Genomic DNA, 69,233 nt, shown 5'->3' on the forward strand with positions numbered 1-69,233 from the left:
CCTCGCGGCTCTGCTCTGTCTGCTCCAGATATGACCGGGCCTGACGGCAAGAGGGCCCGGACCGCCTACACCCGCTACCAGACCCTGGAGCTGGAGAAGGAGTTCCACTTCAACCGCTACCTGACCCGGCGGCGGCGCATCGAGATCGCCCACGCGCTCTGCCTGTCCGAGCGCCAGATCAAGATCTGGTTCCAGAACCGCCGCATGAAGTGGAAGAAAGATAACAAACTGAAGAGTATGAGCCTGGCCACGGCCGGCAGCGCCTTCCAGCCCTGAGTCTCTGGGAGGAGCCCTGGGCGGCCCAAGAGCCCGGCCGCCCCCAGCCCCGGCCCCTCCGAGCCTCCCCGCGCCGCCGCCGCCGCCGCCGCCCGCTGGGGACTGGATCCCATGCGCCTGCCTCGCCCCAGCCTTGTGTTACCATGTTTCCTTTGGTCTTAGATCTTCCTGTGGCTCCCTCTCTCCTGGACTGGTTGATCTTGTTATTATTGTTAATAATGATGATAATTATTATTTCCCCTCCCTGCTCCTGGCTCCCCTCCGCGCCCCCCACATCCACCAGTGTTTCTGAATGTTCGTGTCCGTGGTTGCACTCCTTCCCCCAGGAAGAAAAGAAACTCGCATGTGTAACGTGAACTTTCCCCTCCCCATCTTGTTCTTCTAACTTATTTATAAAAGGATGAGCGCTGTATTTTGAGTTTCAGCTGGAAACTTCTCTAAGGGGCAGCAGTGGAGGTGGGGTGGTTCCGCAGTGCCGGGCCCAGCTGAGCTGGCCTCGGAGATGGAGTCCATGACTGTGTTTCTTTCCGCCCTCCTCTCCCTCCGCCCTCTCCACTCCCCAGGCCCAAGTCTCTTGGTGGCTTGGTCCCGGGGTGCGAAGGGGCCAGGGAGGACCAAAGCGGTGATGTTGAGAAGAGGGAAGGTGTATAGTGAGATTTGAGTTCCTGCCGCCTGGGTAGGCCCCACAGGCCTGCTCTGGGAGTGTACGGAAACAAAAAGAATCCTCAGTGTAAAATGTCTTGTGTATTCCTCTGTGAATCCATGGGTCTGGTGTAGAGAGGCCTAAGGCTTGTAAATACGGGGATACTCTGGGTAGACCCATCTCCTTCCCCCCCTTATCCATTTTGCTTCCAAGACTATTTGTAGTGAGCGAGTGGATGCTGTGCTACATGTGAAATCTGTCTTTGCCGGGCCTGTCTCAGTGATTCGCTTTTGGTATTTGTTTGTAGCTTTCCTTAAAGTCAAATAAATGTTTCCCCTACTCCACTGCCCTTCCACTTGTCTTTTCTCTGAGGGGCCTGCCTCTCCCATCACTGGGCACACCCTAGACCATGCTTGATGGGTCTGGGGAGCAGGGAAGGGAAAACAGGATGCTCACCAGCAGCCCCTCTCAACTACCTAAGCCCCTGGCTGGCTCAGCAGTGCTTGGGCCAGAGGACAGGCCTGCACGCCTGGGGGACTGAGGCCCAGAAATCCCACATGGGGCCGGGGCAGGGAAAGGCTGAGCTGGACTTCACCCTGGCCTTCCACCAGCTGGTCAGAAAAGCCCCTGAAACCTCTTCAGGGAATGTAATTTGGGCCTAAGTTCTGAGCAGGAGGCTCCTGGCCAGTTGGGAGTGGTACTGGGGTATCCAGCTCCAAATCCCAATTCAGTTCTGCCACCCATTAAAGCAAAGCAAATAAATAAATAAATCCGCTGGATTTCAAAGGTTTCCCTCACCCTCAATCTTCTCTGCACTTATCAAGGGCTCTCTCTCTCTCTCCAGGGGCCTAACTGACCTTCCCTCTTGATTAGGAGTTGGGGGGTCCCTCCTGGAAGAACCCCTGGTTCCCCCTCCAGTCAGACTGGCCTAGGGCCAGGGCCCAGTCCTCCTCCATCCAAGTCAGCCTCCACCCTGAGCGCAAGAGTCAAGTCTGAACACTTACCCGCACATCCCTTCCAGCTTGGCCCAACTTCTTACAGGACTTGTGGGGGAGGGGAAGCTGGTGAGGAGGCAGCAGAGGGTCTTGGAGGCTCTACTGGGCCCTCTTTCCCCCTCACCCCTTGACTTTGTCCCCCTTTGTCCATAGCAAACTATCCCAAAAGTCGCTATGACATTTAGATGTCAAATGGATAGGGGTTTTATCTCGAACTTAGATCGTAAAAATCGCGGAGAAGTCAGACAGATACCCCTCACTGGCTCGAGAAAGTCACGTGAGGTCCATAAAGTTAGTTTTATGGTTTTGGGGAGTTGACACCGCACGGTATATTTCACATTCTCCAGAATGTTAAGTGACACTTTAACTGCTCGCTGTGGTGGGGAAGGGGGCAGAGGTAGGTGAGGGCTCTCCCAGCCCAGAAGGCAGTGGCGGCAGCGGCGGAGGCCCAGCACTCCCGCAGTAAGTGGCTTCCAGCTTTTGCTTTCTCCCCTTGCAATGTTGGGGCTTGGAACTGGGGAAGGAAATCTTGCCTCCGGCAGGGCTATAGGATAAGTGGGCGAAATTTGGTCTGCTTTTTGCTTTTTGCACCAAGATCTGACCAACTGGGTGTCTGAATGGGGAGGGGGGCGCATTTAGTTCAATAAGGCCTCAGTGGTGGGGGCGCCTGGTTTTTTATTTGCAATAGTGTCTGACTCTTTGTGGGGGAAAGGGTCTGTGTGGGTTCCTTCAGTGTCCTTGGAAATGTAGGTGGTAAGAAGAAGGGGTGTGTGGTACTGAAAGAAGGGCCCCTTGTGGGGGCCAATTCACTGCTGGGTCTTCAGACAGAGGTCTCCCACCCCCAGGAAAGAAACTTTATGGCATTCATTTGTTAGGGGTGTGTTGGGGGTGCGCTGCTGGGCACTTTTATCTGGCTACATCTGAACTGAGAAAAAGCACCCAGAAGTCTAAGGCAGCTGGCTTGCACTGGAATATTCTTTGGTTTTCAGATCTTTGAACCCCATGAAGGGGGTACCTCTGATTCTCTATAGCCTCATCAGGATTATCCAAGATGGGAAGCATGGCGCTTTTGCACCCCACTTCAGCCTGTTGGTCCCAAGCCTACCCTTCTTCTGGGCTCTAAGTAGGGTCCTGAGATCAGAGTGGGGAACCGACAGGGCTGCAGTGGGCTGAAGCGGGGAGCTTCTCCCCCTGCCTAGAGGGGTTAGATGCTGAAGTAGGTCCCAGAAAATCCTCCCACGAATAAAACTTGCTCAAGAAAGTAGACCCAACTGTCCGGAGGGATAAAAGGGACTCAGGAGCTGGGAGAGAAAATAGGAAAGGTGCTTTCTTTCCCGTCCTCTCCTCTCTCGCTACCAGATCCTTAAATGCCCTTTTGTTTTGTGGCACCACAAACTAAAGGGATTTCATTATTTGACCCTCAGGAGCCTGTTATTTTCCAAGGATAAGTCACCCTTCCAAAAACCAGAGGCTCTTCTCCAACAAATTGACCCCCAATTTTGAGACTTATTGGGTCAACCACCTTGTCACTCCAGCTTTTGCCAGCCTGCCAGCTCTTGCTTCCGCTGACCAATTCCTGTGGATAGTGCCTGGAATTGGACATGTGGCACCTTAAGAAGCTTCTGGTCTTTGGGACAAGGGAAGGGTCACAAGATTCCCTCCATTCCCCCTCAAAGGACCTTCTCCCTCTCTCCCTCTGTCCCCGCAGCTACCCTCTGCTTCCTGAGCTCGTCAATCCCTGCACAGGCCTGACTTCCAGGAGAGCCTTCACAGGCTCTGAGAGCACAAAGGACAGAGAGCTCGGGGTCCTCACCCTGATTTGAAGACCCATCTCCTCAAGAATGATGGGGCATTTGTACACTTTGGAGGAAAGGAGGCTCTTCTCCCAAAAGATTCCCAGCAGCATATCAAATACTAATAATACATGTCGGCCAGAGCTTCCACCGGCTTCCACTGTGGATAAGGCAGATGAGTTGAGTGAGGTGCAGAGGAAACTGCCTCAGGGGCAGAATCCGACCTGGGGCCTCCTGGGAAGCCCCATCCTGTTGCGAGCCTGCCTCCCCTCTCTCAGAAACGCCAGACCACCAGGCCTGCGTCCCTGCAGATTTTTTGGCCCTCTCCCATGTCAGTTCTGCAAATTCTGATAAAGAGTGTGGGACCTACGGCCCAGGACATGTGCTGGGCATATCTAGACAGATTTTCCGGAGTGGTAAAGAGCAGCCCAGAGCAGGCGGATTGCCCATTTCCGCTGCGGAGGCCAAAGCGCTTGGAAGGTCTTCTGCTCTAAGCGGGTCCCGGAGAAGACCCTCTTGTTGGGCTTTCCTCTTCTCCCCTTGAGTAACTGTCTCTGGATAACAGTCTTCCTTGAACCCCAACAGGGACCTGTTTGAGGAGGAGATGAGAGGTGAGCAGGGGTCTTTGGTGCAAAGGAGCTCAGTCCTCTGCCCCAGACCCCCACCCTGCCCTCCCACCTTCCTCAAGACATTCTCCAGGTCTCGCTGGGACTTTTCACTCCCTCCTCTCCTACCAGCGACCGCGGTTTCCTCTGGATTCAGGCCTCAACCTTCTGAGCTGCCGGCTGGTGCCATCTGGCCAGATCCTTGCGCCCAGCCTCCCAGCCAACAGCGCACCCTCACCTCCGGGCAGGGCCCAGGAGGCGGCAGCAGGACTTTGAGGCTGAAGTTTCCTTTTCCCCCTTGGAGGCCAGCCTGACCATCACTCAGTAGACAATTTGATTGTTTTGTTTTATTTGGTTGTGTTTTTTGTTTGTTTGTTTTGTGTTGTTTCTCCTTGGCCACAGGGGTGGGAGGAAGTATAAAGAAGTGTAAACAGGAAAGCCAGCCGGCCTGGAGTTCCGAGGCCCCATATTTCATTGGCTTCCTTTCCATAACTGCAGCCGGGACACTTAACCCTTCCCTGGCTGTGAGAAGGTATTCACTCGGGGCTGGTGAGGCAGGGTGTGGGGAGGAGAGACAAGTTGGAAGCTCCTTTCTGGCCCCGATCCCTTTATCCCTGGGGTCTGGGTGCCGGGGTGGAAGGCCGAGGATTCAGAGCAAGGGAGAAGACAGGCAGACGGCACTGTGCATTCGCCCACACTCAGTCCCTGCGGGGACGGAGAGGAGAAGGCTCATGCACTTCACAGCCTGGGGCCAACCTGGGCCAACCAGGGAGGACAGGGCTGGCAAGAACCCCTCCCTTTGGATAGGGGAGAGCCCACTGGCCATTCTCTTCATTTTGGGAGATTCTAGGAGTAATCAGATTTCAGGCTGGGCTCTGCCCACAGCGGGATTTATCGATTACTGCAGCACTGTTACACATCCATATTAATTAACCCAGACACCGCCTAGAAACCAAGCAGGGGGAGGGGAGAAATAGGGGCTCCTTAAGGAGTAGGGACAAATCTCTCTGAGCGTCCCTGGGGCCCAGATTGGAGAGTCATTCCCCACAAGAATCCTATGGCCTTCCCCAGCTCAGTTCCTGTACTTCTCAGCAGGGATAAGTGAGAGGTACTCTCTACAGTCCACCTCACACCAAATCTCCTGGGGGAGGAGGGGGGAGGGGAGGAGAGGGAAGGAATTAAATACCTACCCCCAGGACCGAAGGACTTTTCCTAGTCAGAATTAGGGTGCCCCAGCCCTCGAATGGACGGATTTTTTGATACTTGTTCCCTGCTTGACCTTTATAGAAGGGTTAGTGCTCCTCCCCACCTTTTTTTCAACTTCCCCAAGGTAGAAGCTTTTTCTGGTCTGGAAGCTTGTTTTGTTTTAGTGTTTGGTGGTGGTGGTGGTGGTGGTGATGGCCGATCCCTTCCTCCTGCCCCTCCCTCCAAAAAGTGATTAAAATCTGTTAAAGGATTTAATTAAGAGAGTTAAATGAAAATGAAGGAGGCGCAAATGAGTTGGGGAAGAAAACCCACACCAAAGCTATTCTCAACGATTAAATCGCCATTTTAACAATATAATGGAGTTTGCATCCTGAAAGGGGAAATCAACGCTCATATCTCATCAATAATTCATAGAGTTCGGGATCACGCAGAGGTCAGCAGACAGGGCCAGAGCGCCGGCCTATGTGGGGCTGCCAGCCGCTGCCGCATACATTATTCGCCGGGTGCCAACCGCTACCTCCACCGCTCTGCCCGGGCCGGGCATGCCGGGCAGGTTTAGGCGGATTTTGCGTTCTTTCATTTTGGAGAATTTACTGCGACCAGATTTCGGGCTCCAGGAGGAGAGGGGATTTAGGAGACTGAAAGGATTGAACATCAGGCAGTTGGGGATCTGTCCAACTCCCAATATGACCACCTTCCCAAATTGTAATCTCTCTTCCCCTTATCTCTCCTCCCTTTCTCTGTTTTAGGCGTCCCCTTCCCGTTCTCTTCTCTCCTTAACTTTCCTCTTCGAAAGGAAAATGCACTCTCTGCAGCATCTTCTAGCTTTTCCTGCCCGGAAACGCTCGCTTCCAGGCTGCCAGCCGGCTGCGCTCTGGCCTTGCTCTCTGAGTGGATTGGGGCTGACACCCCCCCCCCCACAAGGCTGTGGCCTTGGCTGCCGCCTGGAGCTCGAGCTCGGAGACCCCCACCTTGGTGACAGGGATCCCCGAACCTCAGAACCCTGTGGGCTAGAGATGGCTGCATCGGGGCAGAAACGGTGCCCAGCCAAGGGGTGATCCAGGTCAGGCGGAAAGGAGGGAATTCCGCCCGGAAAGCAGCATCTAGGGGAGAAGTGGAGGGAGAGTCCCAGCAAGTGGGAACCTGTCATCTAGGGGAGTTGGAGGCAGCAGGGAGGGTAAGCCCTATCTGGCAGCTTTCCTGCAGGCTTGTTCCATTTTTATCTTTCTCTTTGGATGTTTCTCTAACTCGCTCCCTTTCTTTCTGTTTTCCGACTCTCCAAGGCCCCTAGGGAAAGAGGAATGAAACCCTTCCTTGGGAGAGATGAGGAGCCTGGGGCGAAATATTTGCGCGCAGGGGGGACCCAAAGAGCCCAGGTTGCCCGCGCGGCCGCTGCGCGGGCCGAGAGGCACAGGCTGTAACGTCCCCGAGCTGCCAGTAGAGTCCGCCTTAGACCAAGTTCACAGCCAGGCTGGGGCCGCGGAGGCGCCAGCGAGCGGCGGCCGCGCAAGGTGACCCGGAGCCCGCTGGGCCTCGCCCGGCCCGGACACTGAGCTCTCCCTTTCTCTCCAGCCCTGTGGGGACTGTCGCCTCCTCCGCTCGCAAGGAACTCTTGCTCCAGAAATACCCTTCCTTCGGCCAGACCATTCGCCCGCTCCCCAAACGTCTCCTTGCCAGCAGTCGCCCCCCCCCCCCAGGGGACAGGAGTGGGGAGAAGGCGGTCACCAAAAGCTCTTCCAGGCACCCCAACAGGCGGCCGGTGAAAATGCGGGAAGGGGGGTCGATGCGGGAAGGGGGCTGGAGACTCCCCCCCCCCCGACGTTTATTTAATAATCAAACGACTCCTCTTCCCCAGGTCTAAGGCCCCTGGTGTGTGTGGTGGGGGGAGGGCGGACAGGGGGAGGGGCCGGGGAGGGGGTGTGCGCGGGGGTTCCTGCAGCCAGCGCAGCAGAATGAGACCCTGGGCGGCGAGGCCAGCGTTATTGCCGGAGGGGTCGGAAAGTTGGAGGGTCAAAAGTTTACGGCTTGCGTGAGCAGGCGGCGGTGGCGTCTAGCGGCGGGGGCGGGGTGGGAGAGGGGCGGAGGCCGTGTGTGGAGAGAGAAGAAAGCGAGCCAGGGATGCTGGAGGTAAGGAAGGCTTGCGGCTGTGCGGCGGGGGGAGTGGCAGCGCAGCGCTGGGGAGGGAGGACAGGCAGATGTTTGGGGGAGGAGAAACGGAGGGAGGATGAAACAGTCCTCAAAACAAACAAACAACAACAAGACCCCCGCACCAGGCGCTGCTGGAGTGGGGAGCTGTGCAAAAGAGAGCGCTCGGGGAGATGGCGAATCCTCGGCGCAATTTTCTCTCCCAAAGATAACCTTTGAGTCACCATATAAAATTTAATTATAACCTACTTAGAAGCACACATTTTAAAAATCCAATTACCCATGCGTCCTTGCAGGAGGTTTGGTGGGGCCAAGAAGGGCTTCCAAGGTGAAGGCCTGAGTCCCCACAGGATCAGTCCTACCCAGCTTACCCTAAAGGGGCCAAACAGCTGGCTCCCCAAAACCCCCCTCTCTCTCTCTCCTGGCAGGCCTGTTCTTCAGGCAGGGTTCGACCCCCAGGCTGGGTGCAAACAGCTGAAATCCATGACCATGGGCCAAGACCGGAAGATTTCTAACCTCCCATTCCTCTTCCAAATTGCTTGATTTTCAGAACCTGGATACTGAAAGCAGTTTAGCTTGTTAATGCTCTCACTCTCCCAAACCTCCACTTGTATGTTCAGCCAGCTCCTCTATTCCTATTTGGAGGAGGGAGGGGAAATGAGAAGGAAAAATACTGAATGGTCTCACAGAGAGCTTTATAAGTGGAGTTGAAACAGGCGACCTGAAATGAACCTTGAATTGATGCATTAAGCTTATCTCCTAAGTAAAAAGCTTAGAGACCTTGTAATTATAACACCAGGGCATATGTCTATTTTGGGTCTTTAAATGACTGTTTGTTGCTTTATGAGATGTCATCATATTTTCTTCTAAGCATCCAATATAGGGGGTGCACTGTGGGTGTTTGTCCTGCCAGAATAGAGATAACCTAAGAGTTTTCATAAAGATGCCTTTTGAAATATGGCCAGAGAGAGAATGGTTGAATGTCAAATTTCAAATAGATTTGACCCCCAGTGTTTTTTTTTTTTTTTTTTTTTTTTTTTTACTAAGCCAGCTGGGTATGGGTCCCTGTTTCTACTCAGCCTTCAGGCAAGTTTCTCTACGGAGTCAAGCCAGGAAGGAATTCCTGGGGTCTAGAGGAGGTATAGGTAAAAGCCTGAACTGGAGGATCTGTCTCCTGTTCCCCCTTAGTCTCCTTCTCCTGCACCCCAGGACATAATGTTAGCAAATTTATGGTCCTGTGGGATAGACTGAAGCAGCCCAAAGTCCTGGGCCAGAGGGGGCCTCAGGATGGGGAAGGAGAATCCCCTGCCACCCCAGGCCAAAGGAGGTACCTTGGGACTCTCTCCCCCACCTCCCTGTACTAGGGGGACACCAGTTCACTCCTCCTAGGCTTGAACTGGATGGAAGGGGAGTCACCTGATCTGCCTTTATGGGTCCCCCGGAGGCTGCAGAGAGGGGAGAGGTGTTGTTGGCAGTCCACCAGGTTCTGATCCTACAGGGACAAACCAAAGACAATCTCTGAATATTTTTGACGCCTCTTTGATTTGCCCCTGAACCTTCTTGTGGTGGGGATAGGAGTAGGCAAAGGAGTTACTGTGTAGATAAGTGGTTTTAAACAAAAATTGCAGGCTGGGAGGATATTGTTTTGTTTTTAAGGAAGAATCAGAGTCTCTGAAAGCCAAGTCCTCAGCTTGGACCGGTGCATTTCTCTCTGTCTTCCCCAAATTTACTGGCCTATGGACCAAATCTCACTGCACCCCCCCAGGTGGAGGGGGTCATTCCTGAGCCTCTGGGGCCTCCAAAGTTTGGGTAGAAATGGGGGCTATTTCTGACATTGGGGGATAGAATAAAGTAGATGGAGTATGCAGTAAGGTTGAGACACAGGACCGCCAAATTCAGCCATTTATCGGGGAGACTGTAAGGAAGGGGGCTCTCTGGCCTGCTCTCTGGGACACAGACCCCCAAGGCCACATTTCCACTTCTCTGGGTGCCATCCTCCTTCACAGGCCACACAGGCAACCCCCACAGGATCCTACCCTCTTCCTCTTTGCTGGGATCCAGAGCTGACAAAAACAGAGGAATGGCAGAATATTAAAGCGGAGGCTGGGCAGGCTTGAGTCCTCTCCAAATGGGACCTTTGTGAGATGGGGGTTACGCTGCAGTGAAGGGAAAGTTCTGGCAGAAAGTGAGCCGGAGAGGATGAACTGAACCAAAATTCTGCTCTGTCATTTTTCGCCCAAGTAATGACCTGCACAAAATTCAGGATGACCTAGCGAACTGCGCGGCTGTATTATGGTAACTGGCTGTTCATGGGGGAGGCCTGGAGAGGGGTGAACCGCAGGTCACGGCGTCTAAAAATTATTAAAATGTTCGAGAGCCTGGTGACGCGCCTAGCTGTTTAACAAAGACTGCCAAAGTATGAGATTAATACGAAAACTTGCGCTTCAAAAACACACCAAAAAAAAAAAAAAGTCTTGTTCCGGCCTCCAAGGGGGCCTAGAGCTCTTCTGCCGGCGGCCGCGGTTCGGTTTTCCGGACACACCAGAGTGGACAAGAGCGAACTCGGCCGTTGGCGCGCCGATCGCGGGCGGGTCGGTGGCCCGGAGGTTGGGGAGCCGCCCCGTGAGTACCCTGCCCGCTCCCGCGCTGGGCCTTCCACTCCCGCGGCTGCCAGGGCGATGAGCGGACCCGCTGGGGCTTGCCTCCTTGGCCCTTTGGTTTCCTGCCCTCGCTCTGCCTGTCCCTCCCACCCTGCCGACAAAAGGTAGATGATTTCTCGCTGGCTGGGCACGATCGGGACGGCGGAGGGGCGCCGAGCAGCGAAAGGTCACGCTAGCAACCTGTGGTTGCGGGAGAAGGCGGCCGCCGGCCGCTGGAGGTCAGGGGAGGTGGCTCCAACGCGCGCGGAGCTCTGTCCGTTTCCTATTTTTATTATTATGCGCATTGATGTTAGGCTTCTTCTGGGAATGGAGGACAGAGGCAGACTCCCGTTCTGGTGAAACCCATCATGGGAATGGCTGACAAACCTTATCTTCCACCCATCGCGGCTGGACTGGGCTGGGGTGGGGGCGGGACATTCGTGGGGTGGGTGGCATGGGCAGGTGGCGGCTCCCAGCGCGCAGAGGAGAACATTTCTGTGCTGTATACCGGGGATCAGCCATACACAGCCCCTCGGTGGTCCTGCCTCCCATCCCTCTCTCCTGGGGTGTTCTGGGCACCTGGGCCACATCCCTAGAGAAGTGTAGAGCAGCAGAGATGCCCGTGAGCAGCTCAGCGGCCCTCCCATAATTTTGAAAAGCCCTGAGTTGGACGTGTTTCAGAGAGCTAGAGAGTTGAGGAGGAGGTATGGGTGGGGGAAGGGCCCGAACAGTTGGAGTGGGTTGTGCAGCTCCCAAGTGGCCTTTGACAAGACTTGGAAAGGTCCTTGCCTGATGCCGGGGGCCTGGTGGAGGTCCTACCTAGACTTCAGTGTCCCTGGGTGCCCAGATGGGGGTCTGAGATTACGATGGCTACAGTAGAATTGTGTGTGTGGTTTTTCAAATATATGTGAGTCCCGCCTGGCTGGGAGGGTGCTGGCGGTAGAGAGCAGGCCTGGAGGCCCACAGGAGCACTCTAGATTTGGGATAGAAAAGAGGGTCTCTGGACCTAGTTGCAGGCAAATGGGAGCGCTCCTCTGAGCCACCTGCAAGGGTCCCAGGACTGGGATGGGCAGAGACTTCTGGAGTGTGGGGGCCTAGAGGGTCTTTTGTGTGTGTGTGTGTGTGTGTGTGTGTGTGTGTGTGTGTGTTACTGCAGTATTTGTGAACGAAATTGATATTATTCTGACTTATTCACTAGGGATACAAAAATTGTTCAGACCTAGGGAGATGGGTAGGGAGCCTGGGCGGGGAGGAAGTTGCTTCTGTGCACGCTTGGCCTTACAATGGGAAGGCTGTCAGCTTTCGCAGTCGAGGATTCAGTTCCCTCCAGCCCAGCCCCCTGTCTCCCAGTTTAGTACATGTACTGGATGCTGGAAACCCCAGATCCCCCAGGTCTCCCAGATCCCCTTTTGGGTCCCACTGTCAGCAACCCTAGCAGGTGGCAGAGTGAGCAAGTTGAGAGAGAGAGAGAGAGAGAGAGAGAGAGAAAGAGACTGCCTGCCTGGGGCTAGGGAGGTGGGAAACAGGGGTCCTCCTCACACTTCAGGGATTATCCTCCATTTCTGGCCCCAGGAGGTCTTGGGAGGTTGGGAGGGACCGGAATATCATCTGGCTGCATTTTTATGGTTCTTCATTGCCCTTCATTCGGAAATGAAACGCCTTTGATCTTTTTCTCAGGTTGTAAACGGAATTGCCCGTCATTAAATATCCAGGGCCCCATCTGCTTGGTCTCCCAGCATTTTCTTTACAGCTGTTTCTCCCTCATTTTACCATTGAAATTTTCCAAAAGGACTTTATGACACCCGCTTCACACCCAGCCGCCTTCCCCCCCTCCCTTTGCTAAGAGGCGCCTTGAAAAATATATAGATATTCGTTTGATCGCAAACTAAAGGCTGCAAGGGTCACTGGAGGAGCCCATTGGGGTTTTGTTTTTCTTTTTTAAAAAAAAGTCCTGGGGGGATGGGAGGGGCGGGAGGGCACCCAGAAGGGCCCGATTCTGACTTGCCGCAGCCTCAGGATGACCCTTCCTCCTTTTGTGTTCAGCTAATGTTTACATCTCATAATTCATGCCCCACCGCCGAGCGTTGCGCAGCGCTGCGAGGTTTGCGCGTCCCTTTGCCAGACTCGCCGCTCCTAGTTCTCCCTAAAAGAAGAGGAAGAGAACTGGAAACCTTGTAGTCCCAAGGATGGATCCGCAGTATCTTTTCCTGTTCCCAGAACTCAAAATCAGAACAGAACGAAATAAATTCAAAGCGTTCAAACCACACCCCAAACGAAGAACACCCGGAAAGTAGGAGAACTGGAAAATTTCTGGGCCAAGAAGATCTCTCTGTCTTCTGTATATACCCTGTAGATCCGAATTTGTGTAAGAAATTTTGTGGTCACAAATTCGTATCTAGGGGAATATGTAGTTGACATAAACACTCCGCTCAATTTTCTCCCCCCTGAAGAATTTTTTTTTTTTTTCCTAAATGAGGACCATGCGGTGACTGGCCATGCGAAGACTCCTTCCATCTCTCTTCTTCCTTCTTTTCCTCCGGAAACTGGTTAGAGAAATCATCTACCTGAAATCTGCCCATGTCCTTCCCTGGGAGCCTTGGTCCCTTTTCACTTCTCTCGATAGGTTCTTGCTGGTGGTGTTGTAAATGTTATCCTCTCCCTCCAGCCCACCTAGTCTGCCTTCTGGGTTCAGGGAGGTTTGACTGAAAATCTGGGGAAAATGACTGCTGTCCTCAGCGTGCGAAGGCAAAGCAAATGCGCTTTTCAAACGGATGTTGATGTCGCCTTTCTGTTTGGGTTCAGGACAAGATGCCCTGGAAATACCTGATTACCAAGGGGCGTTATTGTGTGTGTGTGTGTGTGTGTGTGTGTGTGTGTGTGTGACCTCCAGGGCACCTACCCCAGCATCACAGGGATGTGCGATCTGTGTGCACTGAGGAGGCTGTGGATTAGTGGCAATTACCACGCCGTCACCCCCGCGGTTAGTATTGCTCCGATGGTTCTGGAATTAGCAGATTGCTATTCAATGCGCTCTCAAAAGTTGCAGGGTTTTTTTTTATCCACTGCTCCCGTTCAGTGTGGGAAACCAAGTTGTTTCTCCCGTGTCGGGGAAGGAGCGGAGTGGGCAGGAGAGGGGAACAGACAGACGGACTGACAAAGCCAAACTAATAGCGCAGCTAAATGCGATTTGGAAGGCGAGGTCTCCCCGAATTAGTGCATGAATTTTCTATCGATCCGCCCGCGGTTCCATTCATCTCTGACAAGCCCCTCCGTGCACCCGCCCGCTGGCTCCCCACGCCTCCTCTCTCCTTCCCTCCCCCTCCCCGTGCGGCTGCCGGAGAAGAGCTCCACGCTCAGTGCCTCTCGCCCCCGAGTGGGCTCCCCTCTCCGGGCAAAGACCCCCGTCCTCCTCTCACGTCACTCCCCACGCCGACGCAGGGCGCACGGGCTCCCTTCCCGCGGGAGGAAGGGAAGGGGCCCACGGAGGCAGAGAATGCGGGCGGAGGTGAGGCAGGACAGGAGGGGCTACACGGGGAGCCCCAACTTCCGAGGGTGTCTAGGGATTGCGCTCTGCCCAGGGCCCCACCAGGCCCTCGGGTGGCAGCCCGCTCGCTCTCTCCCTGGGTCTCGGGGACGGGCAGGCCGCCCCGCAGGAGCCCTATGCAAATCCCGGCGTTGGCTGGGTGTCTGTGGGTGGGTGGGGAGGGGGCAGAAGAAGGGGAAATAAACCCCTTTGGCTGGAGTAGGGTCCGGGTGAGCAGATTTCCTTATCCGGGGATCGCAGGCGGGGCGGCCATTGGCTCCCAGGATCACGTGGGGCCCTAACTTTGTTCACTTGACAGTAAGTAGGAGGGCTTTCGGAAACAGGAAAACGAGTCAGGGGTCGGAATAAATTTTAGTATATTTTGTGGGCAATTCCCAGAAATTAATGGCTATGAGTTCTTTTTTGATCAACTCAAACTATGTCGACCCCAAGTTCCCTCCGTGCGAGGAGTACTCCCAGGGCGATTACCTCCCCAGCGACCACGCGCCGGGGTACTACGCCGGCGGCCAGAGGCGAGAGAGCGGCTTCCAGCCGGAGGCGGGCTTCGGGCGGCGCGCGGCGTGCACCGTGCAGCGCTACGCGGCCTGCCGGGACCCCGGGCCCCCGCCGCCGCCCCCGCCGCCCCCGCCGCCGCCCGGGCTGTCCCCTCGGGCTCCGGCGCCGCCACCCTCCGGGGCCCTCCTCCCGGAGCCCGGCCAGCGCTGCGAGGCGGTCAGCAGCAGCCCCCCGCCGCCTCCCTGCGCGCAGAACCCCCTGCACCCCAGCCCGTCCCACTCCGCGTGCAAAGAGCCCGTCGTCTACCCCTGGATGCGCAAAGTTCACGTGAGCACGGGTGAGTGCGTGGGCGCCCCTTCCCCCTCCCACCCCCGGCGCTTTACACCAAAGGGACCTCGGAGGCATGGGGGGGGGGTGGCGGGGGGGAGCCGGGGGAAGCCAATTGTCCCCGCTATAAACTCGCCACGGCCGAGATTTACGGTCGCCTGTTTTCAGAGCCACATAATTACATCCCCCATAAATTTTTATGGCCTGGTGGGCCCCGCGCCTTTGAAGTCGGCTCCCCATTCTCTGTGGCCATTCTCACCAGCGACTTTCTCGCCGGGGACGCGTCGTCTCAGTGAAGTTGGAAGTCGGGGAGGGGGCGGGAGGTGGGAGAGGAGGAGGAGGAGGAAATCTGTATTTAAGCGGAGCGTTGAGTCAACTCCCACTACTGATTTTTTCCCCTTGCTTCCCCCTGGCCTGGCTCCTGGGCGCCAGAAGTGGGCAAAAGTTTTTGGTTGGGGGGAGGCACTGCTTGCAATCCGAGCAGAGAGGGTGGGAACTGACAGCAGAAAGGTTGAGGGAAGCCCCCTCCCCTTTCACCCCTCATTCTCCCACCCCGGGCCTCGGGCCAAGGCGGGAGAGGAACGAGGAAAACCTGGTGAAGATTTCCTCACTCTGAGCCCCCCCACCCACCACCAGACTCCCCCAAACAACACGGAGATAAGCCTCCAAAACTCCGAGGTCTCCTTTTCTTCCAGCGGCCCCCGCTTGCTTCCCGGCCCCCCCACCCCGCCCCCCGGAGTCAGAAGAGGCGGCGGGAGAGGGAGGGAGGGAGGGCGGGCGATACTGTGTTCTCTGGAAGAAAGTGCTCTCCCTCCTCCCTTTGGGGGCCATAAAACTTTCTCTTTCTCCTTCTCTCCGTGTGTGTCCAGTAAACCCCAATTACGCCGGCGGGGAGCCCAAGCGCTCTCGCACCGCCTACACCCGCCAGCAGGTGCTGGAGCTGGAGAAGGAGTTCCACTTCAACCGCTACCTGACGCGGCGCCGGCGCGTGGAGATCGCCCACGCGCTCTGCCTGTCCGAGCGCCAGATCAAGATCTGGTTCCAGAACCGGCGCATGAAGTGGAAAAAAGACCACAAGTTGCCCAACACCAAGATCCGCTCGGGCGGCGCCGCAGGCGCGGCCGGAGGGCCCCCAGGCCGGCCCAACGGAGGTCCCCCCGCGCTCTAGTGGCCTCTGCGCGCGGGGAGCCGCGGACTGGGGCGGGGGCGGGGGGCGAGCGCCGGGAAGGCGGGGGAGAGAGGCGGGAGGCGACCCTGGGGCCTGGGCCTGGAGAAGCCTTCCTGCCCCCCCCCAACCCCCCTCTATCTATTTTCACGAATAAACGCAGAGAAGGGGTCGGGGAAGCTTTATTTATAGAAACCACAATGGGGAGCCGGTGGAGGCCCCCCCCAGAAGCAAAGCTCAAGTCTCTTGCTTTCTTAAAAAAAATTAAGAGGAGAAGAAGAAAGAAGAAAGAAAAGACAGAAAGAGAAATAGGAGGAGGCTGCACGCCTCGTTTTCAGCTGTGGCGAAGATGGATCCACGTTTCATCTTTAATCACGCCAGGCCCGGGCCCATCTGTCTTGTTTACTCTGCCGCGGAGAGGACGGGCCTCGGCGGCCACCATTACCTCGACACTCGGCTAACAAATGAGGCCGCCCGCCTCCCGGCCTCTGCTGCTGCCGCTGCCGGAACACGGCCCCGGATTTTCTTTCTTTGTCCCCCAGGCCTGACACCCAGCGAAAGCGCCCTCTGATTGCCAGAGAGCGCGGTGTCTTGGCCACGGTAACACACACACACACATAACACCTCCTCCCGGTGGCCCATCCAGGCCCCTTCGCGGGGGACACTGACTGCACCCCGTTCCACAGCGGGGGGCTGGGAAGGGGAGGCAGCAGAAAGGGGGCAAGTGGAGGCTTGGGCGGCCTTGGCCACCGCAGGGAAATTGAGTCCAAGGAGAAAGAAAGAAAAGAAAGAGACACGCAGACCGCAGACCCGGGAGGGCCTGCCTTGGGCAGGTCAAGCTGTCCCTGCAGGGTGAGGGCGTGGGAGTTCTGGGCACACCCCCCTGGCCCATCTCCACTTGTGCAGAGGTGACCTGCCCTCCTAGGCTGAAACTGAATGTGAAACTAGGAAATAAAATGTTGCGCCCTTCCCGGGTCTGGGAGATGATGTGCCAGAGACCTCTCCCATAGTTGATCATTGTTGCATTGATTATTATTATTAATTAATTATTATTATTATTTTATGTCATGTGTGTCCTTTCTCCTCTTCTCTTCCTGACATTCCAAACTAGGCCCCCTTCCTAGTTCCGGGGCTGCCTGAGTCTAGAACCCTTCGTTGGCGTGAAAATGTGTGTCCTGTACCGAGTGACAATAGAAATAAATGTTTGGTTTCTTGTGACCAGCCCAGCGTGTTTTTGTTTAAGCCTTGATCTAAAGATACGGACAAATGCCCCCTAGCCTCCATCGGAAGCACCTCAGTCCATTTGGATTCACATTGTATGTGGCTGAGGGTTTTTTTCCCCCCAAAAAAGGGTCCGATGGGAATTTCTATCTTCAAGGACTCCAAACTGTGGTAGCTGGTTTGTTTTCTTTTGGGGGTGGGTGTGTTCTTTAAATTGTCCCCCCTCCAGTGCAAAAAATGGATGGAAAGGACTAGGAGGGCTGACTCCAGTCCCTAACGTGGAGGTGGGGGGAATGTTTCATTGTAGGACACAAGAGGCTTAAGTATGGCAAAGCCTCTCATATCATGATTTATTTGTCATAAGCAAATAAAATGCGGTTAAGCTGTCTCCTTCTAGACAGACGGCTCTTTGCTTATTAAAGTTCCGGGAGAGGATTCCGCGAGGCCGGCCCCTTTTCTCCTGCATAAGAAGGTATCGTTTTCCTCGGAGGTGTTTAAGGCTTTAATGAGTCTAATTTTTTGCACAGATGTTTCTGGGTGTTTGCAGGTTTTCAGAGTATTTTTATATTACAAAGGAGCTAGCCGGTGCCATAGCTCAAACTCTGACAAGCAAATAGATAATCAAGAAGACAAATGGCCTCTTTTGTGAAGCCCTGCTCCTGTATTAATTTTCATTTTCTTTCTCATAGAAAGTATCGAAAGTACGACTGGGGACCAAATCGCTTTCTGTCTCGGAGGTCCCAGTCACCCCTAGAATGGAGTGGGGGAAGGGAATGCAGGTGACCCTCAGAAGTTCTGTTAAGCGTGGGCCGCTTTTGTGCAGTACCCACGAGAAGTTTGAAGGTCTGGGGGCTCCAGCCTGAGCTCTCTGGTCCTGTGGTGGCCCCGGGTATAGACCCTGCCTCCAGAGAGCCCAGGGCTGGGGAGAGCATATGAATGAAAAGTGGTTGGTTGTTTTAGTCCCCTCTCCCTTTAGAAAATAAAAATAGCCAATTCCACCCACACATTTTATTGTTATTTCTTTATTGTATTCCCCTGATTTGCAGCACCCGGGAATTTGAAGCTGGGTAGGGCCAAGGGACCGTGGGGGCTGGTATCCCTAGCACTGAGAAAGGGTTGAACGGCCGGTTTAAATGCTGCGGAGAGATTCGTAAAAAATCGCCCAGACCTGGAGGATGAGAGCAGCCAGCTTTGTTTGATCCATTTTGGTGTGATGTTTAGCTGCCAGGAGATGCGACTGCCCTTAGCAGAGGGAGAAAATAGTTCTTAAAAAGCATATGCCCCCCCAGGAATGCCTCTATAGAACCAAATCAAAGCTACTCCTTGGAAGGTATGAATAGAATAAAAAAAAGATTTCTATGGAGCTTAAAGTTCACAGCCATTCTGTGTAGACAAGAGCTAAGAAAAATGTGAGAATTATACAGAAAACCATTAATCACTTCTTTTCTTTAAATACGTATCCTCTCTCCTTTGTTATTATTCAACAGCAAATCTCCGCAGACCGGCTGTTGGGGGGAAAAAGTGTTAGCCGCCTCTCCCAGATCTGCGAGGGGGAAAAATTTTGGAACCGTAAAGTTGAAAACTTTTTTCTCTCAGTTTGGAAGAAGCCCTTCGCCATGCATGGGATTCGAGGAGTTCGGGGCGAGAGGAGGCGAGAGGCGCAAAGGTAACAAAGCCCCCGCCTGGGCTGGCATTTTTTTTAAAAAATCGTTTTATGAGCTTTTTTTTCTTCTGCTTTTTTTTTTTTTAAACAAGGGAAAGAAGAAACCCCTATCGTGGTGGGGTTTTTATGGTGACTCTGGTCAGGTTTGGGGCCTTTTATGATGACTGATGCTTGGGTCAGATGGGAGAGAGGCCTGACACCTGGAGAATGTTTGAACTGCTGGGGCCTGAGTGTGAGGGTCCCCGAAGAGCCCCAGAGAAGGTTGTGTGTGAGGCAGCTCAGGGTGCTGTCCTGGTTTGGGAGGATGCAGGTGGGCCTGTGGCACCCAAGCATCTGTGCGTGTGTATGTGTGTAGCGATGCGCACATGTGGCCGGTCGTTCTGTGACTGTTTGTCTACACTGAGGGCTGTGTCCCACGTAGCTGTTTACAGTGAGATGTCACGCTGCCCCTGGAAAAACGGAATGCATTTCTTGGAGGGAATGCCCCAGGCTTGGAGCAGCGTATAGGTGGATGTCTTCCTTTTCCCCTTTTTGTGGCAAGCTTGGGATTCCAGGCAAATATTTCCAATTCCGTTCACAGGCAAGGTTCCTGCCGCGGGAATCTTCCTCTTTAGCTCTGTCCCCCTCCCTTTTTCCTGGAGGCTCCGTGTTCGGTTTGGTTTCCTTTTGCTCTCTTAGTTTGGGGGCTGTGTCCCTCGCCGCCCCCCCGCCCCCCAACCTGGGGCCCTGCTTCTGAGGGTGAGCGAGCCAGCGGGCTCTACCTCCGACCTGAATGTGCTGGCCCTTTTTCCCTGGGGCTCACTGCGAGTTTGGAGGCAGGAGGTTGGCAGGAGAGAGAGTTCATGGAAAGGCCACGTTTTCTAGGCGATTAGCTCAGTATTAGAACCACAAAATGACCTCGGAAGCCCCTTGACCTCTCTGAGACTGGACATTGTGCTGGCTCCTGCGTCCTGCCCAGGAGGGAAAGTCACACCTCCGCTGGGAGCCAGCGGCCCCTGGCTGCTGTGTGCCCATGTCCACCCCCTCTCGCCCCCAACCCCTTCTTTGCTATTTTGGAATTTCTGGATTGTTTTCCTGTTACTGCGTATTGGGGAGAAAAGGAATAAAGTGTTTGCTTGGGTACAGCCAGGGGAGGGAGGGGGCTGGTCTGTCTCCCTACAGGGCTCCCATCTCTGTCCCCATGTCCAGCTCACCCCTTCTGTCCTGTTTTGCTTGGAGGGAGCTGGGGGGGGGGACAGACAAAGGGAAGTGGCAGGAGAGGCCCACAGGCTTCAGGGGCTAGGGGGGCAGCCTCTGGGTCCCAAGGAGAGAGAGGGCTCGCCACTTGAACAGTTCCTTGGGGATTACTGTGTTTCAAAGTCTGATATCCAAATCCACAACCCCTCAACCCATTTTTTTTTCTGAAGTTCCTTTGTTTGGGAAGCTACTCCTAGAATCACTTTCACCCCCTTCCCCTGATCCCCAATTTCACCTCAGCTACTCCCAGAGCCGGTGGAATACCTCTCCACCAAAGGGGCAAGGGAGCTGGGAGAAGGGCCAGCGCAGACCCTTCCGACCATCTCCAGGGAGAGCTCTGCCATGTTAGCCAAAGTTTCCAGCAACTTTTAATTTTCAGAGATGGGTGGAGGGTTTCTAAGAGCCTTTCCAAATCTGTATGCCGCTTGCTGTATCTTAAAAGTCCACATGAGCAGCCATCCTCTCCGGAGGAGATGGGGTTGGGGGGGACACTCCAGCTGGGAAGAGGAAATGCTCCTTTGAGGTTAAGACTAGGAGAGACTGAACCTTGCTGGGATGTGCTTGGCGTTGGTTTGTGTGCTGTAAATGGTCTATTGGCATTTAGGGACTTGGTCTTAGGTGAGAAATAACTGGAGTTGGTTGGTATCCTCTTTGTCCCTCGATGGCAAATAATAACAAATGCAGGGGGTGGAGGCCTTCGGAAGGAAAGGGAGTGAGCAGAAAGGGGAGCTGGGCTGCTCCTGGGCTGGAAAAAGCTGGGGCTTCAGGGAGATGCACCTATGATAAGGGCAGACAACCAATTGTGGGAGCTCTATAGGCCCAGGGACTTTACAAGCTTCTCTCTGGCAATGTGAGGATTAGGGGTTCGCCAGTGGGAAGGAGGAGGAAAACAATGGGAAGGGAGGGTTAGGGTTCACTCAAGGATTTCATCCTACAGGTGGGAACGTGGAGATCTCACTTTCCCCCATTCCCAGGCCCCAACCCGAGTGCTGCTTAGGGCTCCCCAGCCCTTTGGGCTCACCGTCTACACTTCTGGCGGCTGCCTCTAGTCCTCCTCATCTTTGACCTCTCTTCCCTCCAGGTCCCTGGTCCTCCCCATCTTTCTCTCACTTCCACCGCCTGGACAAACTGGGGGCAGCCCCAGGCCCCGTGGTGGGTCTCCCTGGGAAGCGGCCAGGGAATGGGGTCTGGTTAGAAAGCGAAGTGGGGAAGTTTCCCAGCGCGAGTTGAGCGCTGACGGATTTGTGATCAGCCATAAAACCGGCGCGTTCAGATTCGTAAATCAATCTCGCCTTTCTCCCAGTATAAACGTTCGCTTTATCGGCAGCAAGAAAGCGCTCGGCGCTCGGCTCGCTCTCGGCGCTTGTTTATTTGAACACGGACATTCCCAGGATCCGAAGAGTGTGGGCATTTTAACAGAACCTGCCCCGCATGCCTTCCTGTCAGTTTGCTGTTCTTGTCCTGAAAAAGAATGCCCCCGTCTCAGAGACCGCCGCCCTCCTCTGCCCCAGCACATTATACCTTCTCTCTTGCTTGCTCATATTTTCCTTTTAGACTTTAGGGGAGAGCTTTCTTGGGGGGACCCCTTTAATGGATTTGTGGTCAGGACCTTGCAGAGAGTTGCATGGGCTCGGGACCCACGCCCCAAGCAGGCTGAATTCAATACCAGTCTGTGTTTTGTATCGAGACAATCAAAGCCGACCACCCCCCTACAGAGTCTGAGCCTGGCCCGGGCCTGCCGGCGCCCCACCAGTGCACCGGGAGCAAGATTCTGGGGAGGCCAGGCCGGCCCGGTGCCTTCTGCAGGGGCCTCGATGCTGCCACAGCTGGACCCCACCGACACCCACTCGGGGTGCATGTTGCTTTGGGGGGTTATTAAACCATCTGGGCTCTCGGCCTTCTCCCCATTGAGTTGCTTTTGGTTCAGAACCCTCCAAACAAATCACAAGGGGAAGCCCCCAGCCGCCCTCCCCGAAAGCGCATTTGTTCTTCCCCTGTCCGGCCTGCCCTCGGCGGCCGCCGGTGGCCTGGCTGCCCCCAGAGCTGCTGGAGATAAGGCTGGGAATGTGCAGCGAGGGGCTTCTTCAGGAATGTCTTTTCCACCCCCCTTTGCGCCCTCACCTCAGCCCATAGCCAAGGACTCTGACTGTGGTTGTCGCTGGTCTGCTCATTCTGGGGTTGAGCTGTGTGGGAAGGTTTGGGGATGTTTTATTTTATTTATCTCTGAGGTGAAGGTTTCTCTCTCTAGGCCCAGGGAATGGCTCTCTCCTATCATCCTGGGTGTTGAACCCTTTAATATGCAACCCCGCCCCCCCAGTCTTTTTCCTATTGACCAGACTCCATTGTCTGTGGATTGGAAGCTCAGGGTACTAACACCTGGGAAATAGGGACGGGGGCTGCCAGGCCGACTCTGACTTCAAAGCCTCTTTCTTCCTTTCCCCTCCCCACCCCCCTTCAGTTAGAATCTCCAGCTGTCCTCCGTGGCGTTGGGGGTAAGGGGGCTGAGACAGGGTGGGACAGAGGTAGAGAGAGGCGGACAGTCCACTTCTTTTGTTAGAAACTTTAGTCCGGCCTTTGTCTCTGGACGTGCTCTCAATCAGTCGGTAGGATTCGGTTCCCTATAATAGGAACACCACAAACGAAAAAAGTCCCCGCTTGCGGTTCTTCTCAACTTTGGAAGTCCCAGCGTCGCCCGTCCACCCAGTCCCTTTTCTGCCTCTTCCGAAGGTACCACCAGAGATCAAAAAGAGAATGAAAGCCACAAGCCCCCTTCTTTATACATATATAATGTGGACTTCAGAAGTGTATCTTTCGGAGATGGTCCCTTTAGAAATTTTGTTGATTATTTAGGAAGAGGGGGGGTGGGTCCCACTAAAATCAGTTTCCTAAGAGTGAGGGAGAGAAGGGAGTTGGGGGGAATCTTAACCTTAAAGAGTGCAGGGAGAAGAATTGGAAGCTGAGAAATCCAGGGGCTTGGAGAAGGGCTCTCGCCCACCCCACCCCCACCCCAGACGCCCCTGCAGACTATTTCTGCACCTCCACGAACTAAGCAGAAGCAGGAGGAGAAGAGAGAGAGGAGAGGTGGGCTGTAGGTAAGTGTGTTGGGGTGGAGATGGTTAGGGAGCTGTAGCTACAGCAGGCATAGATGTAAATCTGGAAGAGAGGAGAACTGGATACTATTCCATTGGTGGGTTGGGGGGGACCTATTTTGCAGGAAAATTTCTCCTCCTGAAGGGGAAGGTCATAGTGGTCCTTTGAGCCTGAAATCGAAAGACCCCCTTCCCCCCCCTGGTCACGTGATTCATTAAATAATTAATGCCGAGGTTGCAGAATAGATATGTATTCGTCAGGAAAATCGCAGGCTTGGTCTCCCTGTTTCTGACGTGCAATTCAACTGTCCTTTGAAAAACAAGCCTGTACCCTGAGAAAAAAGAGGGGGGGGGAGAGAGAGAGAGAAAGAGAGAGAGAGAGAGAGAAAGAGAGGGAGGCAGCAATAAAACAGCCCCGCAGCCGGAGCCACACCACGGGCTGGGGTATTGTAAGTAGAAGGGATTTCTCACTACCTACCGTGTCTTATATGTCCATGTAAATTTATTGTTTGTTATTAATGTTATTGTCGTAAACTGTGACAAATAGCCATCTTCATTTCCTGCCATTTCTCTTCACACGGTGCTCTGTGTGTTTATATCCATTGAGGCATTGCATAGAGATTTTAGGAATATTCCTCTCCCCTCTCTCTCTCCCTCTCCTTCAACCCTTTTCTTGATTTATAGCAATATGGGTGTCAGCTTCTCGGGGCCGGCATGCCAGCCATTGTGTGTGTGTGTGTGTGTGTGTGCTTGCGTCTGCGTGTGTTTGTGAGCGAGTTGTGTTGTTTATGGCCATGTCTTCGATAAATCATTTCTCACGGAAAATGATGTGGAAGCTGGGCTATTTCTGCGGCCGGGAGAGAGTCGCTCTCGGAGGCACTTCCTCCCTCTCTGCTCTGCTCCCAGGAGTTGGTTATTTCAGATGATTTACAGTAATATATCAGCAGTTAATATGAAAGCTCTATAGCTGGAGGTCTTAAATTACAGCATCCGTGATTATCAATTAAGGCGAGATTTGTATAAATTTGGTAAACCAGAAATGCCTCATTGGCATATAAACCCAGTCAAAGACCATGACCTAATATAAAAATTCTATTTGTGAGCCCGATAGAGCCAACATTCCTGCAGCAGCAGACAGAGCTTCATTTTCCAGCAGTTCCCCACCAGAGGTTGGCTGCTCCAATTCCAGCCACTGGGAAAGAACCCAACTCTGAAGGCAGAAGGAGCCTGGGGGGAAGAGAGGTGGAGGCAGAGGAAGGAATGACTGGCGTTGAAGGCAAAGATTCTTGTTGTCGATGGGGACCAAATCCAAGTCCCCGTGCAATTGGGGGGGGGGGGGGTGGCTGGAGCGATTCAGCTATAGCATTAAAGCTTAACCTATAGGTCTGATGTGTATGGCAGGGCATTTAGGGTGGAGAATGAGCTGCCCAAATTGGGCAAAACAATGGAGGCAGAGGGTGAAGGGCATGGAGGAAAGCTGAAAGCCCTGGCTCCCCACCCTCCTGGCTAACAAAACAAGGAAATGAATTCACACCCCAGTAGCCTTCCTTCGACCTCCTGAAACAAAGAAAGTTTCCTCAGCAGCCAGGGACTGTGTGTGTGTGTGTGTGGGGGGGGGGGGGGGCGGTGGCTAAAGCAGGGAGAAGTTCTCCAAGTTTTTCTAGAGAAGAAATGTACCAGGAATCAGGTGGTCCCAGAAGTTGAAGCGTGTTCCTCTCCCTAAGCCCCGTTTCAAAGAGGAAGCAAACAGGGTAGAGATTGGGAGGGGGAGAACTGGTAGCTTTGCCCTAGGGTTTCATATGGGGGGGTCTCAGTCCCCCCCCCACATCAGGGAAGAGTCTGCTGGCCAAGAGAAAACTAGTGGTGTCTTCTGGAGACATGCTATGCTGTACCCCAAAGTGGTGATAGAGGAGGGGCAGAGGGTACAGCCTTTGCCAAGTCTGGCCAAGGCTACTGGCTTTTTCTTCCCTGGCTGGAGCTGGGCCAACTGACTTTATAGCTACTATTATCTGTGATCTTTAACTCTGCCTGCTCGTGTAAACCTTTGAGTAGGGAAATTAGAGCGACTCTGCACCCAGGTGTTAATTATTTATGGCATAAGCCTCTCGAGTGGCCGCTTAGGCCCCAGTGGAGCATCTAGGAGCTCGCTCCCACGCTCTACTCCAAGTGGGCGCTGAGCCCCCCTGTCCTTGTTAACAGGCAGATTTGTGGGAGGGTGGTGGGTGAAGCCTCCCAATTTGGGAGTCTGGGTTGACAAGGGTTTAGGGAGAAAGAGAAGGAGAGGAACAGACCCTAGGCTAGCATGGGGGGGGGGGCATTACCTGGCCTGGATAAAAGGAAGGTGGAGTCTGGATTCAAGGGCTGGAGGGTGGAAGGGTTGGGGGGCAGCAGCAAAGAGATCTGAGGGGTAGGGGGCTCCAAGCCTTTCAGGCCCTCCATCCTTCAGTGTTGGAGAATTCCCAGTGTGGGAGGTGACAAGGTGGGTGTAAATGTGAGTTCACCCCGGAAACTGGTGCTCCAGAATGTAGGTCAAAGTCTTGGAAGCCCCGAGAGAGCGAGGCAGGATTACCTCTTCCTTGGAGAGGAAGAGGGACATAAAGGAGAAGGGAGAGAGTAGAGTTGTGTTTATTAGCTCCTGAATTTAGTCTGTTTTGGAGGCTGGGGAACAAAAGGGTGGAGGCTGAAGGATCTGCTCTTTGGGACAGGCCATAGCTACTGGGAAGAGGTGGGGGCCAGTGCCACAGGCTCCTACCCCTGTGTTGCCAACTCCACCCCCTATCTTGCCCCCTCTGCTGCCTTTGCTTGTGCTTATGACATGGAGGTCTGCCCCCCCTTTTCCTCTCCATTCTTTCAGCCCCCTTCAGGTCTTTGTCTCTTCTGGCCCCGGGGATACCCCCTCCCTTTCCCTTTCCCCAACTCTCACGCAGACGCTGCCCCAGGAGACAAAAGCAGGGAGACCATCCCTTTCCACCAGTATCTTTTAGTCCCTGGCCCCTGGTTAAATCTCCATCTGTGAGTCCTGATGCCCTCCATCCAGGCTCATAGGCCTACCCCCCAAATCACCAAGTTTGAAAAGAGTTTGTTGGTTTTTTTAAAAAAAGATACATTTGGTTCATTTAACCATGAAGCACTCTGCCTCTTGCCAGGTCTATGCACACACACTCTCCGTTTGCTTTTGTGCTTGCTGTTGGGGGGGGGGGTCTAATGCATTTGATGGAGGGGGGTTTTAGGAAAGCTGCTGATTCTGTTTTCTCCCCAGACTCTGCTGGTGTCCACTTTCTCTGTATAATTATCATGTTTTCCCCGTGCCTTTGAGAAGCTGGGCTGCCACTGCTTTCATGACCAGAGGAGTTGGATAAAAGATGAGGAGAGAGGATGAAGGAAACAGAGAGGGCCCCGGAGAGAGAAAGGGCAGGAGGATCCCTTCCTGAGGTGGGAAGTCAAGGCAGACGGCAAGGAGAGGATGGCAGGGAGAGGGGAGACAAAGGCCAGTCTGAGAGGCAGGAGGCTGTCCTGGAAGAAGAACCCCACAACTTGGATGGAGAGAGAGAGAGAGAGAGAGAGAGAGACTCCTCTGAGCTAAGTGAGAAGAAGGGAAGTGAAAAGGAAACCACTTCCCTTGCCCCCTTCTCTGTAGAAGAGAATGTCTCCATACAAAAGGGTAGGTTTTCCCTGTAGATGAGAGGGCCCGGAGGCCACGGGCCCCACACTGCCCCAGGGAGAGGCCGCCCAGCCCAGAAGTGGTTTCTGGAGATGCTTCCACGTCCTTCCCATGGCTCAGTTCAAATTTACTTAAGAGACACAGAGAGGCAGAGCATGAGAAGGCAAAGGGGCTGTGAGAGAGGGACAGAGGCGACAGAGCCGGTTAGAAAATGGGGGTGGCGGGCAGAGAGAGACAGGGAGGGCGCCCCAGTGAGCCCAAAGCCCTTACACCCCTGGCGGGGCAGGCACACAGGGGAGAGGGCTGTGGGACTGGAAGCTTTTCTAGACGCCCTGCTTTCTTCACAGACAGCTGCCCAAGCTGAGACCGTCCCAGGAGCAACTGCCTCTAGAGGAGGCCCTCTGGGTGCTACCTCAGGTGGGAGGCAGCTGGGCGGCCACTGAAGTTTCAGGAAATGGCCAAGATGTCCTGGGCACTTCCAGGTCCTCTTCTACCACCATCAGGAGTCACCTAATGGTTGGACTGGCCCCCCAAACAGAATCCCCCAGGAGGAACTCTCTCGCTCCTGGACCCTGGGATCTTCTTGGCCTTCTCTTTCCCCTCATGGGTACTGTCTGGGTCTGGGTCTCTTCCTTTCCTCTTTAGGGAAGGGGAGAGGTTGATCTTCCAGCCGCCTCTGAACTTTCCCTTTCACCTCCCATCTACATCCCTTCGCAGGCATCTCAGCCTGAACGAACGGATGCTACCTTCACTGACCTCTTCCCTAGCCGCCCCCCACCCCCATCTTTCAGGAAAGAAAAGGGAAAAGGGAAAGAAAGTTCCTACTCGCCTAAGCAGCCTTGAAAGGCTCCGGGGAAACTGGGAAATGCAAGCCTTTTGGCCTCTCCAGTCCCTCTTTCCCCCCCTCGCCGCTGCTCAGTTCCCTCCATGGAGCACCCCCAGCGCCGTCCAGTCCTGCCCAGAGCTCTCTCCCTTCCCCTCCCTTCTCCGCCGGCCGGACATATGGAACCCATTTCGCTGGTGACATTGAAGAGCCGCCCGTGCGCCCGCCTTCCCTTCCGCCATGGCGCCCCCGGCGCTCCCGCGCCTCGCCGTGCCCCCCGTCAGTCGCGGCTCCCCTTCCCGGCCACTGGGCCGCCTCTCAGAGCCCCGAGCCCAGCGCCGTGCCCGGCCGGCCCGGCGGAGGGGGACCCCCGGCTCCTCCGGAGAGGGGCGCCTCGAGGGCAGCCCCGCGCGCCCCGCCGCCGCCCGCGGCCTCGAAGGCCGAACAAAGCCGGGGGCGGGGGCGGGGTGCGGGCCGCGCTTCCGGGCCTCTCCCCGCGGCCGCCCGCCCGTCCCAGGGCCGCCCGGGGTGGAATGACCGGGATGCGGCCGGCCGAGCCCCGGCGGGGGCCGAGGGACCCGAGCCCGGCCGGTGGCTCCCGCGCGCGCCCCGCGCCCCGCGGCCTGGCGCGGCCTGCGCCCTAGCGGGAGCGCACAGGTAAGTGTGGGTGCGGAGCCCGGGCGGGCGGGGCGGGGAGCGGCGTGGCTGAGACCCGGCCCGGCCTCTCTCCTGGGTCCGCACAGAGGCCGGATCCAAACCGTGGGAGACAAAGATGAAGGCAACTTCAGAGGCGGTGGGGGCGGAGGGGGTCGAGGCACCCCGCGTGCCGGGCCGAGCGGAGGAGCGTGGGTGCGCCTGTGGTGTGTGGACAGGAACGGGGTTCGGGTGGGGGAGCGCCCCCTCGCAGGCAGGGTGTTAGAGGCGGTGGAGGGCTTTCCAGGGCGGCGAGGGGCATCCGCTGGGGAGGGGCCAGCGCGCCCGGCCGGCTCCGGCCGCACAGCCCAGCTGCCCCCGCGGCCCAGCCTGTTAGCACCTTGCGGGCTATTTGAAGCGGAGACTACAAGGGGCTGCGCTGAGGCCGGGTGTTACACTGAGAAGGTAGGAGAGGGGGTGATTTATGGCTGCAGCGAAGCCGTGTTTACTCCCTGCCTGCCTTGGAAACCAAAAACCAAACAGAGCGGAGGCCGGAGCAGCCCCTCTCCTCTCCTCGGGGCGGGAGGCAATGCCAGGTGGATGCTCCGGGATTTATTTTCTCAGATGTGGGGAGATGGTGGGAACTCCCTTTGAGGCACAGAGTGTGGTGGGTCTGTGTGAGGTGTAAGGAGTTCGTGGGTATGTCAGTTCTGGGGCTGGGGTTTGTTGGGCGCAGCATGGCTTTGTGAGGGGGCACCCAGGGAGCTGGGGGGAGGCCGGTGTTCTCTGGTCCTGATCCTCTGGGACGGGGCAGCTCTGGACACGCTGTGCTGCTCGGTTCCCTGGCCATGGGGCACTGCTTGGCTCCGCCTGGGCGTTCTTTCCTCCCACGGCCACATGCAGCAGGGTCCACTTGGCCTGGCCCCTGGCCCCTCTGTCATCTGCCCACGCGCCACCTGATATTCACTTTGAACCTTTGACTTTGCTGTGGGAGACGAAGGCTCTAGTGAGCATAGCTGTGTGAGAAGGGGAGGGAGCGGGGAGGGAGGGAGGGAGGAGGAAAAGGCCTGGGGTAGTAGGGGAGATCAGTGGTTGGAAGCTGGGCCTTGCAGGCTTGGGTTCCACCATTACTGCTCAAATTCCCCTGAAGTTGCTGCTTGGGGGAGGGGGGGCAAGGGAGCACAAAGGGGAACAGAGCAGGATGGTGGGGGTGGGGAGAAATATATTTTTGACCCCCAGATCGTTATTTCCGCAGGCCAACTGGTGGCTCTTGCATTTCTGTCCAGACGCCCCAGCTTTGCCTGGAAATTGTTTTGCATTAAATTTTCTCAGCCGCAGAATTATCTTTCCTCGCCTCCAGCTAAACTTGCATTTTTCCACCAGACACTTGGGTCCTGCACCAATGAAATCTGAGAGGAAGCGGCTGGGCCCTAAGTGGCCGTAATTTAATTGATTTTATCATAAATCATCAACTTGATGAAGAACCCGAGGTTTCAGTGAAGTAAATTGATATTAATGGGAGTTTCTTGAAATGCAAACTCGCTGTATTGCTGGATTGTTGGGGCATCTTGAGCTGGGGAGGTGGATTACTCCTATCCCAAGAGCGGGGAGCCTGGGACCTGGAGCCCAGCACAGCCTAGGGGGTAGGGAAAGCAAGCTGCAGAGGGCAGGCAGCTGCAGGCGGCCTGATTTCCAGGGGGAGGGGGAGCAGGTAGGGAACAGAACTTCGTGAGGAGGGAGCAGTGTCTGACTCCGTGAATCCTGCTGGCCATCTTGAGAATGCTGGTCTCCCATTGGGGGGAGGCAGTTGGGAAGCTGGGCTGGTAGGTGTGTGGGCAGAGTTGGGGGTCGGGTGAGAAGGCCAGGCTGGTACAATGGGTACATTGAGTTTGGGTTAAAAATTGCCAGGTCGAAGCCTTCCTCCTCTAATTATACAAATTAATTATTTACTGCTAAGGCTCCTGTGTTCAAAATCAGCACTTTTGAGTTGGTGGCGAAGGTGGAGAACACCCCCCCACATAAACACACACACACAAGCACAAGCGGGAAAGCAGTAAAAGCCAGTGCATGAGCCTCTGTGGGGCAAGAAGGACCAAGGTGGAGTTGGTGTTTAGTAGTAGAGGTGTAAGCTTTTAAATCCCCAAAGGAAATACTCTTCCTTATTGTCCGAACTTAGTGTCACTTTTACATTAGCACACAGGGAAGCACAAGCTCTCAGTCCAAAAAGGACCTCAGGCCCACCCCCTCCCCTCCCCTCCACACATATGCTCTGGCTTTACAGAAGGGGATACTGAGGCCCAAGGAGCTCTCTGCCTCAGCTCATACAGCCAATCTGGAACACCTAGAATTTAAGCCTCCTGACTTCCAAGCCTGTCCCCAGGATGACTTAAGACAAGTCATTTCCCTGGTCTCAGTTTCTGGATGTAACAATGACAGGAGTGGACAGGATGATCCCTGCGTTTTCCCAGTTCTGCCCCGGATGTAACTGTCTAGTGCTTGGGAACATCTCCCTTGCATACAGAAGTTACTGCATGCTTATTTGCAATATACAGGGGGTTCGTACCCACCCAGAGCAGTGGGTGGTGACTCAGACTGGCTCTAGGAAATCTACTGGCATCTGGACCATTCCTCCTCCTGAAGATTAGAGGAGAAGCTCAGGCCTCTGAGAGCAACGGAAATAGAAGGCAGTGGAGAGGGGCTTGCTAGCTGGATTGGGCTGGAATTGGCATTTGGGCGCTAAGGAAGCAGGACTCAACCTCACAGAGCAAGGCACTCTTCCCCTAGGTGCCCAGCTGAGGCTGAAGTTAGTTGTTCAGAATGCAGTTCTGAAAGTCCCTTCTACCCCAGCCAGGGACAGAACTATGGTTTTAGAACTTAGATTCTATGATGGCAGGCTACCCCCCCCCTCCAGCTTCACCCTGACCCCTAGGTCTCTGGACCCTCTTTTTCTAGGAGAGGGCACTGTACCACTATACCAGCTCTTCTGCCAGGGCAGCCAGGATAGGCCTGCAAGGCGGATGACCCCACCACCACCACCACCACCACCAATTCTTGCTCTCATTTTCCATCTCTTTCCCCAAACTGGGAGAAAATAAAATTCAAGAGGGGTGGGAGTTTCTCAGAAGTTTAATGGTTATGAAAAGAGAGATTTCTTGTAGGAGCAGAGATATGAGGAGGGAGAGGGGAGTGGGGAGCTCCCCAGATTGCCTTGGGAAGTGTGAGCAGGGATATGAGTTGTGCAGGAGGAAGTGGGAAGAGATGGGAAACAACCTCATCTTAGTTCTGGAAATCAGAGTCTCAGGCCAGATTATATATATGTATATGTATGTATATATATATATATATATATATATATATATATATATATAGAGAGAGAGAGAGAGAGAGAGAGAGAGAGAGAGAGAGAGAGAGAGAAAATGAGAATGAGCGCTGGCAGGTCCAGACTCTGGCCCTATCCCATTCGACTTTGGAGTTTTATATTTGGAGGCAATTCGGAAGGCCTTCAGCTGATTGGTCATTAATCCGGTGAGTTATTGTCTGTTAAACAGAGGTCACTGGGAGAGAGACATCCAATCTGTCAGGAGAGACCTGCGCAGTCACTCTCAGCGGCTGGGCCCCTGTTCCTCCCCGGCCTGCTTCTCCCTCCCTTCCCCAGCACCCCCACCCCTGCCCAGCTGTCCTAGACTCGACCCTCTCCCTGGTGCCTTCTCTACTTTGCCCACCTTTGTCTCGACATCCGCGGGTGTGGGTTAGCTGGGCCAGGACCATGTTTCTAGATGAGGCGGGACCCCTGATTCAGAATTGACTCATGTGCCAGCAAGGCGCCCGCCTGCCGGTAACTCCCAACTTGGCCCGAGGCAGCCCCATCCACTGCTCCTCAGCACGTTCAGGCGGCCTCCACGCTCACCGGAAGAGTCTTTGCAAATTCTCTTGGTTGCCCTGTCTTCTCCTGCCTCCCTTTTCACCCTGTCGCTTGGGGTTGGGGGGAGAGTACAGCTTGGATTTTTCTTCCACCCTACTGGCCTTTTTATTCTTTCGATCCCCGTTTCCGCTGAGCCAGGTCTACACCGGTCTCTGCTGAGGCGCCAAATCTGCATGCGGCTGCCGCTTTGTTCCCTCCTGCTCCCGGCATCTTGGGGTGGGGTGGGTAGGGGGGAAGGCAGGTTTGAGGATCCAGATACCAGGAGCGGTCTCCAGTAGCAATTACCATTTTACAACCCCAGCTTGAAAATTTTTATGAATGTTTAGATGGAGATTTGGGTGTGGGTGTGAACTTTACAAGACTCTGCCGCTGCTGCAACAAAGTTGGGCGATGAAGCTAGAAGAGTGTGGGTCTGGGAACCAGACAGGACCAGAAAGAAACAGATCCCTAGATGCTTTGTTGGGCTTGCAGCTCCCAGCGCGTCCACGATCAGCCTGCGGTCGGAATTTGGGGCAGAATTCTTGGTCACCCCAAGGCTGATCATCAGAAATCGATTTTAACGGGGCCAGCCAATTTGTGCTTTGTGAGAGGAGAATTTTCGTTTGCTCTTTGATTTTCTGTGTATGTGTGTATGGGGAGGGCGGTGGGGGGGACTGATGTGATCCCCCAAAGGCCTGGAGGGCTGGACCGCCAGGGATTTCTCAAGGGGGTTTAAAGTGCTCCGTGTCCCCTGGTACTGGGCACCGATTAGGAGTGGGGGAGGGGGGTGCCAGTGCCAGAGAGAGCACTCTAGCTTTTTGGAAACTGAAGCAGAGAGAAAAGAATGTCTCTGAAGGGGTCACTTTCTCTAATTTTTACCTTTATTGTTAATTTTTGCCTTTATTAGATTACACTAATGTCTCTGTGTCTTGATCTTTCCATTTTTTTCAATTTCTCTCTTTCTCAACACACACACACACACACACACACACACACACACACACACACAGTAAGTTAAGTTTCCCTGCCTTGAGTCCAGGAAGAAATTGTTTCCTCTCCTCTCTGCCTCTCTGTAGTCTAACCCTGAATCAGGACTCCCTTGGCATCGCTGCAGCCCTCTCCCCTCCTCTTCTCCAGACCCCAAAGTCTCCCCTCAGACCCCTCTGGTGTCTCCCACCCCAAGGTCCTTGCCCACACGCCTCACTATCCTGCCTTTGTCCCTTGAAGTTTGAAAGGTCCCCATCCTGCATCAACACCTCAAACGAAATGGGAGCCCTCAGGGCTGCTGGTTCTACCGTCCACACCCCACACCCTCCCTGTCCCAATCTGGGGCAACCGGCCAGCCAGAAATCTCCAAGAAAGGAAGAAAAAGGCAAGAAAGAAACCAAAATGGGATCTAATTGCCTCCCAAACATTTCAAATGGGCTCTGCTTTCCAGAACTAAGAAGTCCCACTCCATCTCCTACCGCATTTGGGGGTGCATGTCTTCTGAACTTTTTCTCCAGGTTCGTTTTCTTGCTCTCCAGTTCTTTTTGCTTCCACCCCACTACACCCCATTTCTTTGCGTACCCAGAAGGCACCGCAGTGAGTGGAGGCTCCAGGAGGGGAATAGTCCACTGCTGTCTCTGGAAAGCGCCTCCACCCCCAGCTCAGCTCCAGGCCCCATCAGCCTGCAGCCCGGGCTTGCAGGCCGGCAGCTGGCGGGGTGCCCTCCAGGCTCTCTTTTTATTCCCTGATGCAAAGCTTTGGAGCCACAAACAACCAGGTTTTCTCTTCTCTCAATTTTTATGACGATCTTCTCTAGCAACAGCTAGGACTGATGGAGGGTCTGAGATACATTCTTGGCTTCTTAAATTTTGGGGAGTGAGAGAAAAGACCCAAAAGTGCTGGTTCCCTTAAGCCTCTGGCAGCCTCCCTGGGCTGAGTCCCTGACCCACCAGACCCGAAGCTACATAGAGTCCCACTCTGTAGGTCTCTCACCGGGGACTAGAGATCTCAGGACAGATTTCTTGCAGCCACATCCTCATGCAGCCATAATCACTCTCTTCGAGGGTCATGGCTTGAGCCCCAGCATTGGGTCTGGCTTGGGCATTTTCTTTTCTTGATACTCTTGATGAACACAGAAAAAATGGCTCCCACCCTCTATCTTCATCTGTCCTTTCTCTCAGCCACCATCTCTCTAGGAGGCCATAGGATCCTTGGGAATATCACAGTGAAAGCTCTACATGCGGTTCTTGTTGCTAGAGGGTAGGGAGGCCATGGGTACCCCATCCCCTAATTCAGCAGGGCCCCAGGAAACCTACTGCTTCAACCCAGAAAGCCTGACTTACGGGGCCTGGAAGAAGTGGGGGGGGGGCAGAGGAGCCCAGGAACCACTTCCTATGGGAATAGAATAGTTTCTCAGCCCAAAGCAAGAGCCTGTGAGTGAGGAACAAGGATAGGATCTGAGGGAAGCTTTGCCAGACACAACCACCCTCTCCTCGAAGGAAGACAATAGAATAGCTGGAAACAATTTCTCACCTTTGTTCTCCCAGTCCCATCTCTCCTTGGTGCATCCAGATGGGAGAAGGCAAAAGCCAAATATTCTAACCAGGAGCTCACGGGGCAGTGGCTGGTGCTATCCACAAAAAGTTAAGAGAACAAGTTTTCCAAGCTGCCTTTGTAGGAAAAAAAGAGACCGTTTGCCTCCTATTTTATCCCCTAAACCCAGAGTCAGCAGTTAGCAGAGTTGCAAACACTCCTGCTTTTGGGAATGCCCTGGTGCTCTTTTTGTCTTTTCCCTCCACCAACGGGACTCGCCCCCACCCCCGACCCAAATCTGCAGACACCTACATTCCTGGCTCCTGTCTTCCTCCTACAGGCCTCCCCGCCCTTCTCAAACACACCCTAAGAAAAGTTTAGCTTCTATCATCTTCCTTCCTTCTGCCAAGAATCATCATCTTGCAGAGCTGAGAGAACAAGTTTGTTCTGAATAATAATAATAATAATAATAATAATAATGACGACAACAACCACCACAACAACTATCCCCTGTGTCTCCTGCCGGTTCCCTTAAAATTAAGCCATTTTGCTAGTTCTTCTCATCTTCTTAGAAGTTCAAATATCCTTATCACCTCTGAGCCCCTTCTGCCCACCCAGAGGTGAGAATCCTAACAGAAACTTCTCTGGGAGGTTCTTACAGGCTCTGGCCAGCCGGTCTGGAGCTGAAGCGAAACACAGGGTCCTCCTTTTGTCACCATCTCATCAGCCCCCCCTTCGCCCTGCAAGATGGTCTGGGTTTTTTAAATAATCACCGCTTGTTGTCTGTTCTCAAAAAAAAAAAAAAAGGGGAGGGGGGCTGTTTAAAAAAAAATCTGGCCTTCCCTCCCTAGCAGTTGGAAACTGGGTCTGGAAACTTGTGGGGAGAGAGGAAGAAGAGAGTGGGTGTGGGGAGATTCAGATGGAGGGAGCCAGAGCCAGAGGGCGGAAGACCCAGCCACCAGTCCCAGAGGAGTGAAACTACTTAAAAAAAAAAAAAAAGTCCTAGTGTTCCACTGCACATGGATACAGAGGGGCGCCAGGCACCCCACCCCCGGGGAGCACAGCGCCTTTGACAGGCCTCCCAGCAGCTCCTTCGCAATTAGCATAATGGCTTACCACTGGGGTGGTGAGAGCTGGGAACTCCAACTGGCTTGCCTTGCCTTGGCTCCCCCTGCCTCCCCTGCCAAAATCTCCATTTAAAAATGTACCTGTTCCTACAAAATGAAAAGACCAAAAAAAACCAAAAAAATCCTCAACCTCTACCTCCTTTCCTTACTCACCCTTTTTTGGGGGTGGGGGTGGGGGTGGGGTGTAAACATCCCCTCTCCCCCAATACCACCATCACCTTCCCTCCTTATCAGGCATCGAAGCCCGCTAAAGGGGGAGAGGTGGGGGGTGCGTGTGAGCGTGTGTGTGTGTGTGTGTGTGTGTGTGTCTGTGTGGTTTTTTTCCCTGTGCAAAAGCAGAGGCCATTGTTACGGAGAGTAGGGCGTACCAGTCTTATAGGGCAACCACACTGTGGCGGCTTGGCCGTGGCGGAGCCCGGAGCTGGATCCTCGGCGAGCCCAGCAGCCCAAGCACCTTTCGGGCCCCTGCTCTTCCCCGCTCCCCCACCCCCTCCCTCCCGCGCACCCCCCGCTCCGAAGCCGAGTGAATCGAAGCGGACGCCGCGCGGCACCTCCGGCCGCTCTGCCCCTCGGGCTCCCCAGCCGGGGTGGCTGTCGGGGAGGGGGGGCGACGCCGCTTTAAACAGTGGTCTTTTTTTCCCTTTGCCTTCAAGGAGGGGAGATTTCTCGCCTGCCGCTCGCGCTGGGGCTCGATGTGAATATATATTATGTCTGCCTGTTCTCCCCTCGTCGGTGGCTAAGGTAAGCTGGACTAAAATAGGCTATCAGTTTGTGAATGGCGGAGAGTATGTCTCAATGATTTATGGCCCATATGACTCCAATCTCGGTTCAAGAAGAGTTCACAAGCTTTAAGCTTCCTTCCACGCAGCGACTGACTCTCTCTCTCTCTCTCTCTCTCTCTCCCTCCCTCCCTTCCTCCCTCCCTCTCTCTCTCTCCTTCTCTCCCTCCCTCTCTCCCTCTCTCTTCCTGCTTCTTTCCTTTTCTCTTCTTTTCTTTTAGCAATCAGGTCCTGGGCAGAATTTTTTTTCTCCTGCTGATAAGAAGAGCCTAACCGTTCTCTTCCTTCCCTGTTTTATTTTTCTTCCTTCCATTAATTTTATTTTTTATTTTTTTAAGTCCTGGAAGGTGGCCTATCCCCTCTCCCGGGGCTTCCCCCGCGATTGTGACTCTCCCGGCTCTTCCAGGGGTGCGCCTGGCCAGGTGGGGTTCCGGGGGTGGCTCACTCCAGCGAGACCCTGGGGGGAAGCCAGGAGCCACCGGCTCCCTCCCGAGAAGCCATATGGAGCCTGGATTTTTCCAACATGGAGGCAAGGGAAATAGACATGTGTGGCTGGGTAGAGCTGCTCCCCACCCCCACGGCTCCCGGGTCCCCAGATCTCGGATCCCCGAGGCACCGTTCCCGCTCCGCACCCACCGTCCCGCCAGCCAGGCCTCGGCGCCCCGCAGCCCGGCCCCGCGGAGTCCGGGCGGAGTTGCCCACGCGCCTTTAATCCGGTTACCTCCCGCGCCCAAACTTGCTGCCTCCGGAGGGCTCGGCTCTCAGCCCGGGGCGCTTGGAACCTGCCACCGCCACCCGCGTCGGCGTCCCGGACGCTTTCTCGTCGCCTCCGTGGGCCGCGTAGCTCGTCGCCAGCCACCGCGGCAGCAGCGGCCCAGACAGCCCGGCGGCGGCGGCGGTGCAGGCGGCAGTAGCCGGGGGCCAAGCCCCTCCGCAAACCTCCCGGCTCTTTCTCCCCGGCGGCGGCGGAGGCTCCATTCTCGCCTACCGCGCTCCTGGCTCCTCCGCTCCCCACACTCTCCCGGCCGCGGTCCTGTAAGGGTTTGCGGGTTTGTTGCAGGGGCAGCGGCAGAAATTTCGGCCTCAGGCGTCTAGTCAAATTATTGTTTTATTATCATCCTCCTCCTCCTCATCATCATTACTGCTGTAACAATCATTTAGACTAAATAAAGCCAGGGCCCAGCCAGCCAACCCCCTCCAAGGTTTTTATTTTATTCTTCTATCTATTAATAACAAACTCAACGGATGCCTGTTAATTAATTCCCCCTTCAGCCAGGGCTGCTCCGAAGCTAATTTTGGTTAAATCATCAGAGACTAATGGTAATAATAATAAAGGCGCTGGGTCAGCCTGGTCAATTGAACTCCAGTTTTCCTGAAAGGACCTGCTGCTTTGCAGACCCATGTGTATTTTCCAGGAACAAATTCTTCCCAGGAACCAATCGGACCTCAGGGCCACCCCGGCTTTCTTTGGGGTATAAATCTGTGCGATTAAGAAGGGGATTTATGTGTGGGAGGGACTTCCTTCACCTACACGCCTTTTCTTTTATTTTCCTATTTTTAGTTTTCTTTGGAGTTTGCCAGCTGGGCTGAATGAGATTTAAGTATTTCAAACTCACATGTCAGAAGAGAGGGTCATTCTGGAGGTTTTATGAAAAAGTGTGATGGTGAGGCCTTGGGGAAGACATATGAGGGGGGAGGGATGAAGTCAGAAGTTTCAGAAGAAATGTACAAAACCCTATGACAGCTCGAACCTTTATTTTTCCGGCACACTTTAAAAAGGCTGCATGAAAAAAAACAATGATTTTATTTTAAAAAAATTTTGCCCCAGAGAACTTTAGTAAACAGGGGTACCCTGTTTCCAGCCCAGAGAATAATATTGTTCAAATTGCTTTGTTGACTTTCTTTTTTTCCTAGGGAATTTTTTTTTTCTCTTTTAGAAAGTCTTTTCCCATCTCTTGGTAGAAAAGTCCAGCAGTTATCCAGTTTCTTTCTTCTTTTCTTCTGTTGAAGGAATCAAAGGAAACAAACTGTCAAGAAAAGGGTGGGAAAAATTAAGTCCTGTGGGAAAAAAATGAAGGAGGGAGGAGATCTGGGCCAAATGGTCACAGCACCAAGCAGCCGGGCCAGGGAACTGAAACAATCCTGCTCCTTTTGGGGGCCCCATGGGGGCGGCTGGTCCCGTCCCAGACTTGGCTGGGCCAAGACTTAGCCTGGAGGTGGAGATACCTGGAGCAGGGACATGCAGGGACTCCCGGAAAGGCCCAGTTCCTCTGGTTCGGGAGGTGAAAGGTCTTCAGGAAGTTTCTAGGTCAGGCCGTTGTTATTGTCTTTGTGAGGTGAGAGGATCCCTGACATAAGAAGGCTCTCTGCTCAGCGTGCTTCTTCCTTCTGTCTCTTTCGGAGTTCTGTCTTTCCTGCAGATGAGACTCTGTGGGTGAGAGAGACCTGATAGACACGGAGGGAGCAGAGGCAGGAGGCCTCAGCTCAGAGAAGGGTATTGCTGATGCTTTTAGAGTCTCCCCGTCTCCCTCTTCTTGAGCCACCCTCTCCAGAGCTGGGGCGGAGGAGATAGGGGGAGGAAGGAGGAGAGGTTAGAGGCTAGTGTGCTGGCACAGGAGAGAAAGCCATGACTTTTGCAGTAAGCAGGAAGATTCTAGACCTAGCCAGACCCCAAAGGAATACTGTCCTTATTTTTAAGTGGAAATGAAAACCGGTGGGCTTTTACTTTGCAATTAAAGCGTTGAAATTTAAGGAAAATCCATTGCCGGCCAGGAAGCGGCCTCAGCATCTGCTGTGAAGATGCCGGGGTTGGGGAGAGGAAAAATCCCTATTGATGTCAGTTCCCTTTTCAGTTCCTAAGATGGATTCGAGCCCCAGTCCTCTTCTCCGCCTTGTGTCTCTTCTCTCACCCCGCAGGTCAGCGGCTCCGAACAGACCCCGGGAGGAGGGGGGCAGAAAGGGGAGGGGGGGTCCGGCGCCTCACGTGACCCCCAGGGGTGCCAATGTCCGGTCGTGAGGGTATCAGGCCCTTGCAAGTTGCCACCCACTGCCCGGGTTTCGCCCAGCGATGCAGAAAGCCACCTACTACGACAACGCCTCGGCTGCACTCTTCGGAGGCTACTCCTCGTACCCTGGCAGTAATGGCTTCGGCTACGATGGTGCCCCCCCACCCCCCTTCCAGGCCGCCACGCACCTGGAGGGTGACTACCAGCGCTCGGCGTGCTCGCTGCAATCCCTGGGCAACGCCGCCCCGCATGCTAAGAGCAAGGAGCTCAACGGCAGCTGCATGAGGCCGGGCCTGGCCCCCGAGCCCCTGCCCGCCCCGCCCGGCTCACCCCCGCCCAGCGCCGCACCTACCAGTACCGCTAGCAACAGCAGCAGTGGGGGCGGGGCCGGCAAAAGCGGCCCCCCCAAATGCGGTCCCGGCTCCAACTCCACCCTCACCAAACAGATATTCCCCTGGATGAAAGAGTCGAGGCAAACGTCCAAGCTGAAAAACAGCTCCCCCGGCACAGGTACCAGCTCTCTGCCTTCCTCAGCGTGCGCTTTTGTCCGGGCCAGGAATGTCGCTGTTATTCTAGCACCCAGCCCCGAGGCGCCCAGGCGGCGGCCTGGGGGACAGTATCAGGTGGAGGTGGCAGCGGCGCAGCTCCCCGACCTCCCACCACCTGATGACCCCTGACCCCACTCACACCCTCTCCCTCCGGCCACCCTGCACCCGAGCTCCAGAAGGCCGGGCGCGGGGCCAGGAGACGCAGAGCCGTCAACGATTGATTATTATTAAGTATGATTACTGTGGGTATTAATCACAATCTCTCGGGCGGCCCGGGGTCCCGGCCTCCAGGCACGGCAGCCTCTTCGCGCCACACTCCCGTGTCCTGCCCACGGATGTCCTGGTGCCTCAAGGGTCCTGTCCTCGGCCACCCCCATCCTGGTCACAGACAGGGGCAGGAGAGGGGGGAGTGACTCCCCAGACCTGGAGTTGAGGACGGGGGAGAGAGCGTGCGAGAGAAAACCCAGCCCTAAATAAATGGCCATGTGGCTCTGTCTGCGTGACATGATCAGATTTTCATAAGCTGGGGCAGGAGAGGAGAACAGGTCTCTTAATAAATGCCAGTATTATAGAGTGTCCGCTAATGCGACGGGCGTTGGGGGGTGGGGGGGAGGTAGCAAGGAGGAGGCGGGGACGGGAAGGGGAGGCGGCGGGGGATCCGAGTGCAGGCCTGGATTTATTAAGAAACGATGCATTCAATTTCGGCGTGTTCAGTAATTATCTTTTATTTCATTTTCTCCCTTCCCACCCCTCCCCCTCGGATCCAGCGGAGGGCTGCGGCGGCGGCGGCGGCGGAGGCGGCGCAGGCGGAGGCGCAGGCGGTAGCGGCGGCGGCGGCGGGGGCGGCGGCGGCGGCGGGGGCGGGGACAAGAGCCCCCCGGGATCGGCGGCGTCCAAGCGGGCGCGGACGGCATACACGAGCGCGCAGCTGGTGGAGCTGGAGAAGGAGTTCCACTTCAACCGCTACCTGTGCCGGCCGCGCCGCGTGGAGATGGCCAACCTGCTGAACCTCAGCGAGCGGCAGATCAAGATCTGGTTCCAGAACCGGCGCATGAAGTACAAGAAGGACCAGAAGGCCAAGGGCCTGGCCTCGTCGTCGGGGGGCCCGTCCCCCGCCGGCAGCCCCCCGCAGCCCATGCAGTCCACGGCCGGCTTCATGAACGCCTTACACTCCATGACCCCCAGCTACGAGAGCCCGTCCCCGCCCACCTTCGGCAAAGCCCACCCGAATGCCTACGCGCTGTCCTCCAACTACCAGCCCTCTCTCAAAGGCTGCGGCGCCCCGCAGAAATACCCGCCCACGCCGGCGCCCGATTACGAGCCCCACGTTCTCCAAGCCAACGGGGGCGCCTACGGGACGCCCACCATGCAGGGTAGCCCGGTGTACGTGGGCGGGGGCGGCTACGTGGATCCGCTGCCGCCCCCTGCCGGCCCCTCCCTCTACGGCCTCAACCACCTTTCCCACCACCCCTCGGGGAACCTGGACTACAACGGGGCGCCCCCTATGGCCCCCAGCCAGCACCACGGACCCTGCGACCCCCACCCCACCTACACAGACCTCTCCTCTCACCATGCGCCTCCTCCTCAGGGTAGAATCCAAGAAGCGCCCAAGTTAACACACCTGTGATAGGAGAGGTGGGGGGGGGGGGGCGGAGGGATGAGGTCAAGGGGTGGGGGAGAGCCTGGAGTGGTAGCCTGGAGGTCTGAAGGAAGAGGCAGGGACTTGGCAACCAGGCTTCCTGGGAAGGACAAGCCTGGAGTTCCTTCCCTTCTTGGCCTGAGAGGTTGCTTTTTAAAAATCTTCCAGCCCTTGTTCCATCTGTTTGCCTACCCACTGAAAAGGAATCCACAGCAGATTGGAGATGCAACCCCTCCGACCCCCCCTCAACCCTAGGCCTCTGGCAGTATGCAGTTGGTATTCCAGGCTTGGGCGTGGGCTAGAGGGAGGAGACAGGGCAACAAGGTAGAGAAGCACATTTTAAAAACACAGACAAGATGGCTAGGCCATCACCAACCAACTTACCTTCAGTCTCTGTGGGTAATTCCCCCAAATCTTGATTTTTTTCCCCCCTTGCAATTCTCCTTTAAAAAGAATTAGAAAACATTTCAAAACCAGGGGCACCAAGCACGAACCCCTCCCACCTCCCTGAAGTCTCAGATGTCCTCCCATCTCTTTGAGGTCAATTGGGCACTCCCTTCTAGCACCATATTTTTCTGCTCTAGGACATTAATATCTACACCCCGACCCCATCAGTTACAGTTTCCAGAGGGCTCAGGGATGGTGAGAGATCTTGAAAGTCAGAGCTGTCTATATTATAAATATATATATTTTTTTCTTTTATGGAAAAGCTGGGAGGTGATTGTCAGGACTGAGGGTTTGCCCATTCTACTGCCTCCCACCCATCTCAGCTCCAGGTCCATCCCCCTCTTTCCACAAAAAGCAATCGGAGACACGAGGTTCTTCTACACTTTTTCTTCAGTTGCTCTCTTGACTTAACGTGAAAACAGGGTATATTTTAACAAACTGTCTGTCCCAGGCAGGGGCTGCAGCCGGGCCTGTGTGCCTTGCTCAAGCCCCTGACAGGACACTTTCGTTGCACTTAGAGTTTACATTTTAATGGATATAAAAACAACTGTGAGAGATGCCTGCAGGAGTCCAGCATCACTCAAAAAGTGTGTGTTCTAGTGAACATTTTCATATATATTTATTGGTCATAGCCTGTTAAAATATTTTCTTTTTTTTGTATTATTTATCCCCTTACATTATGTATTTATACGAGGGAAAAAGGAAAAAAAAACTGTACTTTTTTTTTTTTTTAGTATTTACTTGTTATAAAGGACGTGTTTCCTGTCATGTAAAACCAGCTATTTTAGTTATTATTGTACTCTAGAAAAGAGCTGTAGATTTATGTTAAACTCGTACTTATGAGCAATTGTAATTAGTTCTAAAAGGCATGAACTCAGCTCCTAATTGTCACTGTATAGTCCTGAATTTGTAGAATTAGAGTTAATTCCCTCTTGGAACTTTCTTTGTTCTTCCGTAGTCACTTTTTTTCCTTACTTAAAAGGGTTGTCTGTCAAACAATTCTTGAATAAACTTTCTGTTATCAATTTTATCTTGTCCTGGTGGTCCAATTTAGATAGCAGAGGGAGGCTGCTGACTGCCAAATTTCCCCCAAGGGAATGAGGACGCTGGAGACCCCACCTTGGCCCTTTCTCGCACTGCTCAGGCGCCGACCTGCCCTGGCTGTATCTCACGTTTATATAGCTTTTCTCATAGGAGCCTGGGACATCCTGCCAGCTCCTTGAGCTAAGGTTTAAGAAACAAGTTGGGAGGAAGGAGGACTCTTGGGTGCTCGCTCTAGGTCCTTCTGTTTGGCTTCTTTGCCTCTCCATTTTTCTCATTCATTGACCTTCTGTCCTTTTGCTCCTTGGGCTACAACTTCCTTGCCCAGCCCCTGCCCCTACGCCCCCCGCCCCCCAATAACAACAACAACAAAAATCGGCAGATTACTGCTCCTTCCACGCAACCCAAACTTCACAGTTCTCTTCCGGAGCGACAAAGAAGCCGTCACGTGACCCGAAGCCCAACCACCATTGGGTCTAGAACGAAAACAAAGGAAAATGATTAATCTAAAAAAAAACAAAAAAAAATCAACCTGAGGCCTGGACTTCTAAGGTCAAACCTTAAAACTAAAGTGAAATTAAATTACTAAATAAAACTGGGGGCGGAGGGAGAGGAGGCCCCTTTGATCTCCCCGGCCAGGCAGCCAGGGGCCGGGGAGAGGCGGAGGGTGGGAGAAGCTGTTGGCGCGAAGCGTAAATAAAATAGTCCCCGGGCTGATGGGCGGCTCTGTTTTCCACGGTCCCTGGGAAAACTTCATTTCTTAGTCGTGGTTCCATAAAAGTTTTATCACATGGGAGCGAGGATAGAGAGGCTCTGTCAAAGATGAAATGTCACCGCTGCGTCGCTGGAGTCGATAAGAGCGAGGAGACGGGGCGGCTGAAATATGGAGCTAATTCGTTGAAAGGGAAGCGGTGGCGGCTTGCTGAAGAGTTGCATAATTCTAATTGTAAGCGATGCGCAGGCATTGCTTAATTAGGAGCATATATTTGGTGGAAGTGATGGGGGGAGGGTGTGTCGGTGAGAATCTTCGCAGGCCCTCAGCCTTAAAGAGAGGGCTGATTTTCATTTTTATGTTGCATCCTGGCAGTCCAAGGTTAGTAATTACAGTCTTTATGCAACAATAAATAACAATAAAAAAAAAAAAAGCAACCTGACTTCTACACCCCATCCCCGCCCCCCACCCCCCCCCCCACCCCCAGTAGGATTTTTAACTGGACTCGGCTCATCCAAGCGGCAAGCAATTTAGCATTGGGTCAGGCTATAATTTAAAGGCATAAGAGCGTGCAAAGTTTGATTGGGATCAAATAACGCTCAAGGGTTTTTCTTTCTCTCTCTCTTCCCCTCTTCCCTGAATAACATTTTCTGAATGATGTAACTAGATGAGGCGCCATGTTTGGCTCTGGGGGTGCAGTGGATTGATCGTTTAGCAGGAGAGAGGTAGGCCAAGAGAGAGAATTTAGCTCGAGCTTGAAAACCAGAGCTCTGGCTTAAAGCGGGTTGGCAAACAAGAAAAACAAGGGCGGACTTAGCTTGGTGTCCCCCACCCCCTTTTTTTTCTGCGAGATTCCACGCTAGCTCAGCAGCCAAAGTCATGGCGAAAATATCTGTGTGTAAGATTCACAGCACGACAGGGGGCGGGAAGCCGTGTCTCCGGGAAGGAGGGCTCTCTTGGCCCCTTGTAACACCCAAGTTTTCTGCTCTTCTCTAATCTGGCAGTAAAACCTGTCAGCAGGGTTAGGGAGAGCCGTATTTCCTGCAGGGGCAGGCTTGGCCGGCTGGTGCCGTGGACCATGCAGCCAGCTCCAGAGCCCGTGCAAAAACTTTCAGGGCTTCTCAAGGGGGTGGCTGAGAGAGAGCCCGCTCTCAGGCCTCGCTGCACAACTTGCAGACAACCACTACCCCGATTCTTCTGTGCCTCCCCCGCCCCCCAGCCCCGTCCCCATCCACACCTCCAAATGGTAAATTGTGCTTTCTTTGGAGCTGAGCTGGACATAACCGTCTCTGGCCAGTTTGTCCAGTTCATAGCAGTTCTCTTTTGAGCCTTTCAGAGCTTGCCAGATCGGCCACCCCCTGTCCCCGCAGCCCCCACCTCCAACTGGCTCTCCTCCAGCCCCAACCTTCCGATGCAGACAGCTCGGTCCTTCTTAAATACTCACCACAACCCACGCGGATGAATACTCACCACCACCCACGCGGCTGTTTGCATCGACAGAAAGTTTCTAGTTCCAGCTCCCGGCTGAGTGGCCATGTCTCTGCTAACCAGCCTTCTCCTCCAGGCTGGGCAGCTGGGAGCCAGGAGGGGGAGGGGAGGCCAGAGCCGTGGGAGTTCTCCAGACAAACTTTCCACCCAACTCAGCGCCCTACCCTCTGTCCCCATTCCCCATCTGTTTCCCCAGCTCCCAGAATCACCTTTCTCTTGTGCTAACACCACCCACCCCCAGGCCTTTTAAAGGGATGGGGAATTTCGGCTGTTCCCTCTGCTTTCCCAAAGAGCCAAATTCTTTGATGCCATCCGAGGGAGCTGTCAGGGGGCTAAGATTGATCGCCTCATCTCCTATCCGTCCCTCTGACCCACTTATTTAAAAATCTTCCCCCAGATCGACTTTTCATTTTCTGCTTTGAGATCTGGTTTACCACCAATTGTGTGGAACCCTCAGTCTTGTGCCTCCTCCCTGCAGTAAATTACAGCACTCCCTGAAGTTCAGACTATCTGGATCCCTTTAAAATAAATAACAAACAAACAAACAAAAAACAAAAATTCCCTCTGGGGCCAGGAAAGGAGTATCATCTCAGTGGTCATTATTTCCACCCCCTCCATGTTCAGGGAATTCTTTCTTGACAGTGATTTTTTTTTTTTTTTAACTAGCATAACGATAAAAATGGGAGGGGGCATCTCTTTGTTCTAGGGGAGAAAATCCACCCCCCCACCCCCAACTTTGAGAATGCTCTAAGTGAAATGAATGGGTGGCCACCTTGGTTCTTGTTCATGTTCCTGAGTATAGATACAGATACAGGCTTGAGGCTTGGGTGGTGCTATGCATTTTAGACCCTCACCCTTGAGGGGGCAGGTCATAGAGGAGTGCAGATGCCTCCAGGTGAGCCAGGCAGGTGGATGGACATAGGGGCAGGGGCAATGCTGCAAACACTGGGCAGAAGGGGAACTGAGAGCACACAGCTATGGAGGCCAGAGGCCCAAAAGGCCTCTCACCATCTATCTCACTCCTCTGTGTCAGCCTGGGAGTGCCTGTCGATTTTCCAAGATTTATCTGTTGCTTTTGGAGGGTGGGATGGGGATAGTGGTGCTGATGATTGTAAATCTCTTCTCTTCCTTATTGCACCTTAACACTGACTTTTCCCAAAGGCTGGTGGGGAAGCCTCTTTTTACTACCTCTTCCTGCCACACTGAGATCCTCACTCAACCTTCTTTTTTGGGGGGTGGGGGAAGATGCTGCTGGCCATGGTACAGAAAGCAATTAACTGTATTAAAATATTTCAAAAAGAGGAAAATCTCTCCCTTAGATACTCTTGTTTTCCAGGCTTCTGGAGGATCTTAATTCTCTGAAGGAGATGAGGGAAAGGTCCTCTAGCGTTTTTTGTTTTTGTTTTTGTTTTTGTTTTTGAAGAAAGGGAGGCATTGGGGAGAGGGAGTGAAGGACTGGGGGGGCTCATGGTGTCCAGGTCGGGGGTCCTCTAGAGTTTTTGAATCAATTAAAGCAAATAATGCTCTCTGTTTTCCACCAGGCCCAGACCAGCGATTGGCCGAGTCTGGTCCCGTGACCACGAATTCCCTGCAATTTCGCCAGAGTCCTGGGTTTAATAGAGAGAGTCCCCATACGCTTGTATTTATCAGCAATATACAATTATAAAGGCCCCAAATTTAAAAAAAGAGGGAGAGACAGCAAAATCCCTCCCTCCCAAAATCGCTCCATCACATAAACCTGGGGGGGGCAGGAGGGGGGGTCCCTTCCGATCCTCCCTCCTGACGCCCCCCCCAGCAGGCCCCCTCCCCCACCATTGAAAGCCATGAATTTTGAATTTGAGAGGGAGATTGGGTTTATAAACAGCCAGCCATCGCTCGCCGAGTGTCTGACTTCCTTCCCCGCTGTCTTGGAGACATTTCAAACTTCATCAATCAAGGAGTCGACATTAATTCCTCCTCCTCCTCCTTTCGAGCTAACCTTCCCCAGCCTCCAGCTCGGCGCCTCCACCCTTCAGAGACCCGGGAGCCAAAAGCGAGCCGAAGATGGGCCCGCTCTGCCGCCGCCGCCGCCGCCGCTCCCCGCCGCCCCCCTGGCCCCCGAGTTCCCCTGGATGAAAGAGAAGAAATCTGCCAAGAAACCCAGCCCATCGGCCACGTCCCCTCCGGCCGCCTCCTCGGTCTCAGCCTCCGGGGTCGGCTCGCCCACAGGTCAGTAAAAGCGGTAGGGGTGGGGTGAAGGGCAGCTAGAAGACGGGGAGAAAGAGCGATGGGGGAGGAAGAAAAGGTGGCAAGCCTGTTGGGGTTCCTAGCCCCGTTGGTTTCAGTGACAAGGAAGCAGAATAGATCGCTGGGGTTCAGGCCTGGCCGCTGCCAGATTCCATCTCCCTCCCACCCCCACCCCCAGCAGATTTTGGAAGCTGGTTGGGGAAGAGCTTTTTCTCTGCTGGGAGAAGAGAATTCGATTGCCCTTTATCTGTGAGGAGGGATGCATGTGTGGTGTTGGGGCTGAATTTGAGGACAGGAAAAGATTCGGTCCCATTCCCCCAGCTCTTACACGGGAGGGGGAATCTAGGATCCAGGGAGGAAAGGAGGTGAGGAACCATCTTTCTTTATACACCCCCCCCTCCCTGCGTGGAGCCCGAATTAAGGGGTCCACTCGCAGGACCTGGAGAGGCTCTGAGGTCCTGGGGGCAGAGGGGAGCCGGTTCTAACCCCTGCATGGCCCGTGGGCGGCTCTCTGAATGCTTTGCCCTGACCTGGGCCGGCTGTGCAGGGAGAGGGACGGGAAAGAAGGGAAAAGCCATGAGAGCGAGCGGCTGCGGTGGGCGGGAAGGAAGGGGCACGGCGGCTCCTGTTTTTGGCGGATGGAAGAGTCTTTTATTTCAGCTGAACTGAGGTTGGGAGGAGGATGCGGCCCGCTCTGATGCTCCGTCTGCTTTCCCAGCAGATGGCCCGGGGCTGGCGGAGGCGGCCGGCGGCGGGGCGCGCAGGCTGCGCACGGCTTACACCAACACGCAGCTGCTGGAGCTGGAGAAGGAATTCCACTTCAACAAGTACCTGTGCCGGCCGCGCCGCGTCGAGATCGCGGCCTTACTGGACCTCACCGAGAGGCAGGTCAAAGTCTGGTTCCAGAACCGGCGCATGAAGCACAAGCGGCAGACGCAGCACCGAGAGCCGCCCGACGGGGAGCCAGCCTGCCCGGGCTCCCTAGAGGACCCCGGCGAGCCCGCCCCGGAGCCTGCGGCCAGCCCCGGCCGCCTCTCCGCCCCGCGGGCGGCGCGGGAAGCCTGCTCTCACCCGTCCGAGGTCGCGCCAGGCCCGCCGGGCGCTCCGTGCGCCCCGCCGTTGGCCTCTCGCCCGGACGGATCGGGGACGCCGAGCCCCGGCGGCGCCGTGCGCGGGGCCCGCGGGCTGGAACCCGAGCTGTTGCCCGAGGACGCCTTCCCTGAGCGGCAGGATTCGCCTTTCCTGCCCGACCTCAACTTCTTCGCGGCCGACTCCTGCCTCCAGCTGTCCGGAGGCCTCTCCCCGAGCCTGCAGGGCTCGCTCGACAGCCCCGTGCCCTTTTCCGAGGAAGACCTGGACTTCTTCACCAGCAGCCTCTGTGCCATCGACCTGCAGTTCCCCTAACCGTCTCCTCCCGGCCGCTCTGCCCCCACCCCCAGGGCCTCCCAGGACCCCCCAGCCCCCAAGCGGTTTAGACTTCTTTATGTATTTTGCTAAAATTCAGGTATTATTGAATTAGCGTTTAATCCACGTCCTTTCTTCTCTCTCTAAAATATTGGATACGCGGGCGTCTTTTGGAAACCACAGAAAAATTCCGTTCGGTAGACTCCTTCCAACGAAATCTCAGGAATCATTACACTGTAAGGGGCGGGGCGGGGCTTTTCTTTAAAAAGAGCTAGAGGAGCCTATTTTCCACTTTTTTTTTTAAGTTTTAGGACGTAGATTATTTATTAAAACTCTTTAATAATAGGAAAAGGGGAAAGTATTTATTGTACATTATTTTCATAGATTAAATAAATGCCTTTATTATACGAACACGAGTGCTTGTGTTGGGACGCAGCCCCTTCCCCCGAAGCCCTTAGGCCGGCCTGACGCCCTCGGTTCTCCCCGGGCTTGGTCTGGTCCCGGGCTGGCTGAGTCCGCGTGGTACAAAAATGGCCCCACTTGGCCGCCCACCGCGTCTCCTCCCGCAGCTCCGAGACCGCAGGGAGGTTTGCTGGAGGCCGGGTCACCTCGCCACCGCCCCACCGAAGGCCTCTGGCCCCGCGCGGGTGTCCCGGGCCTCGGCTTGGAAAGGTGGGCGGTGCAGGGAGAGGTGTGCGGCCCACGGGAGAGGGTGCCAGGAGCGGAGGCCGCGGGCACGCGCGTGGGAGCCCGGGCCGAGGCCGCAGAGACGCGATGGGGTTGGGAGGGGGCCCGGGGCTCCGAGCTGCCGCACCCCAAACGGGTGGAGGGCTTCTCCCGGCGCGCAGGGCGCCTGGGGGCTCGGCCTGGAGGAGTGGAGTGGGCGCCGGGCTTTTCTCGGGAAGCCGGGCCCCGTGTCCCGGGCCCCGGGAGGATAAAGGGCCTCCACGTGGGCAGGAAGGAGCCGCGGGAGCAGCGCAGCGGGGCCGGCACCGATGCTCTCCGTCCCCGCAGTCGCTCTGGGGCTGGGAGAGCGTCCGAGGGGCGGCGGGCCGACCAGCCAGGGAGCCCGGGCAGCGTCGGCAGGCGCCTGGCCTGCAGGGAGGGAAGGACGAGCGAGGAGTGCGGGAGGGAGACGGGGAAGCAAGGGTGATGCTCAAAATGGCGCTGAGGCCGGGCGGCGGGGAGGCGAGGGAAGAGCCGCCATGACGGCCGCTTCGGGACGCGCGGGGTCCCGCCCGGGGGACCGGCCCTGCACCCCCTTTCTCCTTTCTGGGTCGTTCGGACGCCAGTGCAGAAAGGGAGCCAGGGAGTCTCCTCCCAGTTTTTGTTTTATTTTATTTTTTTAAATTGAGCCCAATGGATGCCGAGGGCGCGAGATGGACGGAGAGTCCGCGTGGGGATGAGAAGGGGAGGGGAGGGGGCGCGCCGGGTCTGCAGGCCCGGGTGCGCCTGGGCGACTCGGGCTTTTGATCCTTCGCTCTGGGATTGTAGCCTGCCCAGAGCTTTCTCCAAATGCAGACCTACCTGTCTGTGCCAACAACTTCATTTGCCATCTCAACACTATCTCCTACCCCCCACCTCCCAGGCCTGGCTACCTGCAAACCCCGTAAGCGGGAAGCCAGGATCGATCTTCCCCATCTGCCTTCTGCTTTCTTCCGGGGAACGTGGAGATTTAAAGGGCCCTGGAAAGCAATCCATCCTCCTTAGGTTTATTTAATATTTCTCGGGCCCAGAAATAGACACCGCAGGGCTACCTCCTAGCAGACGCTGCCAGTCTCCAAAATCAGTTTATTTCTTGGGCCTCCCAGATGTTCCCCTGGACCAACAGGCCGAGGACTTGGAGTCCCGGGCACCAACAGGCAACAACTGTCAGGAAAAGCCAGAAGCCAGATAGGTCATGACATATAGGACCAGACAGGCCTCTGAATATTTTTTTTTTAACTGGACCCTCGGTGTGGGAAGTACACACATCTTATTCAGCTGAAATTTCATCCCTTAAACTGTCTTCATATAGAATTCACCTCCCGCATTAAATAATCTTATGTCATGTTAAATTGCACTTATTTCTTTCATAAATAAATTAATATAGAACAATTAGATGTGTTATTATAATATCATGGATCTTATTAGTTTATTTTTCCTCATAAAATATATAGGTATGAAATAAATTCAATATATTAAAGTAATAATACACAGCTTATTGGCTTGTGTGTTTATTTTCTTCATAAATGAGGCTACAATATATTAAAACCACACTATACATTTTATTGGGCTATGTGTTTATTTCCCTACAAAATATGCCCATAGGCAGTGTTTAACATGTTAAAAATCACAGCACATAGCCATTTCCACACTAGCAAAATGAAACAGGCATTTCAGCTGGGGCTTTGATTTCTATGTACCGCCAAACTGGATAATTTGGCCTAATTAAAAATGCTCTTTCAGCTATAACAGGTTGTTACCAAGATCAAGAACACCAGAAGGATCTTGCTAATTGCCCACCTTCCAGCTTTCTTTGGTCAAAAAGAGAGCACCTTTCATCAATGCCAAAAGAGCAGGATCTGCTCTGCTGGAGAGAATTCACCTCTTGGGATCAGGGCTTGGTGTGCGATACTCAGGGCCCCTGGGGCTCTGGTTCTGTAAGAGCCTTGCTGCCTTGTGGCCCAGCAGCATCAGCACTACCTGTGAGCTGGTTCGAAATGCAGAAACTTCCGTCCCACTCCGAAGAGAATCAAAACCTCGATTTAGCAGATCCCCAGGTAGTTTATACGCACATAAAAGTTTGAGAAGTGCAGCTAGAGCAGTGGTTCTCAACCTTGGCTGCACATGAGAATCACCTGGGAATCTTTTTAAAATCCTGATTTCTGGGCCTCATCCTCCGGAAATTCTGTTTCTTTGTTATGGGGTGGGGCCACAACATTTGTAACAAAGAAACAGAATTTCCGGAGGATGAGGCCCAGAAATCAGGATTTAAAAAAGATTCCCAGCCAAAACCGGTTTGGCTCAGTGGATAGAGCGTCGGCCTGCGGACTGGAGGGTCCCAGGTTCGATTCCGGTCAGGGGCATGTGCCTGGGTTGCGGGCATATCTCCAGTGGGAGATGTGCGGGAGGCAGCTGATCGATGTTTCTCTCTCATCGATGTTTCTAGCTCTCTATCTCTCTCCCTTCCTCTCTGTAAAAAATCAATAAAATATATTTAAAAAAAAATAAAAAAAATAAAAAGATTCCCAGGTGATTCTCATGTGCAGCCAAGGTTGAGAACCATTGAGCTAGAGCATAGCGCTACCTTGCTCCCTGCCTTCCTCCGATGCTTAAGAATTTTTGACCCACTTTACCTGGCTATGGCCTTCCAAGCCTCCCCAACCCAAATCTCAGCTCCTGCCTGAGGCTGCAGCAGACCTGATTCCTGCCTGCCAGAGCCAGTGTGGAGCCAGGAGGGTCCAGCCAAAGGCTCAACCTACCAGCCTCTTCTAGGTACTTAGTGAGCCCTGGGGGTGAAAAGCAGTCAGTCCAAGGAAATTGGGAGTTTCAGCATTTCCCTTGGTTGATTATTGGGGAGCAGTTGGAACTGTTTTTACAGGCAACACACAGATATTCCTCCCTCTCTCTCTCTCTCTCTCTCTCTCTCTCTCTCTCTCTCTCTCTCTCTCTCTCTCTCTTCTTGTGTTCACAAAACTCACCATTTCTGATGCCACCACAGCAGAACAAAGAGGCAATGCATTTTCAGAAGGAAATGACTCCTGCTTTCAATCTCCCCACCCACTTTAAAATTCAAAGGAATGCCTGGCAGTTTGGGATTCATGAAGAATTGGGACTCAAGATACCTGTGTTCCAAATTAGCTCTTTTTTCCTTGTCTCATCTCTGGGGTCACCCTCTTTAGTCTGAGTTTCCTGGTTGGCGATGGAGGTGGAAGGAGAAGAGGGCTTCCCAGGAAAGGCAGCAGGCTCCCCGGTGGTGGCAGGTTAAAGGACAGTGGCTGTGCCAAGTGGCTGTCCTCACTTCTCTCATCCTGTTTAGGCCTGGACCCAGTGTGAGTGGTCTTGTAGCACAAACTGGACATAAATTGACTGTGATTGGAATGGGAATATTTCAGTGCCATCCCAAAAGCTGCTTGTCAGTCTGCCCTGCTTTTGATGAGTCATTCTTTGAAGAAGAATGGCTCATTAATATTATAGTGAAAGCAAAGGGCCATTAGATTGAGGAATTATATGCAATCACGATAACCCTGAGTCATTTAAAAAAATGTAACTTATGCCCGGACAAGTCCCTTCTCCTTTCTAGACCTCAGTTTCTCTATCTGTAAAATAAATGGAAGAACTAAATGCCGCTAATGTCCGGCACATTATGTGCCAAAAGTATATTCGTTAGTCTTCACAAACGATGCATTAAATATTTATTGTAGCTGGTGCTGTGTGCTTTTAAATGGAGGTGCTGACAATCGCCCACCTCCCAAGTATCCGGTAGAGCCATTTTAGCAAATTTTAATTTGTATCTTTACACCAAAATTGTGCCCATAGTCATTATTTAAATGTGTAAGGAGAGAAATCTTTTCAACAAGCATGTAATTGCATGCAGTGCTGGGTGCCAGATGCCAGGTAGTCAATACGTATGAATATTAAGAAGGGTCCTAGCCATGTTTTCCGCTGGCTTTCATCCGCTGCCACCTTCCTCAACATTTGGTTATGTTTACCCTTGTTTGAAAAAGAGTAGGATGTTTTATACAAAAAGAGGCAGGCACCACACTTCTCCTCTGACATGGTGCACTCCACTTTAAAAGTCCCCCTCAGATTTTATCTGCTTGCCAGAGCACCAGAGCATTGGTACAAATGCTGGATCTCCCTAAAGAGCCCTGCCGAATTGTCCTGCCCACCTTCCCCCCAAGTCTCTGCGAGCACTCCGTGGCCCCCCTTCCCCCCCCCCGGTGCATCTTCTTGAAATGTGCTCGAGTCAAATACATTTCTTCAGTTTGCAGAAAGTAGGGCCCCATGTCCTCATCCTCTTTACCTGCTGTGGTTGGTATGGCCTCCATCCTCCAAAGACCCCTCCAGCTCAGCTCTGCTCTTCTGCCCCCCCCCCCCGCCCCCCACCATCCTCTCTCCAGGCTCAATGGTGAGGCAGATCTTCAGTGCCTGAAGGACAGCTAACCAACTGCTTCCTCCTCTAAGGCAGAGTCAACAGGGAAAGAATCCTGCTGACACCTTCTCTGACCACCACAGAAAAAACAGTCTGGACAGTCATCCAGTTACACATTCAGCTGCATCAGAACTTGGGGAGGTTTCCAAAGTGGATATTTTGGCCACAACTACCACACTTGGATGAACCCAAACCAGTAGGAAGTTATGTCAGTTCTTCTTCCTGTCACTCTAATTCAGTGATGGCGAACCTTCTGAGCTCGGCGTGTCAGCATTTTGAAAAACCCTAACTTAACTCTGGTGCCGTGTCACATATAGAAATTGTTTGATATTTGCAACCATAGTAAAACAAAGACTTATATTTTTGATATTTATTTTATATATTTAAATGCCATTTAACAAAGAAAAATCAACCAAAAAAATGAGTTCTCGTGTCACCTCTGACACATGTGTCATAGGTTCGCCATCACTGCTCTAATCTTTCCTTTTAGAAAGATCCCAACTCTCTGACTTACGTTTCGATCCAGATGAAAGTTTATATTCTGCTGGTCTATCTAGATTCTAGAAGTGAGGCCTAACCTCCCAGGAAGGACTGCTTCTAAGTGAATCCCTCAGGGAAGAGAGACAACGTCCTCCCTAGAAAACTTTTTCCAAATATTTGTAAGATCAGGAAGTTCTTGTTAATATCCAACTTCAAACCTTCAGCTGCAATTTTAATGCTTTGGGTTCTTTATAGATTATATAATATTGGGTTTCAATGATCAGAAAAGTCTTCAGCTTAGAAAAAAAATCCCTTTTCTAAACAAAGCCAACGGTCACAATTCTCAGTGAAATTTGCATATGATAAAGTACATATTGTATAATATATGATGATATGTTACATGAAAATATAGCACATATGCTATTTTCCTATCACATATTTCCATATTTTAATATGCTAGTTTTATTAAAAAGCAGAAGACTGACTCATACTATTTCAGAATGTGCATGTAATGTTAATATCATACCTGTATAGTGTTCTCTATGGCTTATATTTTCTTGTTTACTTTAATATTACTAACAATGCAGTGAAATAAGTAGTATTAAACACATTCTTCTTCTCTGAGGCTGAGACTCAGAAACCGGAAAACTTGTCCAGGGTCATAATGCTAAGAACTGGTCAAGCAAGAATTTGAACGCAAGTATTCTGGCCCCCAAACTAGTAGTGTTTGAATTACAATATGCACCACCTATAGGCTCTGGTTCTTGACCAGATTTGTGACAATTTAATTAGCTTGCATTAAAAGAAATACCACTGAATTTAAATCCATCCTGTCCACAAACAGGAGAAATAATTATAGAGAAAAAGTTAGAACCCTGAATATCTTTTTTTTTTTTTAATATATTGTATTGATTTTTTACAGAGAGAAAGGGAGAGAGATAGAGAGCTAGAAACATCAATGAGAGAGAAACATCGATCAGCTGCCTCCTGCACACCTCCCACTGGGGATATGCCCGCAACCCAGGCACATGCCCTTGACCGGAATCGAACCTGGGACCCTTCAGTCCGCAGGCCGACGCTCTATCCACTGAGCCAAACCGGTTTCGGCCTGAATATCTTTTTAATTCTTAAGTTCCAAGCTTTGATCTTGGGCTTGGCCTTCAAGATCTGAGCACTGAGGAGAGCAGGCAGAGAGGCACGTAAATACCTAAGAAAAGAGCTGTTCAAACTGCTCCCGCCAATCCCCCGCTAAACCACTACCTCCACAGAAAGGCCAGAATCAAGTGTAAACTTCTAACACATCCTCCTTCTGATTAGAATTGTTCCCGTGTCTGCACACTCAGTGTGATAAGGACTGGCACCTCTCAAACATAATTTCAGTTCTAAGCATTCCTATGTTCTCCTTGCTCTCCTATATGTCTTATCTAAGTAGATTATAGAAATGAGGAAATCAACTTTATTTCACTTGGGTGTTGGGACCATCATACCTTCTCTGGTGAAGCTCATTTGGTCAACCAGGAACTCCTAGAGCCCATAGGTTACTCCAGATGTGGATTACTTGTCCTTGTTTGTTTTGTTTTGCACTCAGCTGTGGGATGAGTAGGGAATCCAGGCTCCGCAGACTTTCTCCTCAGGTCAGGTGGCGAATCTTCTTTCTAGGAGGAAGGGACTGGGAACCTAGGGAGCCAAGCTGTTTTTTTCTCCCAGTTCTGTCTGCTGGGGCTGGGAGAGCCAGCAGGAATTTTGGGAAAAGTTTAAATCTTTCTGCTACACAAGAGAGGGAAGCAAGACTCAGGGATGAAGTGGAGATTATGGTGGCTTTGGAGGGCTGAGGGTAAAGCAATCACTGACAGTATAACTTGAGGCACTTTTGCCCCACCCTCTTCTCTTTTTGTCATTAATAACGGGCTGCTGGTGGCTTCAGCTGTTCCTCCGGAGACTGCATTTCCCTAGCTCCCACACAGATTTCTGCTGTTTTATTAAACTGATTTGGAATTGACTTCTTCCTTAAGACCTCAGGTTGCTCCCATAATTAAGAGGGCAAGGGATGAGGTGAGTAGGTTCTCTCTGGTTGAGGGAAAGGTGGAAAGAGAAGACTCAGGTCTCTCCGAGGCAGGGCAGCCAGGCCTAGCTCGGGGTGAGGCCTAGATCAAATATAGGCCTAGCTCAGATTTGGGGTTAAAAGAGAAACCCTAGTTCCCCATACCCTTCTTCTCCAAAGGCCACTGTGGAGAACATCTTAAAGTCAGAGGAAAAAGCTGGGAACCTCTACAAACCCAAAAAGTTACTGGGAAATAGAAAGAAATATGCTTGCCCTTACCTCAACACCCTCTTCTCTTCAATCTCTCTGCAGGCCACCCCTGCCTCCCATCTCAGTTCTCCTTTCCTTTGTCTGCCCTCATCCCTTTGGCAGTGAACATTATCTCACCCTCCCCTATTGTATCTCCTTAAAGAAGTAACCAGCTGTCCCCCCTCCCCCAACTTGTCCTGGTCCTAGGCAGGGGTCCGAAGTAACATGTGAGGAGGGAAAGGGGCAGGGTCCTGTGAAATGCTCTGAGGTCTTTCTTGGTTGGGGGCTAAGCAAGGCTCACAGTTAGTAAGAGAAGAGAAAGGCGGTGTGTGATTCTGGGGATAAAAATAGAAAAGCAGGAGAGGCAACTGTAGAGGAAAGGCAAAATGAGGGGGAATGGGAACCAGAAAAATGGAGACTGAGAGATAACTTTGGGGTTTGTTGCAGAGTGAGGAGTACTCACCCTGCCCTTTCTGTGGGTGGGGAAACCTGAGTAGTTTGAGGTTTCTCTCTGGACCCGTCCCACCTGCTTCTCTTCCTTTCCTGAGCTCAATTGTTTACAAAGATCCCTCCCTGAACTCTTGCCCTCCTGGACTTGCCCTAGCCCCGGCCTCAGGCCTCCAGCCAGGCAGACACCCTGACAGGTTACAAATGAGCGTGGGTGTTGGATTGCACCAAGCTCTTGTCCTCAGAGTCTGGAGGAGGAGAATCAAGGGGCGCTACCTAAGAGCTTCTCTTCCAGTCCCAGCCCAGTCTGAAGAGAGTGAAGGGGGCACTTCCTGTTCTCCTCTCCTCCCCCATCCCTGACCCAACAGACACACAAGAGCAGAAAGGGGGGAGAGTCCACTCCTGAGCCTCAGGACCTCCACACTGAATCTCCCATTCTCTGAGCAAACGCCCTTGATCTAGTCTAGAAAATTCATTGAAAATTTGAGTAATCTTTAAGATGTAATTGGTATTGAGCTTATGGATTTGAGGCTTGGGATTCTTTTGGGCGGCGGGGAGAAGATATGGAGGGTGGTGAGGGAGACAAGGGTAGGAGGGAACTAAATAATTCAGGATCCACACTAGTTTTAAATGCTTCCGAAAAAAGAATAAAATTTCCCTCCTCTTCACCTGTAAACATCACCGAGCTCGGAGCTCATTATGGCTCTCTGGAGAGAGACGGGGAGTTATCTGAGTTTGAGTGAGCGAGCCAGCTACAGCTATGGATGGCTAGAGAGAGGATAAATACATCTCGGGAGATGAGTTGATGGATAGGTAGGGAACAAATATAAATATGGAGAGAGATGGACGAACAGAGAGATGGATTGAGACAGAGGGAATATAAAGAGAGGCTGAGGGAGAAAAATGGATGCGTGAATGAGGAGAGAGCATTTATGTGGAGAGATGGAGAGAGAAATGGGGGCATTTCTCATCCTCCTTCCACATTTCTGCCCTTTTTTCCCCCCTGAAATGCCAGTTTCCCACCCTTCATATAATGAATTCAAACTCTAGATTCTAGATCCTGCCTCACACCCTTGGGTATTTTTGCACCCTCTTCTTTCACAGTCTCACAGTCATCCATTTGGCCCAAGATAACATGCCTCCCCCGGCTGTCCTAGCCCATCACCCCTAGACAAACTGGGAGTGGGAGCTGTGGGCAACTAAGGAGGCTGGATTCCCTACCTCCCCATCTACAGCCTTGGGGGGAAGGCTCCTTTGGGGTGTGGGAAGGGTGAGGGGCAGCTGGGTTGAATTTGCCCAAATCTAATAACCCAGGAGCCTATTGAAGGTCTTGGGGGTTGGGAGGGGAGGACAGTCTTCAATATTCCTCTAACTTTACCCCCTCTCCCTCTGGTCCCTTCTTTCCAAAAGTCTTTGAAGAAAGATGTTTTTGACGCTTCCACGTCGCTCTCAGATGGATGGGCTGCGGGTGATTGAAGTGTCTTTGTCATGCTAATGATTGGGGGGTGATGGATGGGCGCTGGGGCTGCCAAACTCTGGCCCACTGCGCCCATTGGCCTGGGAGAGATCACATGCGCCCCTCCACCCCCCACTCTCTACCCGCTTCCTGGGGGAGCGCTGGCCCAGGAGAGCTGGCCCAGGCCATGGATGCAAGCTTCAGCGCTGTGACATACTGCCGAAAGGTTGTAGGGCAAGAGGGTGTCTCCCCAAAACGGGCCGACCCTCCTGCGGCCTCCACGCATGGACTATAATAGGATGAACTCCTTCTTAGAGTACCCACTCTGTAACCGGGGACCCAGCGCCTACAGCGCCCACCACAGCGCCCCTACTTCCTTCCCCCCCAGCTCGGCTCCCGATGTTGACAGCTACGCAAGCGAGACCCGCTATGGTGGGGGGCTGCCCAGCCCCGAGCTTCAGCAGAACTCAGGCTATCCCGTCCAGCAGCCGCCTTCGGCACTGGGGGTGCCCTTCCCTAGCTCCGCGACCTCGGGGTACCCCCCGGCAACTTGCAGCCCCAGCTATGGGCCTTCTCAGTACTACCCTCTGGGCCAACCAGAAGGAGATGGAGGCTATTTCCATCCTTCGAGCTATGGGGCCCAGTTAGGGGGCTTGTCCGACGGCTATGGAACCGGTGGAGCTGGCCCTGGGCCGTACCCTCCGCCACAGCCCCCTTACGGGACCGAGCAGAGAGGGAGCTTTGCACCGGCCTATGCTGATCTCCTCTCCGAGGACAAGGAATCGCCCAGCACGTCAGAACCCAGCGCCCCCACTGCCCGGACGTTCGACTGGATGAAGGTTAAGAGGAACCCACCCAAGACAGGTAGGGCTCAGGCGTGGCCACCCTCTCTCGGGGCCCCAAAGCCGCTCTGCTGCTCCTGCACTGGGGCGTCCTGAGCCCAGGCTGGGTTCCTTGCTCTGAGACGCTCTGGTAGAGGCAGGTAAGAGCACTCCGCCTGTCTCAGGACGGGTGGGGACCCCACTGAGTGAGTGCTGGTCTACCCTTCAGAGTAAGTTTCCACCCTCCCCCCCAACTTCCTGATCTGTGTGCCTAGCACAGCCCAGGTCCTGGCGCGCCGAACGGGCTGGGGGGTGGGAATGGAAGGGTGGGGCAGGTTGCTCCAGATCCGGAGAACACCTTGAGGGTGGGGTGTGCCTGGTGATCCACGAGAACTTTGAGCAGAAATGGGACAGAATGGTGAAGGGGGTGCAGAGTGGCCCAGGGGTGGGGTGGGGGCGAGGAGAAGGGGGAGCTCACTGACGTGCCGTCTCCGCCCCGCCCCCAGCAAAGGTGTCGGAGCTGGGCCCGGGCGCTGCCGGCGGCCTCCGCACCAACTTCACGACGCGGCAGCTGACGGAGCTGGAGAAGGAGTTCCATTTCAACAAGTACCTGAGCCGGGCCCGGAGGGTGGAGATCGCCGCCACCCTGGAGCTCAACGAGACGCAGGTCAAGATTTGGTTCCAGAACCGGCGCATGAAGCAGAAGAAGCGAGAGCGGGAGGGAGGCCGGCTGCCCCCAGCCCCTCCGGGCTGCTCCAAGGAGGCCACGGGGGACGCCTCCGACCAGTCCACGTGCACCTCCCCGGAGGCCTCGCCCAGCTCCGTCACCTCCTGAGCCAGCCTCCCACCCGTCGGGGCTCCCCAGCGCCGCCACCCAGCCCTCGCCTCCGCCTCCGCTCCCCCTAACCCGGGCCTGGGCTAAATGACTGCGGGGAGATTGTCACCACGGGCGGGCGGCCGGCTGGGGGGCGCCAGTTTGGAGCTGCCTTAGGGGGCAGCAGGGAAACACTTTCCTCCGGTCTGGGTGGGATGCTGACGGCTGGGGACCCTCTGGGACCAGAGGCGTGAGAGACCTGTAACCTGCCAGATGTGGAGGGAAGGGCTGCCTGTCGCCTTTGATCTGGGGATCAGCCCGGGTGGGGTGGGAGCAAGCGGAACCTCCCGAATTCTGCTTCCCTCGTAACTTCGTAACTTCGGTTGGCTCAGTTCAGTGCCTTTGAGCTGCGAGGACTGTCCTCATGCACTCACCCCTGCCCCAACTCCCCCTTCTAGGCCTGGGTCGGAGAGAAGGCCTAGGAGTTTCTTGTGTGGGGCGTGTTTGGGTGCGGGCCTATCACCAGTGCTTACTCTCTCCAATCACCACAGACCTTACAATAGCACCAGCTGCCTTGTGACAGACCAAAAAGCAACCCCCCCCATCTAACCCTATTACCCACCCCCCCACATTTGTATTGCACTAATGCAGCCTCTAGAGGTTGTTTCCTGAGACCTGACTCCTCCTCCCAGCGATCTCATCTCTAAGCCACCAAAGTGTTTCGGAACTTGGTTCTGCTGAGACTTTTGGAATGTTGTGCGAGGCCTGCCCCCCGCAAGTCTCCACCAGGAAGGCGCAGGCGCGCCCCCACTAGTTCCTCCCCTATTTATTGCCTTCTGGAAACCCAGGACCCTCATCCCCATCTCCACCTCGGCCCCCCACTCTCTGGGGGAGAACAGGGAGGCAGGCCCAGGTGCCGTGACAGCTCCTAGCAGCTGCAAGCATTTCTCTGAACCTTGGAGACCGTGGGGGCACCACCCGAGTTTCTGGAAACCTGAGCCCCAAGCAAGCTGGGTTCTCTCTGTACCTCCAACTACCTCATTGCAATAAAGTCTGTGTTTTCCCTTCTTCCCGACTGCTTCTGCTCCTCCACCTCAGGGTAGAGAAGGCTTTCTGCTCCAAGAATCCTGGGGAGCGGGGAAGACAGAGTTAGTTGGCCAAGCCTGGCTGGGCTGGAAAGAACTGGGTGGGTCTAAAGCAGAACCAGAACCAGGTCTCCAGGTCTGACAGATGTCAGTCCCCGGGTCATTGGAAGAAGCAAGACAGAGATGGAGGGAAAGGGCATGGGGAGGAAATCGTTGGGAGAAAGTCCTGAGAGGAAGGCAGGAAAGGAGAGCTCTTAGGAGAAAACAGAAAAGGGTATAAAAAGAGTAGGATGAGTGGGGGAAGGCAAAGGCAACTCCCCCCTCCCCCACCCTCACCCCTCAGACAAGGCCTGGCATACAGAGAGAGAGTCAGAGGATGGGTCGCCCCCAACCCAGCTCTCTTCCACCCAGCCAGGACATCCGTCCAGACTTTGGAAGCCAGAGAGCCTAGGACACTCAGCCACAGCTGGCCCACCTCCAAAGTGCCAACCTCCCAGCTCAGTGCCATCCTCCCAGGGTTGAAGGTGAACTCCCCGGGTTTTTGGTGCTGGGCCACAGGAAGAAGGCGGCCTCAAAAAGGGCGAGTGGGTGTGGGAGAAGGGGAAGGTGGCCCCAAGGGGGCAAGTTGGAGGACCAGGGGCCTGGGGGTGGGGGAGGAGGCCGAGGTAGGTCCGGATCTGGAGCTGACCTTTTTACCTCCAAGCGCCTTTGGGCTTTCCAAACAAGCCAACAGAGCACCCGCGGGGACAGCTATTGTCTCCAGGGCCGTCCCACCAACAAACCCTTGGTCTGCTGCGGGGAGGGGTGTGGGGGGTGGGGAGGCCAGGGCTCAGGAAGCTCCTTGATGGTCAACAAACCTCCATCGCTCACTGGCCCCTCGGTGCCATTGAGATGACCCGGGCCTGCAGGCTCTGGGCGCCAGAGACCCGCTTTATTGATTCCGGTTACCCAGGGAGCCCACATGCCCCCGAGCCAGGACAGCTGGTGGGGGCAGCAGTGGAGCCGGGGAGAGGGGGGGCACTTATCCACCCCATCCATTTAATTTTTGACGATTCAAAGGAAGGGAGGCAGCGAAGAGAACTAACAGCTAAGAGGACCAAGAGCATGTATACGAAACGCCCAGCATTTGCTTCCTAATGAAATTGGTGCCATTATAGGAGAGGCAATGTTAGCAAGAATGGCACAGCCCAGCTGCAGAGGAAGAGAGCGTGGAGCAAGAGGAAGTCTAGCTTTCCCAGAGGCCCCTGCCTGGCCCTCCGTCTTCAAAAAAATCTATTAACTGCTTTTCTGTATTTAATTGAAATTGCCATCAAGATTGACTTCCCCAAAGGGTCACCTTGACAGAGGGGACAGAGCAAGTGTCTGTGGAAACAAAACTCCCCTTGCTTGGAGCCGGCCAGTGTAAGCCAGTAGAGCCTTCTGGTTGGGGTAATTGTGGATCCTACAACTTTGGATCAGTAGGCAGGAAAGCAGGGAGGAGCAGTGGTTAGAGCAGGGCCACAAGGATGGTGGATCTGGGCCTCAGGCTGGTCCTGGGGGAGGGTGACATGATGGAAGGGACAGGAGGAAAGGGAAGGCTGCCCATTTGATTTTGGGCCACAGCGCAAGGAACCACCAGATTCCCCCAGGGAAGGGTGAGGGGGCAAATCAATTCTCTGTTAACAGAGGCACAGACTCAAAATAATCCACAATAAATATGAGCCTCCTCCCTCCTTAGGTGCAAAGCTACTGACCCCATCCCACTTGGCTCTCTCCTAAAATCCCACTTTGAAGTTAAGGCCCCAGGTTGGTTTACACAGGAGGCACTTATTTGGAGAAAGAAAAGATGACTGTGTCTTTCCCCAGCATACAGGACAAAGGAGAAAATGGTCAACCAAATAAACAAAAACACATTTTGCTGCAGCTGAATTAAGTTGATGGTCTTTGTTAAACTTTCCAGTCAGAGACGCCTCCATGCCTTTCAGGCTGGTGGGTGTTTCTCAGGCCTTGAAGGGGTGAAGGGAATCATATTCACCAGGGCATCTCAAAGTGCATTTCTGCAAAAACTGAAAGCCCTCCCTCCACTCTTACACCTTCCTTTTCTAGGTTTCAAAAAACATCTCCTGGTTTGAAAGTAAAAATCGTGAGAGATTTTTTCCCCCCTTGATTCTTCAGAAACCTTGACAAGGTTTCTGAGGAGCATCTCCTGGCCCCTCCCCGGCGGTCTGAGTGGGGGCACAGTCAAGCCTCCACTCCACCCAGCCCTCTGCACCATCTGTTTCTCAGCCCCAAGTGTGAACTTTTCCTCTTTCATTTGCCTTTTCCTTTAGCGTTTGTTCTCCCAATGCGAGGTCCTTTGATCTTCTGGACAAGAGACAAGAAAAAGAGAATTAAAAACCCCTGAAGTTCTCCTTACTTTTAATGTGGGTTTCTTTGTTATGAACATTCTCTGCACCAATACCACTGGGCTGCTGGAAGGGATTTGGTGGGATGGGGAGTGGAAGAGGGTGCAGATGGGAAGGCTGGGGACACCTCTGGGTGACAGCGGAGGAGTTGGGGAGATGTCCCGGATACCTGGTTTCAGATCCTTCCAGCGCTGCCTCTCAAGCCTTGAGCAGGCTGCCTAATTCCCTGCACCCAGTTTTACTATCTACAAAATGAAGGTCATAATAGTACATATTTCATAAAGTTGATGCTGGGATTAAATAACTTAATATGTGCAAAATGCTTGGAGCAGTCCCTAATAAATACATGTGAGCTATAATAAGAATAATAGTAATTATTATTATTACTCAAAGGGACTCGTCCTCTCTCTTTCCTATAGTCCTTTACCTATTCCAGAGCACCTCTTGATCCTTTGAGATGTGCACGCACTCTCACATCTTGTTTGACCCCAAGTTAGGTGTATGGAGCTAGAGACAGGTTATAAGTAAGGCCAAGGACAGGTAAAAGGGATTCCTTCTTAGCAGCTGAGAACACCTCAGCTGGGTTGAGACCCCTTCCTTTCCTTCAGGTCTCAGCCTACTCACCCGCCCGAGGAAGAGGAGGGTTATCCTGAGCCTCCCACACTCTTTCCCTCCCTTCTCCATTGAGAGGATGGATAGGAAGTCTTGAAGGCAGACACTTTGAGGTCCTGATTTAGAGTGGTGGGGGACAAGGGTTCTGAAGTATAACTTCGTTATCAGTGTGCCCCCCTCTTATTAGCTGGGTGAGCTTACGCCAGTTATTCAACTTCCCTGTGCTTCCATTTCTTCGGATGTAAAATGGAAGACATTGAAGAATAAATGAGATGTATCAGAAACACTTAGGATGCTGTCTGGCAGTGTTCGGTAGACATTTTCTGTTTTATATATTCCCATAAGACATTTTCCTACTCCTTTTTCATCCTGAGTTGTTTTTGGCATGATGGAAGCAGCTATCCCTCAGCCTGGGTCCTCTTGCACTGCACCCACAGACCCACCTGGTATCATAACCATGAAACTTGCTGCTAGGGAATAAATTATGAACGAAAAGGTTCCAGGTAGTCCCACAGAATACTGGTTTACAGTAAGTAGTGTATCATAATGAGACACGCTCTTGGCAGGACAGCCTCCTTGCATAACTCTGGCAGCACATTCTCATGTAGGGCATGAGCTTGGCACCCCCTGCAGTTGTGCCAGATTTTTTTCTGATGGTTTAGTCCTGGCTCTAAGGACTTCCTTGCATGACTTCTTTGCATGACTCAACCACAGATGCTTCAGCTTTTGCTTTATATAATCAAAGTGAGTCTTGGGCAGGACAGGAGTTGGAGATGCAAAATATTTAATGCCCATTTCTGGAAAAACAGAGAAGCTCAAGCTGCTGTAGACTTCAGCTCAGAGATAGACCTCTTGGTCCTTGTCCACTGTTGTTCGCTTCATCAAAATATAAATGGATCAGATACTCCAGAGAAGAACTTTATAGGAGCTTCCCAGAATTTTCTCTACCAAAGGCCTCTTGTGTGTCCTCTCTGGGCCTGCTTTCCCAGGTGTTAATACAAATTGAATTGTACCACTGCAGTTTGGCTCATTCTTTCCTCTGAGGATAGAAGAAGACATAGGGAAGAAGGAATGTTAACCTTGGTCTAGGATGGAGGTACAGGTAGGGGGAAGCATCCGGTTGCATATAGTCTACTGGCCTAGTTAGAGCTAATTAAATTCAGTCTCACCCTAAACCCCACCCCACCCCTAGTCCATTTCCTTCAAGCTCTCAAGCTCCCTGGCCTGGGTCCAGATAATTCTGAGCTCTGCACTTCTTTCTGCCTAAAGGGGAACCTAGGAGGGAGGGGGTCCTACAAAACATGTATGTACCCTCTGCTCCTCTGAGGCCTAAAGCTCCCTTCAGTTTACTCTGGCTTGACAGCCTCATTTCAATCCCCACCTTGGAGATGAGGCGGCTCAATATTTATCCAGCCAGAGAGGTTTGCCTAGAAGCCTTGCTTCCTCCTCGGTCTGTTCCTGCTGGCTCTGCTCGGCCTCCCCCACCCCCATCCTTTCCTGGTTCATGGAGAGTTCAGCCCTGCAATGGCTTGCCAGCTCCCACCCCCCAGCCCTGGCTAGCAGTCTGTCCAGAGGATTGCTGAGGCCAGTGGGGCGGGGGGAAGGGTCTTGGTCATGGGGTCATGCCCTGGTCTCTCCAGTCTTGTTAGACCAGCAGCCTGGGCCTCCCAGAGGAGAGAAGATTCAGCAAATGATTGTCTTTTTGGGGAAGGGGTACATGGAGATTGGCTAAAATGGTATTGTTGGTTTGGGGAGATGACCCAGGACTGTGAAGGGCCACATATCCATCTGCATGTTATTAGTATTATAGATTATGTTGGTAAACTTGTAATAGTTTGGACTCTTTCCAAAGACACCAAAAGAGTTAATACAGCAAAGAAGTGACACGCATGTCACTTCTTCCAGCAACCATATGTGAAAACAGTCTCTCGCCTCCTAACATTCTAGAATGGAAGGTCCATGAAGGCTGAGATTTTTGTCTGTTTTATTCATTGCTTAATTTCCAGTGCCTTGAATAATGCCTGGCACAGAGTAGATGCTTAGTAAATATTTGTTGGAAAAATGAATGTTGGAGCAAAAGTCTCCTGTCCAGACATTCCCAAAATGGTGCTCCGAAATGATGAGGGCTTCAGACGTTCAATTAGTCCAAGAGTTTTACCAGAGGCAATGTATTAATATTAATATAAAGATAATGGAAGTAGGGTTAGAGGTGGGAGGAGTTTGGGAGGCATTTTCTTTTTCTCCTCCCTTCCCTTTGTTAAACGTATCTGTTTCAGGCAGTGATAGCTTCAGGGAGAGTGTGCTCCTAGGGTTGCCTACAGTTTTTGTTTGTTTGTTTTGTTTGGGCCCCTTTAACAAGTGTAAACTCAAGAAAAGACTCAACTTTGGGAACGTAAAGGATTTGAAGGCCCAGCTGGATGTTTAGATTGGTGGAAAGGTCGGTAGAAAAGGGACAGAGAAGCCATCCTTCTGCAGGGAGATCCAGGCGAGGTGCTCCTGTCACTGACAAGCCTTCTCCATCCCCCAGCTGCCCCCCCCCCGCCCCCTGCAGCGTCAAGTGTCCTTTATAAGCGAACGGACCAAGGTTTCCTTTCATCTTAAAAAAAAAATGTTTGGCATGTCTTCCCCTTTTCGGGCCAATAAAGCGAATTCACACAGGGTAGTGCAGGGCATGGATTTGTTTGGGTCTAAAGGGGGACATAAGAAGCATTACTTTCAATGCTAATGGAACTCAAAGGCAAGGAAGGCCCCCCGCCTTGAACGTTTCAGGGCCCCGATGAAGATCGCCCAGTCTGGCCTGGCCAGTTACCGTCAGTGAAAATGGTTGGGAATTGATGTCATCCTGTTGCTTATTCCTACCACCATAGATCTACACACATGGATCCTGCTCCCAGACACAGAATCCTAACTTAAAGCAGGAAAAGGAAAGGGAGACTGTTGAGGAAAAGGGAGTTACCTGTCTGGTCTCCCCTACACTTCATCCTGGGGTGAAAGTTCTAGATCACCCCACCCAAGGAACAAAGTTGGGGGAGGGAATTCTTCAGCAGCAACCTGAAGGAAAGCAAAGGTTGGAGGGTCCTGGGCCTGGCTCTAACCATTTGGCCAGAGTTTTTTGATTCCCCCTTTTCATCCAGCCCGCAGCCTCTGCTAGGCGCTGTTGCTTTTCTGGATGGGGAGTCTGAACAGGTGAAATCTGGACAACCAGTTCCTCCAGTGTCTGTCCTATTCAGATGCAGTCATTTTCTGGAACTCAATTTTTAATTCCCACCTTTGGGGCTCAGCAGGGGAGACCCTGCCCAGGGAGCTGAAGCTAGAAAGAGTCAGAGGAAGCCCGGAGGCCAATGTCTTCCCGGGAGGATGGGTGGGGTGGGGTGGGGCAAATCCGGAATCTGGCATGGGGTCTCCATTCAGCAATTCAAATTCAGCAGTTTGGGTGCATGGACGTGGGGAATTGCAGAGATGCCTTTGAAAGGGTCAGCGGGCCTGCAGGCTCCCACCTACAGTGCAAACATTTCAAACCCATTGAAATCCACACCTTGACACATTCCCGCAGACGTGCTGGCCTCCCTTACAACAATTACAGACCTATCTAAAAACAAGCATTGTTACCTGTGACCCCGACCAAAAACACAGCTTTGCAGACGTGGCTGCAACCACTCGATAAAGCAAGGCAGCTTACCTGCGTGGAAAGTTTCTCTTTCTCTTCCACTCTTCCGCGTTTCTTTTGGCTGTAAGTAGTGCAAAACAAAACTTCTGAGCAGTGTGAGTGGGAAATGGAAGAGTTCTCCATATAGACATAAAAAGTAAGAGGGACTTTTGCTAAAAATCCTTCAATCTATTTCTACAGAATTCCCAGGATGGAAAGGAAAATGAAAGGAGCTGAGAAAGGGATCAGCTCTCCGTGGTCGGTGGTATGTGGCTAAGCACAAATTAAGACACAGCAAACTAAACAAACAAAAAATTCCAAACATAACTAATCTACATTTTCTTCACAGAATACCAAAGATCTGGAAAGCTGGCTTTCCTGGTTTTCATTTGAGTATTTGGATCCAGAGTTTGGTATGCTTTACCTGAATCGTTCTACCTCGAGTAGGAAAAAGAAAAAGAGCTTGTGTTTATCCTTAGAATTTAATAATGCAGAACAATGGGACAGATACAAAAATTAAAAAAAATCATCCAGTTAAAGTCTAATACCAATCCCAACTTTGGGTTATTTAACATCCTCACCTAATTTTGAAAGACATTAAACTTTCAAATGTGCATTAAATAAATCTACCAAAAATAGTTTGTCTTCCCAAATCCTCTCTTTCTAAAAAACTCTAAAGAAAAAGAAATCCGTTTTTAAAAATTTCTCTTTTTGAATAAGAAGAGAGTTTATCAGCAATAGATATAGGTCTTTTTTTTTTTTTTTTTTTTTGGTCTCTTTATTCTTTCTAAGTGAAAGGGATATAGAAGATTGGAAAATATTCAAAGCAACATTTTAAAAAAGATATATTTTTATTGATTTCAGGGAGGAAGGGAGAGGGAGAGAAAGACAGAAACATCAACGATGAGAGATTATCTATCAGGCACCCCCTGCAAGCCCCCTACTGGGGAGAGAGCCTGCAACCCGGGCACACGTGCTCTTGACCGGAATTGAACCTGGGATCCTTCCGTCTGCAGGCCGACGCTCTATCCAGTAAGCCAAACCGGCCAGGGCTCAAAGCAAATT

The 69,233-nt window shown here is 53.3% G+C and overlaps 5 protein-coding genes across 5 annotated transcripts in view; all 5 read left to right on the top strand.

The window, feature by feature from the left end:
• The window catches only part of HOXB5 (homeobox B5), a gene marked incomplete at both ends in the record, with an annotated part of 1,513 nt that extends 1,237 nt beyond the window's left edge, over positions 1 to 276 (top strand). The window contains one exon of the mRNA XM_081110499.1: positions 29 to 276. Within this exon, the coding sequence (XP_080966625.1) occupies positions 29 to 276 (248 nt within the window). The remainder of the gene's footprint in view (positions 1 to 28) is intronic.
• Positions 277 to 14,227: 13,951 nt separating this feature from the next.
• Positions 14,228 to 15,836, top strand: HOXB4 (homeobox B4; the record flags this gene model as incomplete). The annotated part of the gene is made up of 2 exons (XM_081110583.1): positions 14,228 to 14,678; positions 15,538 to 15,836. Exons 1-2 carry the CDS (start codon positions 14,231 to 14,233, stop codon positions 15,834 to 15,836), a joined length of 747 nt encoding a protein of 248 aa, XP_080966709.1. The 5' UTR covers positions 14,228 to 14,230.
• A 23,717-nt stretch (positions 15,837 to 39,553) lies between these two features.
• Positions 39,554 to 41,666, top strand: HOXB3 (homeobox B3; the record flags this gene model as incomplete). Its single annotated transcript, XM_081108893.1, has 2 exons — positions 39,554 to 40,001; positions 40,807 to 41,666. 2 exons carry the CDS (start codon positions 39,554 to 39,556, stop codon positions 41,664 to 41,666), a joined length of 1,308 nt encoding a protein of 435 aa, XP_080965019.1.
• A 5,523-nt stretch (positions 41,667 to 47,189) lies between these two features.
• Positions 47,190 to 48,996, top strand: HOXB2 (homeobox B2; the record flags this gene model as incomplete). Its single annotated transcript, XM_081108860.1, has 2 exons — positions 47,190 to 47,574; positions 48,314 to 48,996. The coding sequence occupies 2 exons, from the start codon at positions 47,190 to 47,192 to the stop codon at positions 48,994 to 48,996; spliced, it is 1,068 nt and encodes a 355-aa protein (XP_080964986.1).
• Positions 48,997 to 58,937: 9,941 nt separating this feature from the next.
• Positions 58,938 to 60,462, top strand: HOXB1 (homeobox B1; the record flags this gene model as incomplete). Its single annotated transcript, XM_081110022.1, has 2 exons — positions 58,938 to 59,670; positions 60,134 to 60,462. Exons 1-2 carry the CDS (start codon positions 59,091 to 59,093, stop codon positions 60,460 to 60,462), a joined length of 909 nt encoding a protein of 302 aa, XP_080966148.1. The 5' UTR covers positions 58,938 to 59,090.
• Between the last annotated feature and the right edge of the window lie 8,771 nt (positions 60,463 to 69,233).

This window comes from Myotis nattereri, assembly GCF_964212035.1.
Source record: "Myotis nattereri genome assembly, chromosome: 16".
In the NCBI taxonomy this organism is placed as follows: domain Eukaryota; kingdom Metazoa; phylum Chordata; class Mammalia; order Chiroptera; family Vespertilionidae; genus Myotis; species Myotis nattereri.